The sequence below is a fragment of the Patagioenas fasciata genome, chromosome 7 (assembly GCF_037038585.1).
Source record: "Patagioenas fasciata isolate bPatFas1 chromosome 7, bPatFas1.hap1, whole genome shotgun sequence".
In the NCBI taxonomy this organism is placed as follows: Eukaryota; Metazoa; Chordata; class Aves; order Columbiformes; family Columbidae; genus Patagioenas; species Patagioenas fasciata.
The window spans coordinates 9,714,933-9,787,021 of record NC_092526.1 but is presented as its reverse complement, the minus strand read 5'-3'; the positions used below and the strand labels follow the sequence as shown (position 1 = coordinate 9,787,021).

At 39.3% G+C, this 72,089-nt stretch overlaps 1 protein-coding gene across 1 annotated transcript; it reads left to right on the top strand.

Annotated features, from left to right (window-relative positions):
* Nucleotides 1-25,836: 25,836 nt before the first annotated feature.
* CCDC93 (CCC complex scaffolding subunit CCDC93) lies at nucleotides 25,837-66,426 on the top strand. The gene is made up of 23 exons (XM_065841485.2): nucleotides 25,837-26,037; nucleotides 27,124-27,237; nucleotides 28,910-29,004; nucleotides 31,526-31,637; nucleotides 35,795-35,893; nucleotides 37,219-37,275; nucleotides 39,627-39,727; nucleotides 41,444-41,483; nucleotides 42,905-42,997; nucleotides 43,323-43,373; nucleotides 44,452-44,538; nucleotides 46,846-46,962; nucleotides 51,162-51,224; nucleotides 51,416-51,489; nucleotides 52,055-52,136; nucleotides 53,328-53,399; nucleotides 54,510-54,581; nucleotides 54,828-54,936; nucleotides 57,985-58,067; nucleotides 60,893-60,930; nucleotides 62,241-62,325; nucleotides 63,739-63,852; nucleotides 65,261-66,426. The coding sequence occupies exons 1-23, from the start codon at nucleotides 25,996-25,998 to the stop codon at nucleotides 65,312-65,314; spliced, it is 1,854 nt and encodes a 617-aa protein (XP_065697557.1). The 5' UTR covers nucleotides 25,837-25,995; the 3' UTR covers nucleotides 65,315-66,426.
* Nucleotides 66,427-72,089: the final 5,663 nt, after the last annotated feature.

The window sequence follows — 72,089 nt, the reverse complement described above, 5'->3', positions numbered from 1 at the left end:
GTCCTTCCCAGTTTAACACACAGCTGTTTTGGAGCTCACAGACAGCAGCATGGGGTAAACGTTGAGCAGTGCAATGGGATTGGTAGTAAATGAAAACAAGAGCTGGTTAAATGCCAGTTCCAAGAGAGAGTGTACACAAATGTCCTGGTAAGAGGCTGTTGCCTGGGCACTGTCTACGTTCATTGACAAAAGGAATAAAAAATGGGTCAACATACTGTGTTATACTAATCGCCCAGCCGTTAAGGCCTATTAGTGGCCTCAGAACACTGACAGGAAGTTTTGCAGTGGCAGAAGTGCCCAGAGGTGCCTGGTGCCAGTCTTCACATGAGTCCCGGCATCGCTGGTGGTGCCTGTGATGTGACCTGGTTCCTGGGCACATGTTGAATTTGGCAAAGTGCAGTTGAGAACCTCTGGAAAAAAGTGGATTTTGAGAAGAAACAAATAGAGCAATGACTCTGTCCTTTAGATGGCTCGGTCCCACAGACCTGAGTGGGCTTTTAGTCTCGTCATCGAAAAGCAGATTTTCAGCTGATGATGACAACTGAGAGGACTTGGGATGATGGCAGCAAAGAAACACAAATGAATGGTTAATTTTGTGACCCACAGGGAGCACTGGAAGACATTAATGGGTATAAAGAGGCCATATTTCCATAAATGACCATTAGTCTTCTGCAAATGTTCCTTGAAATGTAAAGGAATGATTTTCTCTCTCCAATTAATCATCCTGGAAATCCTCCTCCGTGTAATCTTGAAAACACGAGAGAGGACTTAGTATCAGCAAATGTTGCCAGATGTACAAAATGGCAGAGTAATGTGTTGTATTAAATGATTTTGGGTGGCAGAATCTGGATAGGAAGCCAAGAATACTGCACCAACATTTGAGATGTTCTGCAAGAGGCGTTGCCAGCCTCAGGAGGGAGCACTGGATAATTTATAGGTTAACATTTTCTTTTTATGTGAATAGCATTTTTTCTCATTTATAGTTAATTAGGTTAAGCATGCATGGGGAGCGAGGGAGGAAAGACTTTCAGAGAGAATCTAAACGATTAGTAATTTGAATGAAGTAAAAGAATCTGCTAAAAGATGTAGCTCTGGAATTAAATATGTTGCTATAACAAGTGTAAGTATCTGATAGGAATTTTAAAGGTTCTTACATTAATTATAGCAGCAGCATAAAAAGAGGTAGAGCATATTTACAGATTTGGCACATGGATTCTTTTCATAAGTAGCTGCTGCTTCATTTTACTATAGGAGGAGAAGCTATTTGTCCCACCATTTCGCAGGTTTATATCTTTTGCACACGTCTTATCTTGAGGGTTTTGGCTCACATAGAAGATCAGTTAAGGTGAACTACAAAGTAAAATGAACATTGACTTAACCACTGAGTTCCTTCAAATCTTTTTTTTCCTATATGAAATCCTCTTGACACTCCCTGGTTGGCTGAACATTTTTTTGGCAGATTCTGTGTGCCCGTCTACACACAGGGAGCCAAAGAGTTTCACTAAGGCCCATCTGAAAATGCTGCACTGCATTTAGACTGGGGCAAACTTCTAATGCAGACACTCAGAATGGTTCAGGGCATTACAATCACTTGGGCTGCAGCTGGATTACTGGTATGCAGAGTTGTATGCTGCTAGCGAGGGTCACACAGTGTGCTGTCATCTCCCATCTCCCACCACGAGGGTGACACATCTCTCCAGCAGCTCTGCACCGTGGGCACTCTCCGGTCCTGGTGCCCCATCTCCCAGACACAACAGGCTGGTTTCCCCCACATAACCGGTTCTTTGCTCCTTGCCTCCCTTGGGTGATCCAGCACATGGCTGTCCTGGCCAGAGCTGTCACGTTCCAGGATATCTGTGATGAACATGACAGAATTTTACAATAAGGAGAACATTTGCTTTGATTCTATGATTCTATACAACTGCACCTCTCATACCTCCCCGGCCTCTTGCTCAACCTTGGATCCCACTTTGCAATAGCCTTTTGTCCAGAGAGGTGGTCGATGCCCCATCCCTGGAGACATTCAAGGCCAGGCTGCTCTGAGTAACCTGATCTGGGTGACAATGCCCCTGCTCATGGCAGGGATTGGACTGGATGAGCTTTGAAGGTCCCTTCCAACCCAAACTACTCTATGATTTGATTCTATGATTTATTAAAAATGAGTTAAAACGCATTTCCAGCTGGAATGCCTTCCACTATGTAATTTTTTAAAATACTCAGAACAGTTTTTAGCTATTTTTCAGTTTTCTTTCCAGATTACTCTTAAGTGTTGGGTGAAGTTTTTAAAGGTAAGCATGTCAGTCCAAATTTAAGCACTGTTATCCAAGGGGTCTGATGCACAAGTTCTCCCAGCTGAAAAGCGTGCAGTACTTCCGAAAATCAGGCAGGACTTTGAGTTAGATACTAAATATAGATTTAACAGTTTATCCCTTGAGCTCAAATAATTCAAGAAGTGAATTATTTATGTTTTCAAAAAATGAATTATTATTTATACCGGAAAACACTGCCGTTTTTATTGCACATGAGCAGTTCCACATGGAGAGTTATTCAAAGTAGTTTAATGTTTGTGCTGCGCCCATAAAAGCCAGTTTCTTTTTCTAGACAGAGATCTTTAAAATAGCCTATAGGAATTGAATGCTGAGCCCCAGTGAAAGTCAAGGAGAAGTAAGCACCTAATTCCCTTATGCCTTTTATAACAGAAAAACCCAGTGTTTATTGTCTTACCTCCAGTTGTAAATTAAGCCCACATGCTGCACCAGTTGTGTGGCAGCGGTGCAATCTGCAGTCATCTCTGTCAGGCAGCTCAAATGAAGACACACCCAGAGTTGTTCAGATTTACTCTGGCTGCACACTTCTGTCTGTTTAAAAAGAAGAAAACAGACCCTGCACAGATTGTGTGTGGCTGCTTCACGTGTGGGATGTGGTCAAGGGATGCCCAACTTTGGCCAAAATAGAGTGAAGCTCAGTGGAGCACAAAGCCTAAAGCAGGGGACCCAGGTCCAGAGCCAGCCAGGAGCAAGCAAGCACAGCCTTGAATTGCACTGCGCTGACACAGCAACATTTGAGAAGCAATTTTGGGCTCTTCCAACATGACACGTGTGTTGCAATGAGCTTAAATGTCTTGCCTTGGGTCACGTCAGGAAGCAGTAGTAGACATGGTAGGAGAACAGAGGTGCCTGACTCAGCCCAGTCACCTCCTGAACTGCTTCTGTCACAAGCCAAAGGAAATGCTTTCACACACACAAGGAGAAATGTCAGAGGAAATAACAGTTCACCCAAGCTCATAGTGAGTTTGAATAAATAGGCTTGGGTTGAGCAGCCAGAGTTGAGGACCAGAGTCCAGAAGTTTGGTACCTGGCTAACTGCATCGGTGCCTCTGGGAACTCCTGCAAGTCCTTCCCTTCCCCACCAGCCTGCAAAGCTGGGGCAGGAATTACTTACAAAGTGATTGTGAGAATTAGCTAATTAACACTTGGCAAAAGCTCTGACAGAGAGCTGCTCTGCCATCAGTGGAAGAGACTGCGATGTGTGCTCTACCCACTGACTGCTCTTCCAGGGTAGGATTTGATTGCACAAGGGCTCATCTGTTGCTAACATGACCATTGGGAGGTATTTTGACACACCGTCCAGCCCATGTATAATACTTGCCCCAGCAGCCCCATTGAGCAGCAGGAGGTGAATTTAGGCACTTTGAGCATCATCCAGCTCCCACAGAGCTCCTTAAAGAAGGCGCCATGAAGAGCTGTGCTGCAGCAGCAAAGGAGATCGCAGGTCTGGAAGGGCAGTCAGAGCTCTGCCATACCTGGTTGCTGCATCTCTAAAGCATGGCCACACCTCTCCATGAATTGATTCCAGCACAGCTTAAAAAGCTAACAGGGCTTGTCTCTTTATCCATCTGTTGGTTCCTGCACATGTCTGAGGGGCCACAGCAGAAGGATCCAGGTGAAGAACCGCAAGACTTTTCATTTCCTAATGTCCCTTCTGCTTAGAGAGTCAGGTCAGTTGACAAAGGGTCAGGGGACTATGCAGCTGCTGCTTTGTGTCTCCCAGCAGCATCCAAGTGTCTCCTCTCTTCATCTGACAGTAAAAGGAAGGGAGGCAGGCAGGCATTTTGCCATTGGTAAAAACTGCAATACCTAAGGTGAGGGATCAAGAAGGGATAAGAAAGTTTGATGTGTCATTTCTTCAAGACCCAGACCCCGCCATTGTCAGGTGAAATGCTTCTCCCTGGACCAGTTGGTTTTCCCATCTTTGGGAAGGGCTCCCTGCCTTGCACCTGGGCTGTGTCTCTGCTCCGCTACTATCCCTGGCCATCAGGGCTGGGGGGTACTGGGATGCAGTAACATGTTTCCTGGAGAACTGCAGAGCCCTGCACAGCATTTGATAGTTCCCCCTGGTATCAGTCCTGCAGCCTGTGCCAATGTACCAAGCCTCAGCTCATAGTAAAGTTCCCTTGAGAAATAATGATTTCACTGGAAGAAGTTGCCAGTATGTTAAAAATGTAAGAAAGACAGCATTTTTCATGCAAACCCTTGCTGTCAATATGGATAATGAGCTTTCTGCTGCTAGTTGCCTTCTTTTTGGGGTGAGAGGTAAAGAAGGAAAACTGCACTTTGCGTAGAATGGACAGTTGTAAGAAGCTGATACTATTCAGTCATTTGCAAGCAGCTTGCAGACATCAGGAGATAAGGTTCGTTACATCTCTAATTTTTTTTTGTCCTTTGGGCAGGTGGCCTAACAGCCCAACAGCTGATCCTATGTTTTAAATTTAATTTTAATTGAATGCACTGCTAGAGATGCCTTAAATTGACTCTTTTTTTTTAGATTTCCTAAGGGAGATTGCACCAAGACCTATATCCCAGTGATAACTTATTCTGGCCCATGGAGCCAGTGTGTATTTATTGTACATCTCTCTGTCCCTTCTCTGGCTTCTGCTACCATGAACACTGCGGTTGCTGATGACTAGAAAATTACTCAAGTGTGAACCGTTTCACTGTCTGTCACCTTGCTCATTAGGTTAGTGAGAAAATGTATCTATGACTCTGTCACACACAGCCCTCATTAGGTGAGCAGCACATTGAGATCATTGCCTTTTTTAAAGATGGCTGCAGGAAAACGGCTGGGTAGTTTGATGTTCCTCAGTAATAAGTGGAAGTAGCAAAACTAGGGCTCAGTGCACTCTCCTCTGAAATAATTGCATTGTTTGCAGAGCCTGATCAATGGAATGAAGTGTTACTGCTGGGGAAGTCAGATGGCAGCACATAATCTCACTTCTTACCTCTTACTCAGAGGGGAGAGGGCAAAAGATGCTCGAGGTAAGATTAATTGTGCAAAAGAGACTTAGGGTAAGAACACTATCCATTTTTGGCATCTGCTTCTCCTTGTGCTTGTTAAACTGGAGGAACTCTATCGAAGGTGCTGTATTTTGTTTTGTGTGTTAGTACAAGCAAATTTAGGTCTATCAGCTATAGGTCTAACTGGTAGCAGTGGGGGCTACCAGTGTGTTCCTAATTCCTACCTCGAGCATTTAGCCAAAGTAGCACTAATCAATATAGACCCATTTTAGCCATTCCCAGAAAGCTGGATATAGAAACCCTCACTGCCAAATATCCATGCTGGGTTTCTGCTAGAAAAGATGTGCTAAATGACTGCATCCCTTCTCTCTGACTAGTGCGACTTTCTTTTTAGTTCACTTCTTTTCCTAAGCAAAGAGTGCCACTGCTTCCACATGGGCATTTACCTTGAAATTGGTCCATTAACTCCTATATGCTTTAGAAAGACAGGTAACTATTTTCATGCCTGGATGTCTTTATTTGAAGAAAGAAGAAATTAAAAAAAAGAAAAAAAAGGAAAAAGAGGAACAGTAGCTACAACATATTCCAACCACCAGAGCAGCTACATAATCCCACTTGCAGTAGGGCCAAAATGCTGAATAGGACCATGGTATTGACGGGACCTGCTACTGGTGTTGCTGGAAAGATGCTTCTGAAAATTGCAGCAGAGCCTTCTCTGCTCTGGCTGTCACACACTTGCTTTGGTGCAGTCCACTGGTGCACTGGTTTGGTGTGGACATGGTTTAGCTCACTTACTTACCAGACGTTGTTGGCATTGGTAGGTGAAGGTTTGCATGTCATACCACTCATAAAATTGCTCAGAAAAGTTATTTAACATGAGGAACTTCTTTTATGCTTTCATTATAATGTTATTGCTACTGATGTTTGTTTCTATATAGTGATCCCAAAGACCTGAAAGGCAGTTAACACAAAAACATTTGCACCCTTGGTTTTGATAGAAATGTGTAGGGCAATATCTGGTCGCCACGTCAGACCTGCAGTGTTGCTGGCACATCTCTGTTCTGCCACAGGAATGTTCAGCCATTAGCACTGGTGTAGAGGATCAGTGATGTACTGTAGTTGATTAAGTTCATAGCAGATCTGTATCCCCTAAGGATAAGAGGATGAAAAAAACTTACAGGCTTTTTGCTTATTTAAAGTTGATATCCAACTCCAAGTCAAATTGGATATCAAGTACTTGACTCACTCTGCATATATTCTCTTCAGTTCCACATACATATGATTCTTCTCATTATCTGCATTTACAAATTCAAAGGCAATTAGCCCTGAAATAGCTAGAAATGTAGAGGAAGAATGTCTGAATTTTTTATTTCCCATAAAGTTCATATTTTCTTTTTCATTTAAGTGTGTCTTTAGTTTCTTTTGAAGAACAGAAGACAAATGGTAAAAAAAAAAATGTCTCTCATGGGACTGAGGGCTGAAAAGAACCGTTATCATGAAATAGAATATTCACTTCCTAGGCTAGTAATTCAAATATTTTTTGAGAGGCTGAATCTATACTGGCAGGTAGCAAGCAGCCCCTGATCTGTCGTCCACATGTCAAGACTCACACTGGACTCTGGTGGTTTGGTGGTTCTTTTTCTCTGGGCAGCTGCAGCCCAGGCTGTGTGTAACGCCAAGTGTTTCTAGAGGGCAGCCTGGTTTGTCTGCTCAATACCAGCCTGCAATGTCACTGTGAAGCGTTGACAAACCTGCACACGCCATCTCTGCCCTGAGCTGGCACCCAGCTGGCTCTGCAGTCACTAGTAGGAGCTCAAATCTTCACCCAAGCCAAGCTTTGGAGCTGCCTGTACAGGAGCACCCATGTTCAGCCAGGTGCTGAGGGGATGTTAAGGAACATGTGAACTCAAGAAGAGGCTCAAACTCACATTTAAATTAATGTTTACAGATATATAAAGGGTGAGCGTCACGAGGATGGAGCCAGGCTCTTCTCGGTGACAACCAAGGATAGGACAAGGGGTAATGAGTACAAAATGGAACACAAAAGGTTCCACTTAAACTTGAGAAGAAACTCCTTCTCAGTGAGGGTGGCAGAGCCTGGCCCAGGCTGCCCAGGGAGGTTGTGGTGTCTCCTACTCTGGAGGCATTCAAGACCTGCCTGGACGCCTTCCTGTGTAACCTCATCTGGGTGTTCCTGCTCCGGCGGGGGGATTGGACTGGATGAGCTTTCGAGGTCCCTTCCAATCCCTGACATTCTGTGATTCTGTGATAAAGCATAAGCCCAGTGTAGCCTATGTGAAGTAAGCTATTCCAGTTCCAAAGGAGTAGGTGTCCTCAAACAAAGAATTAGCAAACGGAGAAGGGTCATCTCTCTATAAATCCGGTCACTAAGCAGCCATAGGATAGGAGCCAATTTATTGGATTTCAGTCTTTTATGTCAGAATCGCAGTGCTTTGGTCAATAGGAAAGCTTGAGTTGAGACTGCAATGCCTGTTTAGAGGGCAGACCTGGGAACCTCCCTCCAGCTCTCTTTGCCATCAGTACGTCCACCAAAAACCAGGTTGTAACCCTCAAAACAGGCAGTATTGCACGTGGCTCGTCCCAGCCTACTTGTGCAAACAACAGGTTCACGCTCTGTGTTAACTTCATAATTGCCTTCAGTTTTATACTAGCAATTAGGTTCCCTTCCCACACATAACTCAGCTTCAGACACACCGTCGAGGAAAATAATCCACTTACAGCAATATTACTTAGTTCATCCAGCTTGCTGATTGTGCCTTATTAATGTCCAGGTACAAGAATGGGTTTTTTCTTCATTCTGACAGGGATTCTTGGAGTCTCAATGAGCAATTAGTATAAAAAAGATGTCCCAGGAAGACAGAATTAATACTAAAAAAAACCATCAAGCCCTTTCTTAAAGGTTTTACGGGTTAATTTTAATAATTTTTATTTCAAGTAAAAATATCACATTCTAAGAAATAGAAGTGTGTCCTGTTTAACAGAGGATGCTTCAAGAGTTGTTGTTTTTTGTTTGTATTGGCTGGGTTTTTGCAGTTGTTTGTTTTTTTTGGTAGAATAACATTTTCATGAAGAAATTTCCCAAAGCATAATTATCACAGGAGTTTTCGTTTGGACCTTCAAAGAACTGTTGGCAGCATCAATTTCCTCTTCTTTTTATTGGATCTGATGGGAGCCAAAACTAGATTATTGTTTTTTAACATCCATAAACTATGGTATACCTTCTGCAGCTGGAAAAATAAATAAGTAACAGCAACACATGAAGACATTGTATGTAACATGGCCCAAACTAGTATCTCACTAATGTGTAAATAACCTGCTTTATAGAACCATATCTTAACCAAGCTAAGGGCTTAATTATTATTGATTAGTTCTGCCCACTGTTCCAATATCAGTCGTTATTGTAATAATCTCCATATCCCTCATTAAACATGCATCTGTTTCCATGGGAATGCATTGTTAAATAAGAAGTGCTATTTGAATATTATTGGTTTCACTGATTGTTCAGGCACTTGGTACCGTGGTCGCCCAATCTGTCATAGTTAATCAACTCTCATCTCTTAACACTGGCTGCAGTTATCAATGAGTTGAGGATTAATATTCTGGGCGAAGCAGATGATAAATCATTTGTATATAATTAGTGTACAGCAAGGTTACAGCTGACATGAATTTTTATCTTAATTATGAGAGAAATTTGTTCCATTAATTTAATTTAGTTTGCATGAGTGGCTAGACACCTAACAAAGTTAATCTTACACCTGTCATTACAACATTAAGGAGAGTCTCATTTTCAAGCTGTAGACACAGATACTCCAGCATATAAGGATAATGTTGCTCATTCTGATGTGAAAATAGATGATCGTAGACAGAAGATACAGAGCCTACTCTTTTAAAAGTCTTCCCAAAGGATTTATGTGAGAATATTACAGAGATTCAAATCTGGTTGCCGCTGTTCTGAGTAGACTAATTTTCCTTCAATCTTCCTTCTATACCCCCTCATGAAAGAAGCACCCGGTTCTTACAAACAAAGGGAAAGATTTTCCCCTTATTTTTATAGAGATGTATTTTGATTACTTTAGCTATATACATATAGTTAACATGTGACAACGCCGTAACACTTGTATGACATGATATCTGCATTAATGGCAAGGGGTGAGGAAATACGCGCTGCCTGCAATCCAGCCTTCATATTTATGTGAAAAAGAATTATTCATAACTTCATCTACTACACAAATGGCAATTATGCAGGCATTTCTGAGGTTTCAGCACACTGAGTAAACCTAAATTCTCTGTTAATTATCCAAGCAATTATCAAGTCTGATAAATCATACATGATTGATAGATAAGGTGGGGCTGTTTGGGTAACAGGATATGGTGTTAGTTATTTTGCTGATAATTAACCAAGCACCTAAATGAAAAAAGACTATTTGCGGCATCCCTTATAAAAATGTTTATCTTTATAGATTTGTTGATTATAGTTATTTTATTCTGGTAGGATGACTTTGGAAAAAGAAAAGCCAATACCCGAGCCTTTTTACAGCTAATGAGATGAGACTGAAAACAGTGGAGACAGAACTGGAAATTGCATTCTGCACTAGCTGAAGTCCAAATACATATTTGTAATACAAGCCACAGTTTCCTGCACATTTGCAGCATAAAAATAACCCTCAAACAGAAACATTAATTGAACAGTAACTCAGATTAATGTTTTGTAATATTAGTTCACAATTATTACTCTCAGCTAGGGTCAAGAAGTATATAGTTGGATATTCACAAAGAAATGACTGATTTAAAAACAAAGAGCTCTAATGGAATTCAATAGTGCTTTTCAGTCATTCCAGTTGGCATCTCTATTACCTGAAATGATTCACAGTCCATTATGGGAGCTTCCATGCTAATAGAATGTCTATCTTCTGTAATACAGACACATCAGGGCACTAACTGAGAATCTGTCACAATGAATTTCATCTAGATTTCACTTCATCTCTTCATGGACTGTAAAATTTGCTCTTGTACAATGCCTAAATTTACTGTGGGTAATTGAGAGAGATCTATAGATGCAGCACACGGCAAAAAGCGGTTTTCCGAAGATCTATTGTAAATTGTGCACATTTGGTTCAGCTGGGGAAAGATGATGAAGTGCTGGACACTGCTCTCTGCTAATTAAATGCTTTTGGTGAGCTCTGAAAATATTTTGAATGGATCACGGTGTGAGTAGAAAAGTGAAAACAGCAGCCTGGTTAAAATGTCTCTCTTGCAGCTAGAAAGACAATGGAAAAGCTTTTGAAATTTAAGAAAGCCCAAAAAGAGATAGGCAAACGAGTGGAAGTAGGCTCCATTACCCCCTGTAAGACTTATGGATCATTTCAAGTAGACCTATGATATGTTTTATCTGTCTTGTGTTTACATAGTGCAAAGTGGGATATTACCCACTTAATCTGACTTCCTCTAGTTCTTTAGAAAATCCTCCTTAAATAGCGCAGGCCACTCCATTTTATTTTTGTGACTGAGATTATTCATCCTAACTGAAAATGTTGCTGTTAAGTTCTATGCATAGGCTGTTGATAAAAAATTAAAATAACATTTAATGCGTGGCTCATTTTTTTTCCCGGCTGAATACTTACTGCTCTGCTCATGAAATAGATATGCTGAGCATTTGCAAACATTTCTTTCTTTTATTTTATTAAAAAATAACCAACCTTAATATTTTTTAGCCAATTACAATTGTCATATATGCTATAGCTTTTTTTCCTAAGCCACAAACAGAATAATAGCATCACGCTCCGCTGCAAGTGAAGTGATCTCAGCCTTTACATTAGGAGAAAATCAGAATGGTATGACTGCAGTTCATTACTGAAATAGGTAACTGATGAACTGAAAAGACAAAGGGCATTGTTAAATGAAATGTCATTATTAGAGCTGTTCATGTTTAACAAATGTACTGTAAGTTAATTCAGTGGTGTTTTCTCCAAAGTTCTCTATAGGATGTTCACCATTCCTGCTTATGGTCTTTACATGTTCAAGATACTTTTATTTTCTTTGTGGAAACCATGTGAACTAAATCTTTTAATTAAACACCAGTTCAACTGTTGAAAAAAATGTTACATCAACTTTTGTCCAAGGTTTACCTCCAAAACTATCGTTCCCCCAGCAATCTCTGAAAGACAAACCTCTTTAAATATTTTTAAATGTTTATTTAAATCATATTTGAATAAATGCCTTGTTTTCCTTGAAGGAAAATGGAAGGTAAATTCTGAGTTTCATGGGAAAAAGATTCGGCCTTTAGGCTCCAATTCAGCAATCTACAACTATTCAGCAAAGCACTTTGGCACGTGTTTAATGTCAGGACCTGAAGCATCTGTTTTAATATGTTGCTGAACTGGGTCCTTAAAGCACAAGCAGAATCTTGGACCTCATATTTTAAGAGCTGTGTAAAAGTGGTGTTCTGATATTAAATTAAAAACATATCATACTTTCAGCATCTGTGGGAAACTGCATTGCCTCGGAGGTGATAAAAATAATTTATGGATCTCAGTATTTTTCACAACAAGGAAATGACCTCAGCTTTGGCAATCTGAGGTAGTTAGTGAAGCTTTTCTGCTACATTTATGGATTTACTCAAGCTACATATGCTTTGACCTGTATTTTAGATTTATTGGCAGATACATAAGTCACAGTAAATAACCTAAAAAGCAATTGATGCTCTGTGCATTTTGTGCATGGGCTGATTGACAGATTAAGAGTGGCTGCTTCTCCACAAGTGACTGAAACTTGTGCCCTCGCTTGTTGTAAATACGTCTGCTGCGGTGTCATGCACATTCTTTAACCAAAAATTCTAATATAACTGGAAGAATAAAAGCATATTCAGACTGTCGTATGTGTAAATATAAGTTTTAAAAGAAACGATGTTGTTACACATGCTGCAATCAGGGCAATTAAACTCCTGAAGGCCTCTCGTTCCCGCACGGTCCCACTGGCTCGATGCCCCTCAGGAACGGGGCTGCAGGGTCCAGGTCGGTGTTGCAGAGCGTTAGTGGTTCGAAAGAAGGAGGTTCCTCCTGCTCTCATGGTATGGACATTCAGCTCAGCACTCTTAATAGCTGAGGACTTCAGCCCGAGCTTGTTAACATCTTGAGCGGGTTTTGAAATAAAGATCTGGGCCTTGAGTGCCATATGCAGGGCAGCGTTCGAGTGCTTGCACAGTCATACAGGATTGAGCAATTACTTTGGTATGTGATGGAGGGAGAGTTCCGCTGGGTTTCCTCAGGTGGTTCAAGCACTGAGCAGTAAATAAGGGAAATAGATAGTGTGTATTTGATGGTCTAGCATCTGATTGGAATTCACAAACCCCGTGACACAGCTGTAGAACTAAGATATTAGTGACATTAAGTAGACATCCCTAATATCTTTTCATCCCTTTTTCACTTTAGGCAAGGAGCTTAAAAGTTGCAATCAAATATCTATACTGATATCTCCATCATTTGCCTGCTGGAAAGTAGAAAACAAACGTCTCCCTCTCCCATCCTTCCACCAAAAGTGAGATGAATTTAAAGTGTAAGACAGGACTGTAAAAGTTTACTCTCCATCTCCTTGTTCTTGTGGTTTTAACCTGATCTCTTATTAACCCTTTCACACAGCTTTTTAGGCAGTAAAGAAATTTACATTATAAAAGTTCTAAAGCAGCCCATGGTGATATGTCTTCATTCTTTCAAAAGTAGCACAAGATACGTAATAAAGAATAAAAGTTTACTCACTTGAAACTGAGCTTCATCCTCATCTGTTCAGATATGCATAGGTTTTAAATACGGATGTAGGGAAAAAAAAAATGATAGCAGATTCTATCTATTCTACTGTTTCCGTAACTTAAAAACATCACAAACAAAATAAACGTGACTTGGATTACAAACAGCTATGGATGAATTAATATTTTCTGCTACCTGGCTGTGCCACGGGTGATCTGTGCACTGGAAATAAACCTTGCACGGTCTGAATATGCACGGAGCTGGATGAGCTCGCTGCAGGAACACCAGCCAGCAGGCAAAACACTTTTCCTCTCCCTCTATATATACATATATACTTTTTTTTTTTTCCCATTTGTTTAACTTCACTGCCATCTGCTGCTCAGGAACGGAACCTGTACCGCACGCCCAGGAAATATCTGTGGTGTGCACAGGTCTTGATTGCCATAGAGCTTCTAACTATTCCACGTTTTAATGTACCGTGAAGGCCAGGAGGGAAATATTTGGCCTTAAGGCTTGTGCCCCTGGGGACACTGTGCTACCACTACCATTGCCAGGAGTTCTTCTAACAGACCAGAAGATGCTGAGTTCCTACTAAATTATAATAAGTGTTTAAATGGACGTATTAAATCAGAAGCAAGCCCGGCCCCTCGTAGAGAGAGATTGCTGCTTGATGTCCTCCTTTGTGTGTTTATATGTGCCCAAGGGAGTGTTTCATCACCATCACATCTTAAGAAGGCTACAGCAACACCAGCCTATGTAACGCCATGGTTCTTTGTGCATGGTTCCTCTTCTGCATCTTCCTCCCACTTCTGCTCTAGAGAGAAAGCCATCCTCATGTTCCTTCTCCCAGAACTAGTGCCATGTGTTCTTTCAAGCAGATCCTGGAAAATCCCATCTTTTCCATCTGGCTTAAAAGAACCTAGAAGAACAGCTTGAGCTATAATCAGTAATTATAGCATCTCTCATTCCATGCAATGGAAGCACCAGCAGTTTATTAGGCAGAGAGGACCAGACCAGATGGATCATCAGCTCTGGTCATTCAGTGTGTCAGGTAGTTCCTTCCAGTCTGTTTACTGCTTACTGGTATTTTCACTGCATTTGACAAAGAAAGGACACTCAGAATGGGTGATGGGTTGTGTCCAGCAAAAACCAGGGCTATATATAATGAGTATGGCTTCAAATAGTAGAGTTTGATCATGCAAAATACGTTAAAAGAAGAAACATTCTACCACTGATGGGTGCAGTTAGAGATAGGAGGTCTGTAAAAGCAAGGCATTTTCTATCACTTTCTATGTACACTTATCCAGCTTTGTCCTGACTCAATATAAAACAACAGAAAATTCTACTGTGATGTCAATAGGCTTTGGAGGAGACTGTCAGTAAAACTACTGTGCATGCTAAAGTGGTATTCCAAGATTAACCTAAATATTTTGTTTGTTTAGTTAATTTGATGGCTTTGAAAGATAAATTATGATATTACACAGTTATATACATGTATTACAAATAGTTTAGTTTTCCCCTGAAGTGTCAGAGACAGGCTCTTGTCAGAAGCAGGTTACTTTTCTAGTATTAACCATTTCCCCGTGGCAACACCTACTGTCTCCTTTCTTTTCTGATTTTTTTTTAATTTCTAAAAGGCTTGATAATCAATACAGCTGTAGAAAAAGCAAGATACAGCCTGTGTGCCCTTATGCTTTAGCAATAAAATGGTAGTTCAGTCCTGATCTCAGAATATCTATTGGTATCAAAACTAAGTTATGAACTACATGGCAGAAAAAATGTAGCTTGATTTTAAGATACTCTGGTCAGTGCAGACTTGGCAGTGAGAAAAATCTTAATTTGCCGTAAAAATTGAGCTAATTTGATATGGAACTCAGTGAAAAAGCATCAGAAGAGAATACATGCCAGTTCCCAAGTAGAACAATATCCCTTGGGACAACCAGATTTGTATTAAAAAGTATTATCCAGTATTTGGTTACCTGTTAGAATTGGAGCATGTTCTGGTGGAGAGAATATACTAACAGTCATACTAAAGTCCAGGTCACCTGAAAAACCTCTGTGTGAGACAGGAAATAAAATACCTCTAAACCGAAAGAGTTTAGTAAAACACTTTGGAAAGAGGTTTCTCTAGAGCTGACCAAGGCCAAAGGCCACAGATGTGGGGGAGCTTGTGCTTTATTTCTCTATAAAGTGTTTTAAATAATTGTTCTGACTCCAAGCCTTTCACCATGCATTTCTTCTTTTCTTTGGTTTCTCCTCTATGAACACCCACTCTTTCACACAAACACCCAGCATATATGCAGGCAGACTTTCAGAATCTCTTTAGAACTGGCTTATCATTGAAAATTTTGCCTCTGCTGCAAGTTCATGGGTAGTCACTGGTATTTCTAACTTATTGCATGGCATGAGAGCCACTGCTTGCCATCTGACTTGGGCACCTCCAGTTCATTATGTATTACTGGGTTTTTCTCTCTTTTGCAGATCAGCATAGACCTGTTTTCTCTGAGTGACTGTGAAGCATGCTGCTCCACTCTTATATACCTCCAGACATAAAGGCAAGTGAATCCTGATGTGATATTCTGATACAGCATATGCAGCTCACTTCATCCTACTTTCTAGATCAAAGAACTGCAGGATGTTTTCTGCTATAAAAAGAGAGAAGTATCATAGAATCATAGAGAGAAGTATCATAGAATCATAGAATAGTTTGGGTTGGAATGGACCTTTATAGGTCATCTAGTCCAACCCCCCTGCCTTGACTACAAGGCAGCCAGCTAGGGAAGCAGAGACTGACAAAAAATAAAATGCATTGTGAGATTTTTCTTTAAATCTGCAGTAGAAAGGGAGCTGGAAGGGAGTCCAGCCAGAAGAGATGAAGACAGAGAGGTGACTTTAAGCTCAGTAGAACAATAGTCAAGTTAAAAGGTTAATTATTCTCTCTGTGGAAGTTATAGTTCCTGAACTAATGGTGGCAACTCGATTGCCGCCCAGAAGCAGCTACTGGATTGGCTCATCTCTGCTCCACATGGATTTTAATAGCCATTCTATGATTTTAATAGCCATTCCAAACCAACTAAACAGGACAGCCTCTGGCATAGCCCAGGTGTTTTTGTATCTGTAGGAACTTATGCCTAATTTCAAACGTCATGGAAGTTACAAGTCATCCTTTCCCATCTTCCCATGCCTTTCTGGAAGGCATCGTTGCTGATAAGAGGGCAATGCTTTAGGGATGTGCAGTATACCGCCAAACTTATTCCAGCCTTTCAAACTCAAAAGAATATGAACTACTGCAGACAGTGGAGGAAATGCTAGGAGAATTCTACAACAAAAAGAACTCATTAGCCTTGAACTATAAAAAAAAAAATCCAGCATAGTCACTGGAGTCAGCCAAACTGCTGCTTTTGAGTTGACTGATAAGAAAAACGCTAACAATCTTAGAGGTGAATCTTTGTCCTAAGTGGCCCTGCATAAAGGATGAGAAGCCGTGTAATAATGCATTGCCAGTTCTCCCTGTTTTTATTATGGGCCTTGCAATATTCAATGTTTATTTAAAGCCCAGCTCCTGGAATCAAGAGATTACGTGGAAGTCTCTGTTTTAATTAAGAAACAAACAAGAAAGGTTTTATTCATTTTGTGGTTGCTGGGAAAAAAACTCTCCAAAGGCGCAAAAGCCAAAAAAAGCAGATAGAAAAACCTTCATATTAATATGTGATTTAGATATATTAATCACCTGATCTAAGTTGATTACATTATTTGTGGAGACTGAATTTTTAATGTTCATTGTTTGGTTGACACTAATGAAGCCAAACTCAAGAGGAGGTTTCTTTTTAAATGTCCCATCCTTTAATTAGCAACAAAACAGCTTCAGCTCAAGTCAGTTGACTCCTTTGTGACAGCACTTGTGAAGGTAAAAAAAAGCAGGTAGCACTGACTACTGGTGTTACCTATATGACTGGAACAAAGCAGGATCTGCAATATAGAGCTAGAATATGCAGCCATGGCTGTTAATGAACCCAGCTGCCACTTGACTGACATTAGATGCAAAAGGTATTGGCAATGGTATCACTCTGCCACACACAGAAAATGAAATAATCTTGTCTGGAACATGTAATTCTGCCACAGAAGAATTTGCCCTTTCTGGTACATGACATTAGACCTTTGGCAAGACTGGATTGCAGAAATGCGATTCTAAAAGCAAGAGCCCCCATTGAAGTTGATTCTTGGTTGTAAGCAGTAAACACCTTTCTGGCCACAATGGGCACCTTGTCCTGCCATCAGAAGAGGACAGAAAGCTCTCTGGGATCAAGGTGGGCTGCTGATGGTCTCTGAATGAGACAGCTTCTTCCAGGCCGTGGAGCGCAATGAATTTGATGAACCTTTGCTATGAATGTAACCCTACTAGGTGGCTTTTTAACAACTGAGCTGGAACCTGAGTCTTCTGGTCTTGAGTCTCTCTTGCTTCCTATATTTGACATTTTGCCCTCTGAGAAGCCTTAGAATCACAGAATGTTAGAGGTTGAAAGGGACCTCAAAAGATCATGTAGTCCAATCCTCCCGCCAGAGCAGGAACACCTAGATAAAGTTACACAAGAATGTGTCCACGCGGGTTTAAATGTCTCCAGAGAAGGAGACTCCACAACCTCCCTGGGCAGCCTGGTCCAGGCTCTGTCACCCTCACTGTGAAGAAGTTTCTTCTCATATTTAAGTGGAACCTCCTGTGTTCCAGTTTGTACCCATTGCCCCTTCTCTTACTATTGGTTGTCACCAAGAAGAGCCTGGCTCCATCCTCGTGACACTCACCCTTTACATATTTATAAACATTAATAAGGTCGCCCCTCAGTCTCCTCCAAGCTAAAGAGACCCATCTCCGTCAGCCTTTCCTCATAAGGGAGATGCTCCACTCCCTTAATTATCTTCATTGCCCTGCGCTGGGCTCTCTCCAGCAGTTCCCTGTCCTTGAACTGAGAGGCCCAGAACTGGACACAATATTCCAGGTGTGGCCTCACCAGGGCAGAGTACAGTGGCAGGAAAACCTCTCTCGACCTACTGACCACCTTCCTTCTAATACACCCCCAGATGCCATTGGCCTTCCTGGCCACAAGGGCACAGTGCTGGCTCATGGTCATCCTGCTGTCCCCAGGACCCCCAGGTCCCTTTCCCCTACACTGCTCTCCAACAGGTCGTTCCCCAACTTATTCTGGAACTTGGGGTTGTTTCTACCCAGATGCAAGACTCTACACTTGCCCTTGTTATATTTAATTAAATTTTTTCCCAACCAACTCTCCAGCCTGTCCAGGTCTCTGGATGGCAGCACAGCCTTCTGGCATGTCAGCCACTTCTCCCAACTTGGCGTCATCAGCAAACTTGCGGACAGCGCGCTCTATTCCCTCATCCAAGTCATTGATGGATAATACTGGTCCTAGTACTGACCCTTGAGGCACTCCACTAGATACAGGCCTCCAACTGGACTCTGCCCCATTGACCACGACTCTCTGGCTTCTTTCCTTCAGCCAGTTCCCAGTCCACCTCACTACCCGATCGTCCAGACCACACTTCCTCAGTTTAGCTGTGAGGATACTGTGGGAGACTGTGTCAAATGCTTTATTGAAATCCACTGCTTTGCCATCATCCATCCACCTTGTTATGTCCTCATAAAAGGCTATGAGGTTGGTGAAGCATGACTTCCCCTTGGTGAAGCCATATTGACTGCCCCTAATGACCCTCTTATCCCTGATATGCCTTGAGATGGCACCAAGGATAAGTTATTCCATCATTTTCCCGGGCATGGAGGTGAGGCTGACCGGTCTATAGTTACCCAGGTCCTCCTTCTTGCCCTTTTTGAAGACTGGAGTGACATTCGATTTCCTCCAGTCCTCAGGCACCTCTCCCATTTCCCATGACTTGGTGATGGAGAGAAGTCTTGTATAAACTGGAAGCTAAAGCTTTTGGAGATGTAACTATTTCCTCCCTCATTCGTTTGAGCAATAATGGATCTGTTTTTTAAATTTAACATTTAATATGAGTGATTTTTCTCCAGCTCATCAACTACCGCAACCTTTCTCAATATTCCTTTCTGCAGCAGATTTACCAGTTGGATGTTTCTGCTACAGTGTGTTCAACATTGAAACAAAATTAACACTTTTAAATGGCATCATAGACTAAAGATTTATCATCCCACTGCTATGAGATGGTGGGAGGAAGCAGGGCATAGACATTTCTTACAGAATAATCACCACATGCTGTGTGCAGACTTAGACATGCTGCACAGTTTTATGCTAGGTGACATTCTGATGATTATCTTTACACTTTGGAGATGTAATGCTTTATTATCTTAATAAAGGATTAAATCAATATTATGTGGACTGGGCTCATATGATAAATTTTAAAATAACTTGGTAAATATATGACCATGTTTTACATGAGTTATATACTTAAGCCCACATAACAGTTAAGAACTTCCATGGTTTCCACATTCTTGACCTTTATCTAATTTTTGGCAATGTTCCCTGAGTTTCAGGGATTTTGTATGGCTTTTAGCTGTCAGTCTGCACAAAACACAGCCTTAGAAATCTAGCTCTTTGCACACTAAAACTCCAGAAAGTCTTTCCTAAGCTTATTATAATTACTAACTGCTTTTATTAATTCCTAACTAAACTCACATTAATTTGCCCTTCAACTTTAATGAAGTGGGTGTGATCATCATTGTGAAAAAACTTATTCAGAAAAATAATGTCTTTTATTTGTTGGCAAATCCAGGTTCAACTTGTGCTGAAATTAGCTATAATTTGCAAATAATAGTCAAGTTAAGATCTATCCTTTTTCCCTATCTCTGAATAGCTAGAATGGCAAAAGGTAATTCATTTTTCTTAGTAATTGCTTCTGTGGAAAATCTTTGAAAAGACAGCTAAGCTAAGTTTCTTGACCACTGCAAGAAAATACTTGGATCACACACAGAAAAGCCTTGAAATGTCCAGTGCAATAAAACTTGGGACTGCATTTCATGGTACCTGTAAAATCTGCTCCAAAGCCCCCCCAAAAAATGGCTCAGAATAATTCAGAAAATGTTTGATCCAAATTACATGAACTTCTCAGTGACTTAAGGGACAGTAGAGATGGGATCACTGTCAGCTCAGATTTATTGTCAGCACGTTCACTCTTGTACTCCTTTTGCATAACTGAATGATGGATTAAAACATATTAAACCACACTGAGATGGGGTTTCCACAGCACAGGCTGTACACCATGAACATATTCTCCAATGGCAGAAGAATATAGTGATGTGCCTGGTGTCACCAGATGGTGCTCTTCCACCATTTGTCAAAGTGTTTGCCTTAGCGTGAGCAAGATTTGATTCTTAAAAAGATAGGTTCTTCTAATGGCGGTTTTGGATTATGCCAGAGCCTACTTCCTTAGAAATGGCCTGAAGATGGAAGGAATAGACTGAATGGTAGCAAAGTTTCCTTTTCATTTATGGTTAACTGGCTGTCAGGCTAAAATTCCTAAAAAACATTGCTCCATGGGAGTGTTGCATTTCAGAATTGATACATGTATAAATTAATCAAATTAACCCTGATGCCTACCCAGGCAGTATACAGCTGATTTCTTCTGCAGAGAAACTGCATTGTAAAGCAGCTTGTAAATGGCCCCAGATATCTTAAAGGTGTGATGTTAGTGTTGTAATAATGAGATATTAGTAGATAAAGAAGATGAAGGATTTATAAATGTTAACATTTTTAATCCAATTTTTTTCACAAAAAAAAAAAAAGGCTGTAGGTTATTTAAAAGTTAATGAAGTGAAATAATTGTTGATGCAGTGCTTGTAATTCACAGAAAAGGCAAAGTCCTGTTTACTTGAATAGATCAGGAATTGGATAAGAGGTAACTTTTTTGCTCAGTACTTCACATACCTTTGCATCGTGTCTTCAGCTTTTTGCTTAGCTCTGCTCAAGGTTACACTTTAAGTCCTCACCTTCTATCTCTGCATTTCTGTCTTTTCTACCTTGACATCACTGATATTTTCTATTCCTCCCCTTACTATTTCTGTGCCTTTTTCAATTCTGTTTCACAAAAATTAACATGGAAGAAGAAAAGCCAAAAAAACTCCACCTTAGATTGTCTTTCTCTTGGGAGTGACGTGTACCTGTCAGAAGTCTGTTACTGTTTCAGATTATCTGGCTCCATTGAAGCACTTAACTGTTCATTCTTACAACTATTTTAAGTGAAGGATGTGCCATACTATTATGACACGTAGAACATAAAGTCTAAATCCATATATTCTGCCTAAAAAAAACCACAGTGGAAATATACACCTCTCTGCCCCTTTGTAAGGATTTGTTCCAAGACAGCCAGTGATCTAACAACCTCTGTTCTTTAGTTCTTTGAATATCAAATAAATCTTAAAGCATGATTCTATTTGGAAAAGTTTCACCTTTTAAAGGTATAATATATGTTCCTGGGCTTTCTGTTTTCCGACAATTCCAGATCAGATTTGCTCAGTCACAATATAAAAATGAAACAAAACATTTATTCCTGGTTCCAGCATCACAGACACAATTTAATATCCTGGCCCAAATCAAGGACTGTGTGATGCACTTACAATTGTTCACATTTTCTTTGTACCTTCTCAGGTAAAGGCTCTATGATTCAGACTTAATTAGTTATCCCATGGATGATATGTGAGTCAGAAAAACCCACTTCATTCTCCCATAGATTATTTTCTTTTGACTGTAATAGCTACAGATGCCCTGAGACTTTGGGAAGAGATGATGTGTAACAGCACTGTCCTGAACAAACTTCATGTGGGTAATTACACTGTGTCAGGTGTGCTGTGCCTGTCCTTGCCTGCACTTTGCAAGGTGTTCACATGGAGAGACAGAGAAACTCCTCAGTACCTGATCTTCACAGAGGGCACACTAGGCAGTCTCTGAAAATCAAGTCTCATAAAGTTGCTCAAAAATCAAAGTACACAAAATGACTAGTTACTTGAAGATTGACCATAAGCAGGAGCTTCTTCCATTTTCTAATCTACTACTCCCACCTGTTTTACCTGTGTTTGCCTTGGGTTTGGTTTGGATGAACTAACAGCTTTGTAAGCGAGCTAAAAAGTTTTGTGTTAACATTGCCAGTCTTAATAAAACCATCTTAAAAATGACACAAACATGCTTTTCAAGAAAAATGTCTTCCTGTCTCCCTGTGTGTTTTAAACTACTGAATACTGAGAATAGGGATTGTTCAAAGGAGAGACTGAACAGGATCTTGGTAAGCTTGTGCCTTCTACATGTCACTTATGGGTGTGATAGTGAGCATGTTTAAAACATCACTATTTAATGTTATATGTGATTGCTGAAAGGGCACTATACCTTGCAAAACATGTTTTATGGGATGCAATGGTCTGCTGCAGCCTCTAACACGCTGGCTACTGTAACAGGTCTGTGGCTTTTTCATTTCACAGTGCATAGAGTCTCACTTCCATGGAAGATAACTGGGAATTTGCAGTTGCCTGCCAAATGGTTCCTCATGCCTTCTACATCTCAAGCGACAGATGAAGGGGGCTGAGTAACTGTAAGGAGATGGGATTCAACCAAGACAACAAATAAAGAAGAATAGTAAATTCAAACAGAGGAAGATACTGCTGCTGTGCCTGGCAGCCTTGCTAATTCCAGAAATCTAGATGAAAACCTTCATGGCAGGAAGCATTTTGTTACGGATCAGCATGGAAGTGATCTCTGTGCTGGGTTGCCAAAAGAGCTCATCCAAGGTGCGAGCCACAGAAAATGCAAAAACCGATCCTGACTCTGGAAGGCTTGAGTTCAGTCCCCTACAGCTGGCTTCAACTTCTCCTGTATCTAGGAATACAACTCAGAAGATGCAGTCATGGCATTACCGAGGTCCATAGCCCAATGCAATCACTGAAATTATTTCCATTTACTCCAAGATCTGTCCAAGACACTTTGTTGTATGGAATACATACAAGAATGTTGTACCTTAATAAACACTGTACAAAGGACTGTTATGCAGGGAGTTATACTTACATTATTTCATCTGTCATGCAGAATTTTTGGAAATAGATCTATCTTTTAAGCCTTCTCAGCATTGAGTACATTAGAAAATTACTTAAGTATGTTTATTTACCTATTTGTGCCTGGCCAACAAAGAGTGAAGCCCTTGCTGCTGCTGTCATAATCCCATCTCATGTTTTCACTCTTACTATGAGAAAAAACAAATATGTGCTAAAAGATGCAGTGAAACCTCTTGCTACATTTTCAGTGGTGACCACGTCTGACGCTATCAGAAGTTCAGTCTGAACAGCGAAGTACATGGTATGGTTATAAATACAGAAGAAGCTCTTCAGCTCAGCTTCGTGGAGTGAACATTAATGACACTGAAGAATCAAGAAAGGATTGTGCAAAGCAGCTGCATCAAGAGCCAGAATTTGGGTAACCTTCAGGGATTAAAATAGAGCAGGGAAAGGGAAAAGAAAGACTAAAGCTGAACCTGCTAGACATTTGCAAGCACAAAATCTAAAGATCTGATAGAAATGAGGTTTTTCTCTTTTTTTAGACGGTACTCCTCTTGGGATTTTTTAAAAATCTAATTGGTATTTAGAAGATTGATTATCTGAATGTCATAGGGGGGAATGGCTCTGTCTGGATAACTGGGTGAATTTGCATCACAATTAAGTATTGGGAAGCAATTTCTTTATGGAGTATTTTATTGAGGTTCAAGTCATCAAAGATGAGTTATAATGACAGTAGAGATATATTTTTTGTATTTTCATGCCTTTTCATTTCCTAACCGTATACTGTAAAGGATAAAAATATTTCCAGTTCTTGTGATTGCCAAGACAAAAAGCAAACTAAAAGAACCTATTACCTTTTTGTAAGTATATTATTTTAGGTCAGTTTTTTGAGTTTGGGTGCCATTTGCATGAGTTTTAAAGTCATGGGAGTTAATTAGCCTCATCTCCTTCTTTTCTTTTAGTGTGCTTTAAGAAAGACAGAGAAACAGCTAGGTTTTCCAGGGTAGGTTTGATCCCTCCCTGGTCTGCTACTCAGTTACCTCCAAAGCCCCTATTTTATACTGTCCTTGACTTTTTATTTAACCTTTTTCTTTAATGTGTTTCATTGAAAAGGAATTTTATGACCATATTGTGGCTCAGGAGGCTTTTTTCCAAGTTGATGCTTCTTTTCAGTAGTTATCTCACAACCTGTGCTGGCCGCTGCCTCTGAAGGTCACATACATCCTTTCCTAGCGCTCTTTTGTTTCAACTCTCCTTCTTGGCCCTGTTTTTGTTTGTTTCAATCTTCCCCTCCATGACAATCAAATTAGAGCCATGCAGTTCCCTGTGAGGAGAAGGCAGTCCAAAAGCAGGAAGCCTGCATTGCTCTGGTTAGCACATTAGCCTCTGGGGCTGCATAACTGTTTTCTGCAACTCTAATTAAGACGTGGCCTGTGGTCACACCAGTACACAGCCTGAGCCAGCCTGGCATATTTTTGCTTTTATTATTATTGTTTTGATCACGCCATCAGGGCAGCCGTCGGTGTGTACGGGCTCGTGTATGCTCTGCTGCCCCCCAACGGGTGGAAACAATGCTCTCACCAGGCTTTTCTTGCTCCTTCACCTCCCTGAGATGTCCCTAGTCGTAGCCTAACATGGAATTTAATATTTGTAATGCTCTGTATATGGTGAAGAGCCTAGAAACTGGATGAGAGAGACCACTGCTAGGTATTACTGAAGCCGCCATCAGCAAGAAAGGCTCCTCTGCCTCCAAGCTGTGGGTTAGTTTGTTGTTACCACCCAGTAAAGCCTTGTGCACTGGTGTAATTTTATTCCTGAGTCCGAAGCATGGCTGAGCTGGAGCGGGGTGTTGGTGACTGCTGTGCGTGCACAGCTTTCCAGGAAGGCCCTGTCCCTGCCAGCATGCACCCCTTGCACCACAGACTGCAAATGTGGGTGCTGGTGGATGCGGGGTGGAAGGCTGGGCTCCAGCACACCCAGCCCCTGCTGCAAACCCACCTTTCCAGCAGGGCTGTGCAGACACAGCCCCAGGACAGGCTACCCAGGGGCAGCACAAGATTAAGGGGTGCAAAGGTTCCTGAGCATGGGACCTGTGTGCAGGACATAAAAAATCCAGTTAAATCCCCCTTAGCTGTTGGGTGACCCAACCGAACACAGCTGCTAATGAGTGTGGGTGAGCTGTGGGCATGAGAGGCTGTGAGTCATAGAATCGTTCCAGCTGGAGGAAACCCTCAGGATCACCAAGTCCAACCATAACCTAACTCTAACACTAAACCATGTCCCTAAAACCCTCATCTAAACACCTTCTAAATACCTCCAGGGATGGTGACTCCACCATTTCCCTGGGCAGCCTGTTCCAATGCCTGGCAACGCTTTCCATGATTAATTTTTTCCTAATATCCAAGTATCTCTTGGGTCACAGAGCTCTCAGTAACTTCTCCATACCACGGAGAGGCCTCAACTCCCCTAGTGCAAGAAAAAGATAGAGAAAAAAGGGGGGCGTCCGCACAGCAAAAGCCCAGTGCACGGCACCAGTGGGTGTGAGCGGGAGGACCTGGGCGGTCAGGAGCCGCCTCCACCGCCCCCCGGGGCACAGGGGCAGCATGGGGGCCCAGGGCCGCCGGCCGCGGGCACTGCGGGCGGGGCGGGCCAGCGCTCAGGCGGTTGCGCTGCATGCAGTCAGTCACATGAGCTGCCGGGGAGCCGCGCAGCCCCCGCCCTCCTTCCCCCACACCCCTTTGGCCGTGAATGGCACGGCCCGGATGCGCTTGTACGCAAGGAGGGTGCGGGCGAACCATTGAGCGGGGGCGGGGGAACCCGGCAGCCGCTGGCTTGTTAACACCCCTTCGCCCGGGCGTTGCGGCGGGGGGAGCGGACGTGACAGGCTGAGCGGCCGGGCGCCGGCTGCCGGAGACGGAGGGCGATGGTCGTCCCCAGGGGACAGGAGTACCAGGCCCCCCAGGAGGTACCGTAGTGGCGTCTCTCCCAGCCCCTCCACCCTGCGCAGAGCGGTGTTGGCGAGGCGCGGCCGCTCGCTTGTTCCTCCGGCCGCGCTGCACTGGCGTCCTGGGGCTCCCTGCAGTCTCCTGCCCCTCCTCGCCTCCCCGCGGACTGGGGCTCTGACTGGCAGCCCGGGGGTCACGGCCGTACAGCGGGCTCGGCCCTGCACCCTCCCCGGCCCTGTGCGGTGGGTCCCGCGGGGGCTGGGCCCTGTGGGGCTGCGGGCAGCGCCTGTCGGTCACCGTCCGTGCACCAGTGCCTGCTTGGCCCCTCTGGTTGCCAGGCTTTTCGGGTTTCCGTGGGAAGGGGAGGAGGAGACTGTCCGAAAGATTTTGGGGAAGGGTGGGGAGGGTGCGTGAGTGGGTCCCTGGGTCACCTGAGGGGAGACCTGAAGCCCGTTTGGCCGTCTGGGGCCTAGGTCTGAGGGGCTGGTGCTCGGACCCCCTACTCGATCGTGCGTGTCCGTGGAGCTGTGGGGCTTCATCCCAGCAAATGGGGACAAAAGCCCTTTTCAAGGGTGCTGAGCTGCTGAGACTTCGGGGCACCGAAATATCCAGGCTGCCCATCAGAGTTTACTTTTTGTTACTACCATGCTTTGAGTTAGCTTAAAATCGTGTTACCCAGAAAAGTGGGATTCTTTGTGAGTTTATCCTCCAGGTTTTGTAAGAAAGTCCTAGAAGCGTTAATGTGAAGTGTAGGATTTTGTGAACCCTGAAATTGAAAGAAGTGTGCAAATGGAGAATAAATTAGCAGCGTTAGGGCAATAAGAGCAATCTGTCTAACTGGAGGCAAGCAGTAGGGCCAGGAGTTTGAACAGCAAAAGCAGATTAAAATATTTAACAGCGTGAAAAAAAAAAAAAAACAAAAAACAAAAGATGATATTAAATCCACATAGAAATGCATTACCTATTTCTTTAATGTCTTTTAAGTTAACAACCAAGTTGCTAATAGAAGTCAAGGTTTTCTGTGATGTGTATTAAGGTAAAGTTTGGAAAATGTTCATTTGAAGAATGAGATAAAAACACTGAGTGTTTTATTTTTCATTTATCAGGTTGAAACAAGAGAAGATGAGGAACAAAACATCAAGTTGACTGAAATTTTGGAACTGTTGGTGGCTGCTGGGTATTTTCGAGCAAGAATCAAGGGGTTATCACCCTTTGACAAGGTGAGACCATTTCAATATTTTTAGAAACCTTCCTTAAGTATATGAGGATTACGTATTTTTTTGACTAGTTAGTTTAGCAATTCTAGGTGACTTAAAAAAAAAAGAGACACTTGGAACACATTAAATTTTCTTGTGTAAATAATTCTGCAAATGACCCAGTTTCAGGCAGATAGTACTTCCTCAGTCTTGAAAACCAATTTTGTGCAGCAAGGCCTGTTTTAAAGCAGACGGTCGAATGCAAGCTAATTGCTGGTGTGCTTTTTTGTGCATGTTACAGCCTAAGGAAGGGTCAGATATAGGGAATTTTGCCCCTCTCTCTACTACAGTTAGAATAGCTACAAAGACTTGATACTTGGAGATAGCGTGATCATTTTAAAAAGGAGTTTTTATTAATGAGAAATGAGGAAGTATTTGTCTTGAGAGGCTGTGTGAAAGAAGGGAACAGTTAGCCTAGTGAGATTATTTTGGAGCTGTTTTTACATATCTATAGAATGTCATGAATATTAACCTTTCATTGTCCTGGACAGGAAGTGTGTGATACTGACAGTGAGCAAAGTTCAGGTTGAAAAGAGGCTTCTGAATTGTGTTAGTGCTGACTCTGTGACAAATTCCTGAACCGAGCTTTGAAAACACACAACTGCGGCAGCCTAGAAATGGACTCTACTGTTTTCTACTGTGTCTTTGATCATAGTGCAGCCTTACGTTGCAATACAAAACTTAGTTTCTTCAAGCTGCTTGGCATTACTGGCCTCAGCTGCTCGGTAGGCTGTGCATGCAGACACAAAGTACTTTCAAGGAGAGCGCCTTAGGATGTAATATTGTTACATTTATGTGTAGAAATGGATGCAACATGTTTATACTTGCCTAAATACTATGGCAAAGTTACCATTTCATGACAATGCCCAACCTTTACAAAAATGAGCGTTGCTGTAGACAATTATCTAGCTGGTGGTATAAAAGGAATGCTGATAAAGTATTTCAGAGGGGAATGTGAGAGAGGTAAAGTGTTGCAAAAGCTTGTGTAGAACACCCTAATTTGCTGTATGATGTTGGTAAGGTATTCCATATTTTAATTCCTTTTCTCTGTTCTTTGCTGTTGCATACATTTAGGCTATCTTGCATATGTTCATGCAAGGTTATCTTTAAATATTTATGTAATGTATGTAAAGTTGATGAAATGGCTTAGGAGTTTAAATATGCTGAAGGATCTGTAGGAGTAGGGCCTGAAATAGAGATTTTCATAGAGCTGGTGATATGCATTACTACGTTGGTATGGTGCTTAGCAAAGATACATATCAAGGTAAATAAGTGAATACAGAAATTATGATCCCTGAGAAAATTTAGATATGGCCACTTTTTAAAGATCATGATATTTAACATACTGTCATGCTTTATTTATTTTTTAATCTGAGAGCTATTTCAAAATTAATATATGAAGCTAAGAGAAGAATATGGAATGTAACTAACTGTTCTTTTTTCTGTCTTGTATATGTATATTGTATGTAGAAGTTGATATATGTATTCTATATCTATTTCAGTCTCTATATAAGAATACTGAGGATGGAGAAAATACGAAGATGTAGTTTCTAAAATAAATAAAACCTTGAAGATGTATTTGTTTTTATGTCTTCAAATTGAAATGGAACTAACTGTGCTGTTGCTCCTTTGCTAGGTGGTAGGCGGCATGACGTGGTGTATCACTACTTGCAACTTTGATATCGATGTTGATTTATTGTTTCAGGAAAACTCTACTATTGGTCAAAAAATGTAAGTTGATGAAATGGCAAATGTGGCATTTCTTTCCTTCTTAGAAAAGAAACGGATGGGGGGTGGGAAGTCACCTGATAGCTGCTTGTTTATAAGAAGGATTTTTAGCCCAAGCTTCCTGCTTTTCAAGACCACTGGTTTGCAAAACTTTGCACTGGTTTCTGGGTTTCTCAGACTGTAGTTCCACAATCTATAAAACCAGAAAGAAGCTTGTTCCAAACAAGGCAGTGCTGTTCCCATCTAGGCTGCCGTGTTCTTCTATCTCTACTAAGCAGTGAAAGCATTTGTGTGGCTCCACATCGAACTGGATTGGGAACTGATCCAGATTAAAACCTACGAAAAAAAGGAAAATAGCTGTAACATGAATCAGTTCCTGGATCCAGTTCTCTATGCAGCTGCACAGATGCTTGTGCTGGCACAAGGGGATGATGCAGAGGCCAAAACAAAGGGCAGAGGGAGACCACGTTGCTGGAAACTGGAGCGCAGCATTAGAAGACCTTCCTTGAGTTCTCTGTGTCTGCGATTTTGCTGTGTAAATAACCTCTGATTCTCCTTTATGGTTCTGAGGTGGAATTGCAGGCATCGGCAAACAGAATTTAAAGCATGGCGCTGTTGTCAAAAGAGTTAACTGGCCCATGTGGAGGAGCGGGAGTTCCTTCCTAATGGTGACCCAATGAGACCATTTTGGTTTGATTAATTTCTTATGCGTGGAATTTGCTCCTAAGCCAGCTAATTGCTGTATTGGGGAGGTTTTAAAAATTGTTTATGCTGAGAAAGGGATTACATTCTAAACTACATTATTTCTTTATGCATTTCTGTGATAGAAAAGCCATAATTAACATTTCAGGAAGTAGGAATGTCCTGTCAAATTACAGTTATATGAAGAGACTTTATTGCTCAATGTAACTGAAAAGAGCGTATTTCTGTGCTGTTTGATTTACAATCATTCAGCATTGGCAAGACTGTAACACATTTAAAAATAAGAATTTGTGATTATTGCGATTAAATATGGAGACACTTAAATCATCAAGGATAATCAAGTACATAAAGCATTGCTAAGTGCACAGAATTAGTAGAGACTAGGAATGGAGATGATGGTGCTAGATCTTAAAATTGCCATCTTTGTTATCCTTAAGAACAGCAGAATAGGAAATAGTTAAGTTGTTCTGAAAATGTTCTGTTATCTTTCCAGCTGACTGGCAAAACAAAACCCAGGCTCCTCTCCCAAAACAGCAACAATGATTTATTTGTAAATCTAAATTGCTCAGAGTCACACAAGCATGGGCTGTTTTGATGTCCATGTAATGCTTATATTGGTAGTGGCTCAGGGCTTCTGTGATTTGCTCAAGATAAAGCTGTTTTCTCAATATTATTCCAATTATTTAATTGCTCAGTTGAAATAAACATGGAAACATATGTTAGGAGAGGATCTTGCATCTATTGGATAAATATATTTATTTTTTTAATTGCATTTGTGTTGATTCTGCTGAGAGATGCTGCTGTTTCCGTGTTGTACAATATTACTATGGTGGTGTAGAGGAAATTGCCTTATAAGAGTTATGGCAGAGTTTTCACTTCTGTTAAGAAGTGTAACTTTTCAAGCTCTGTTCCCAGACTGCAGTCTCTTGTCTTGTATCTCTTGCTCCCCTTTTGTTCTTCCAGAATATCGGTTGTCCGTTTCGGCAGTACAAAATAGCACTGAGGTCAGTACTGGACCAGTTAATTTCTTTCCTTCATGGAAAGATAGTTTTAGTTTTTCCAGTACAGTGTTCATCCTCAATGCTGACAGCTGCTTTAAAAATGTGCTTAACAGCATAGGCAGCAAAAAAAAATTGCCCTAAAATAAGGGAGTCAGTGGAAACAGGATGATATTCTTGTAGATTAATTCCTTGTGTTTGGGTAATCCTGTCGTTGTACCAGCTTTTACCTGAGCTGTAGAATAAGACGTCTGCATATGCAGTTTTACCTGCTTCAAAATCATGTGTAGTATATTGTGTATTTAGCTTTTAGGTGTAATATATACTTAAACTCATAAAGTTTCAGTAGTAATGCCAAGCTATTTTTTTGGGAGTTCCACTAAACAAATTCTGAAGACGTTACATTTGATTATGGATTTGGTATGACTGCGTATCTTTTACTTAGTATAGCTGTACTTAAAGATACCGTTTCCTCATGGGTACATATATTATGATATGCTACGGTGTTTGTAGATAGAGCCTATGTGGGCATTTCACCTGAACAAACATGCAGATCTTAAAACGGCGTGTGTATTATTATAAATTAGATCACAAGCTAGGAGCCTGCAAGAGGGGTTTAATGACCTCTTCACAGACTAATAATATATGTAGTACAATGTCTAAGCTATTTTGTAAATGAAAGTTTGGCTGCTTTTTACAGCTGTGTGCAATGGAAGCCACTAGAGGGAACCTTTCAACTACTGACTGTGTTTGCAAAAATAATTTCTAATTTACAGACAAATTTGTAACATATATATATGTGTGGTTTTGTTGTTTTATAATAGCGCCTTAACTGAAAAAATTGTGTCGGTATTGCCAAAAATGAAGTGTCCTCATCGTTTGGAACCACATCAGATCCAGGGACTGGATTTCATTCATATATTTCCTGTTGTACAGGTAATAATTTTGTGATGTATTGATACTTTGCTGAAAAAAACCATAAAACTTGCATGAAAATTGTAATGAAGATCTGTATTGTTGTTTGGCTCTATATGTGACTTTGGAATGAATAACCACAGAGAAAGTATTTAGAATGAATGTTTTTAAAGAATTGAGTGTCATTATGGATGATAGAATTCTTAAATGTTGTTTGATCCGCGTTTAAGAAAAACAGGAAAGAAACTCCTTAAATTATTTGAAATAGATTCTGCCTTTTATGGAATGTGTCTGCTTAAAGAAACTAAAGTTTAAGCTTGCTTTGGAATCTGATAATCTACTTTACCAGGCTAGGAAACCAAACAAAAATCTTACTCCATAGGCTTAAACATAGACTGTAAGTTATGGAGATAGTCACTTAATCAAAAGGATATGTATGAATAAGGTGAAAGCCAATTGGGGTTGTTTCTTTAAACATAATTCATCCTTCATTCGTATCACTTGAAAACATCCGGGTGGAAAAATAAATCGTTCTGACGTGTGACCCTGTTGCTGTGTGTTTGTTGAGCAATACTGGCTGACCATGTGCGTGCTCCTAGTTCTCCATTTTATTAAGGTTTAAGCTAACACATGATGTGTTCCAGTTGTGTGTGGTATCTTGAGAGTCCTTGGTGCATCGTTACCATTTTTTAATTTTACTTTCATCTGCACACATAAATTTATCCTTGATAAATAGGGAAAATGAAGACTGTTAAGCAAGATGCTTTTTCATTAAGTATCTCTTTACCTCCTGCCTATGAAGGAATTTAGCAAGTAAAAGTTTAATCTAAATTGTGGTTTGTGAGAAGTAGGAAAAACTTCCTGCTGTCTCTTTCTTGTTATCTTCTAGTAGGAGGCTCCTGAGCAAAACCCACTTAACTGCACTCCCCACAAAAAGCTGTGTGGTGTGTGCTACCATTACACAGCTTTCAAGCTGTGCTGATGCTGCCTACAGGTGGAAAGTTTGTATCTTGTTAATGTGAATTTTTACTTCTAAACTTGTATTTTCCTACCACAAAAAAAATCACAACCCAGGTTAATTTCTTGCTTGGGTCATTTGATCTTAATGATGCTAATGAATGGTTACATTTATCAAATATAAGACTTCTCTCACAGGAGAAATAATTCCTCTCCTGAAGTGAGAACATGAACTCCTGCTGTAAAAACTATAGCACTGGGTATTATTTTCTCTGACCTGTTTCATCCAAATTCGTGATTTGGGATATTACTTCTGGAGAGGAGAAACATTAATTCTAAGCAGAAAGGAAATGGACTTCTAGATTCCTCTGAGTGTGGTGATTCTCAGTAGCTGCCCAGTTGGTGGTACATCTTGGTGAAGAAGTCATAGAATCATTTTGGTTGGAAAAGACCTTTAAGATCGAGTAACTGTTAACCTGACACTGTCAAGTCCACCTCTAAACCATGTCCCTAAGATTTTTCTCTATGAACTTAGTTTTTTGTATGTAGATATTTTTTAAGAAATTGTGGCTTTCTGTCAGGTCCCCGTGAAGTTCTGCCTGTACCAGGTACTGGTGCCTCCTCATTTCATCTCAACTGAGATGGACTTTCAAGAAAACTTTTGTTGGTGTCACCAGTATGCTGTGTTCTGGAAAAGACCATGCAGGAGGCTGACAGCACCATGGCATGTAGGAATTATATTTTGATAATGACACTTTACTCAATACCCTGTTAAATTCAAGATTTCACTTGCTATATGTAAATCTTAAATCAGTCTCCAAGTAATACAGGAGCTCTTTTTTCCACCTGGCATGTGTGCCAATAGCTCTTGTGCTGTGCAAGTCAGTCTGGTGAACTTGACAGGTGGAATTTAGATGGATCCTTCCCTACAGGAATAAATTAGATTGAGTTGGCTCACTGCCAGATACTGTAGCAGAATTTAGGAAGAAAAAGAGTAAAAAATATTCCAGTGGGCAGAAACGGTGCTGTTCTTCATAGTAAATTCTGCTTACGTTCTTAGAAAAGTACATATGCAATGTAGTGATGAGATGTGCTTTGTAATTAATCGTCTGCATTTTCATCTCTCTTGTTGTCATCGTCTTCCCCTCACTTTCCAGGGGTTCATGGTTATGGCACAGAAAACTGTTGCTGGTTCAAACTTGGATCCAAGATTGATCTGATCTCTTATGTGACCTCCTGCACAGGCTGTCAACAGCCCCCAAGATTTATCTTCTCCAGCATTACTTAAAGTGTACTTCAATCTCTTGTGGCTTTTTGTGTGGTCTCATAAATGTCAGAAATCGTCTTTTTTGTTATGTGGGCATGTGGTTCTTCTTGAACACTTCATAGGCTTGCAGATACATCTTTTCACAGTGGAGCTGTAGTTTTTGAAAACAATAAGTGATCTATAGTAGGAAAATTTGATATAAATACATGTGGCCTAGCTGTAATGTCTTCTGTCTGGGGTACGGCCAAGATTAATGAGATGAGGTTTTGCTCCAAGTGGTGTCTTCTGTCAGAGTATAACGGACAAATGGTACAAGACAGGTTCGGTGCTGGGTCCTGGCACTGAGAGCGCAGAATATTTTCTATTCAACTTCTAATAGTTCAAATGCCAGCAGAGTTCCTGCCCATCTCCTCCAGCTCAGACTGATCAGGGGTGGGTGCTGTGGACAGCTCAAGTTTGCTTTGTAGATGCATGACCATACCATAGCCCATGGACTGTGTAAAAACCACTGTTTGGTTTAAAGTCTGCTCCCAAGGACTTGTTTGGAGAAGAGAGGGATGAACCTGTATGCATGTAAAGTACAAGCACATTTTTGTGTAAGCGCTGTAAATCCCACACTTCCTAGAACAGAGGGCTTTATTATTTATTCTGTATGGCCTACTCAGTAGAAAGATGGCATTGATAGCTTTTAAGGGTTCAGTAGTTTTGATTTTTTGGAATGTGGAATGGGATATACGTTGTGCTGGATGGTACAGCTGTGCTATTGGTCTGGTGGGCTGTGAGGCGTGCTGGCTCTTCCATGGTCTAGGTGAAAACAAAAAGCCAGAAAATGAACGTTCCTTTGTTTTGTGAACTACTGCTGTGGTTTTCTGTGTTATGTATTATTCTGTATTTTAATAATGTAATTTTCTTAATGCTTAACAAGTAATAAAAACTAATACTATAGATAAGTACTTAGTGTGGTAAAGTGCACTTTGTTAAAATGTATTTTTAGCTTAAGTTGTGGATTTCTTCTCCTAGGATGTAGTCTTTATGCAACTCAGATTTTTGGGAAGGCACTTCAGGGTTTTTTTGGGGGGGTGTATTTTCTCTCCCCGATCCTTAGAGATGCAAGCTAAAAGAATAATCTTTGAAGTGGCACACATCCATTTCTATTCCACATATGCTCTTCATTTCCTTTTTGGAATGATTTTGTTGAAGATACAAATATTTGGATTACAGAAATTCATATTGGCCGAATTCCAATGAACTTTTCTTATGCTTCTGGAGGTTTCATATGCTTTTGTGTATAAATTAATTTGTTGACTAAGAATTTCTAGTAGTTGAAATTTGCAAGAGAGTTTTCTTTCTATCCTTACTATAAGAAATTAATTAGAATATAAAAGCAATTCAGTATATGAGAAGGTACAATGCAAGCTAAATAAAGGGAAGTCATGCAATGAAATTACAAATTTTGCAATACACTATTTACAAATAGCATTCAGAAAAGAAGTTTTTTGGGATACCAGACTCTGATTCAAGGAGCTCGTAAGGGAAGGCAGTTTGATCTTTCTGGACTATTGAATCCCACTGTAGTTTGAATGTTATGGCTCATTGAGGTTTGGATGATACAATATAGTTCAACAGGATGAAGAATATTTAGGTTTGATTATAAGAAAAACCCTGTGGTTTCTTAGCTTACAGGTTATCTGATTGCTCTAATGAGCTTGTTAGTATGTAGAACAAGAGTAAATGTGAAGTTTATAAAATAGCTAGTACTGCATCATTTTGTCAGTAGGTCCCTGAGTTACTATGTTTAGAAATAAATATTCTTGTTTGTGTGCTTAATATGTGCTTTTAGCTTTTATCATGTATTAAAAAGAATTAAGCAGTAGTTTGGTGTTTGCTGCTGTTGTTCTTCCCTTCCCACTGCTACAAACTTTTCTTTTTCTTTTTTTTTTTTTTTTCTTTTCAGTGGCTGGTGAAACGTGCAATAGAAACAAGGGAGGAAATGGGAGACTATATCCGTTCTTACTCCATATCACAATTTCAAAAAACTCATAGGCTACCGGAGGTAAGATCAAGTCAGTTCTTGTTTCTATTATGGCAGAAGCTGAGGTGCAGTACCAGCTTCACAGCTCTGAAATCAGCACAATATCCCAGAGTTGCTTTTGCTATCATTTTGTTAATCAGTCCTAGAGGAATCCATGTACATGTTCATCTGGGGAAAAAATGTAAATGTTAAGTTGTTATGACAGAGAGTTTATACGTACTGGTTAACTTTTGCTTAATAGTTGCTTTGGTTTTCTGCAGTATTTGGTACTTCTCTGTCAGTCCATCTTGCCAGGTAACTTCCTTATGGAGCTCTGTGCAGTGTATCTGGGCTAACCGTATGACTGGAGCTACATTGCCTGAAATGTGTTCAGAAACACCCACTGTTTTGTAGAGAAGCTGATCTAGCTAAATGGGAATTGAAATGCTGTTTATGTTCTATAATTTGGGGTTTGTTTTAGAGCGCTAAAACTAGATTCCTAGAAAACTTCATTCAAAAACTGAACTTGGGGAAAGACAGAGAGGGGTAGGTTTGAGTTAAAAGGAAATACATTTGTCTCTGTAAAATACGGTTGCCAGAGGAGTGAGAGGTTCGGTTTTATCTGGAAGTGTAGTGGTAAGAGTAATTTTGCACTGTTTGAAATGCCTTGATCACATTCCTTCTCCATCTGATAACAGTCATGTGCTGCCCACTTTTGAAGTTACATACTTAGAACAGTGTTGTCATCCTCTCTTCTTCCTATTCTGCAGTAATGATAGGAAGTTTCCTTGGTCTAAGAGGACAGATCAAATGAGCTTGGATTTGTGCCTGTATTGCAGAGCCATCAGTTCTGTTCATGCATATCTCAAGGCAATTCCAGTTTGGAAACCTAGAACCCAAGTTTTGCCTCTAATTCAGTAACAGCATTAAAGGTAGATTTTTGTAGTGTTGGGAAACACAGAATTTATTAGCTTGGGGTGCTTTGGAATATTTTTTTAAATTGTTTTATTGTTTTTAATACCTAGAAATAGTAGGGGAAACTTTTCCACATTAAGTTGATTCCAACTTCATTTCTTCATAGTGTAGTAATTATTTGAGATCCCAGTAGTGGACTGGGATTACATTTGTGTCAGGTAGTGTATGAGCAGAGAGCAGGGGGACTGCTCATCTGGATACAGTTTGAGAGACCTACCTACCAATCTGACAAGAGAAGCAAATACTTTCCTGTGTTAGAGAAAATCACTAACATTTCACCAAATAATTGGGCAGCACAGTTAGAAACTGACAACTGTGTTTGGTAAACTGATTACAATGGTTTTTAATCTCCATTCCTGGTATTTTTAATCACCTCTATTAATGTCTTTCAGGATGATGAATTCATGCAAAGAAAAGAGAAGGCTATCAAAACTGTTACTGATATCTTTGTAAGTATGTTAGATATTTATGATCAAGAAACAAGCGGTTTTAGTAATGAAATGGTGCTGGTTAATGCTGCTTGATGCAGCCAATCCTGAATTTTCTCATGAGAAAGTCCCAATTAAGTTACATGTCAAGCTTCATTCTTACAACAGGTCTCAAATGCCAACGTATCAGATTGAGAACTTTTAGGTGTTCACTGTATGACTAAGTAGGTAACCATATCAACTGCTTGCACAGAGGGTGTGGAGTTGCACTCTATCAAAGAAAAGTCACAAGGTAGCTTACAGGCTATTAAACCCTCAGCAGACTGATTATTCAACGCTATCAGTAGTTGGACTATTTATCTTGAAATGAATCAAAATATGCATGATCTCTTTAATTTGAATGTTTGCATTTCAGAAGTTGTCTTTTTTACTTCTTGTAATTAGCAATGAAAATACACAGTGTGGTATAATTTGTTTTCTTCCTCTTAAGATGGGCTCTTGACTAAACTGCTTGTTTATATTTTTTGAAAGTTTATTCATTAATACTACCAGGAATGGTAAAATACATAGGCAGTGTCACTGTCTCACCTGAACTCAGATGCCTAGCTAGCAGCTTGAGGTACTGTCCGTACTTTCTAATTTCCCTGTTTGTGACTTTGTCACTTCACCATTTCTGATGCGAAGAGTTTGCTACTTTTTAATTTTTTTTTTTTTTCTTTTACCATCTTGCCAGCATTTGCGAAGTGATGGGAAGTTTGGGTATGCTTTGAATGGGACGCTTCCAAGACTTTTCAATAGGTTGTGAGACCGCAGTCTTTAAAGTTTGATAGTATTTTGCACCACTCAGCTTGCCAGTCTAAATATCTCCCAATCTCTCTCCTGCCTTTGAGCACACTGACTGCTCTCCCCAGTTTGGATCCATCTGCAGGGCTGTTAAAAGTGTATTCTGTCTTCTCCTCCAGATCACAGATCCCAAGGTGCATCTTCATGGTCGATAAACTTTTGACACTTGTTCGTCACTGCTGAGGGTATAGTTAGGCAAACACCTGTTCCTTAAAGATACGAGCTCTGTCAGGATTATATCCCCTATAGCTGACGCCAGATATTCTTAACGCAAGATTAGTTCATGAGATCTCTTAAGGCATGAGTGCAGTCTAGAAGAACACACAGTGAATTTTCAGGGGAGAAAGTGCACAAGCTTTCCTGTCTATGTATAGGAACTCGAAGGAGGAGAAGGCAGCTATAAGATGAAGGCTCTTTTTCAGGCCACCTTTAAATCATTATGCGTTGGAATTGGAAGAGAAATCCACTTTCCTAAAAGAGGACCAGCAAGTGTGAAAGATTAGTCTATTGTCTGAATTCATTATTATAACAGTGGTCTAAGGACTGACCCTGCTCTCAAGGGGGAGATACAATGAGATTAATGGTCATGATCTGACCCAAAGGCTAGAAAAAGGAATATTAAATATCAATAATGGGTTTTGGAGTAAGAAGTAAAGCCACTGAAAGGTGACTATCTAGTGAACTGAGATTATCTTGCAGGGGTTTTGTTCAGCTACTCAGTTATCTGATGCCAAGACTAATGCTTATGGTATGATGCCTACAAACCACATAGCACAGGTATAATATAGAATACCACCATAAAAGCTGTAATTACTTTTGTGACTTACGTTGCTTTTGTGTAAGTGTGAAAGCACATTTTGTGTGAGACTCTTGATCATAAAAAGCTGTTTCGTGTTACAGGCAAAAATGCAGCAAGATTTAATAGCTGGACACAAAGATGACAGAAATTCAAAGTAGAAATGAAGTAAAAATTGCAAAGGGTAACTGACAAACTCAGGACACGCTTGCCAAGAGTAACTGACAAATACAGGACACACTTGCCAAGGGATACTCTATTTTCATTTGTGTGAAATCTCTACTTTGGGATCATGTCTTTGAAAAAGATTGAAAGCTGTTTCAGCAGTGTTATGGTGCAGGAATTGCTTGTTGAAAAGAATAGTTTGTGTTGTACAGAAAGTCAGATCATCTTCCTTTTTTATTTTCTTCCAGAATCTTTGAAACTTGCATTGAATTTTTGTCCCATGTGAATAGGATTTTTTGAAGTTAAATGTATATATGGAAAGCCCAAGTTTTGATTTCAACTATTGTTTTTGTAATGTATATTTTTTAAGCATTCTGGGCCTGGCCCTTGAAGTATTTAAAAGATACAAATGTAAGGCACATCAGAAGAGTGGGATGTTGCTTTTTTATGCTGGTTATTTGGTGATGATGTTGGAAAGGGAACAGTGTATCTATTACTCTAGACAGCAATTCTGCATTTATTATAGAAAAGCCTTTTACGAACTCTGAATTAATTCGCTCTCTTACAGGAGATTTACAAACCCCAGAGAAAATATAAACGTCAGAAGGGAGCCGAAGAGCTGCTAGATGAGGAATCAAAGGTTCATGCTACGCTTCTGGAATATGGCAGGTGAAAGGCTGCATTTGGGATTTGTGTTATGTGTGTTTAAAAGCATTCCATAAAAAATTTGGATTGTGGGGGTTTTTTTCTGCTACTTCGACATCAAACTGTTTCAGATTTACTCCTGTCTGGTTTCAGATTTGATTTGCTTAACCTGTACATTCTCTGGGGACTGGACAGTCCTTGTATGCGGGACCAATGTTTTGTACAATGAGAGCGCAAGTTCTGACTTACGCTGCTATTAGGGTATGTTTATTTAACATGCTTGTTCTTGGCCTCACAAAAATGGCTTGAATTCATGATGCTTCCAGGCATCTGTCAATCAATATTGCCTCTTTGCAAGCAGTCCAGGAAAGTGGGGGTAAAAAAGGAACTGAAGTTTTCATTGCTTCTTTTTGTAGTTCTAATGTGGTTGCTACATCAGGAAGCTGAATCCTGATTTAGTGATTTGTCTCCTTACTTCCTGCAAACTTCCATATACAGACAAAGTTACCAAGGTTTGCACTTATCCATTATTTTTGAAAGTCACTGTGGTTTGCTGAGAGCTCTCCAAACGCATAAAAATAGTTTTCCAGAGTTTCTGGTTTTAGTTTCTCTTTCCAATTCTCTTTTAATAGTTTAGTGAAATGAAGAGCTTGTCTGCTGTCAGAGCTCTTAACAAGTGCAAATGATGTTACAATTTGATGGTGTTTTGGTGGTTGTGTGGTTGGTTTTTTTGGTCTCATTATTTTGAGAACCTTCCTTTTACCGTTTCTACACATTTGTCTTGACACACAGTTGAAATCAGTGGGTGTCCTGGTTGCAGATTGTTTATAATCTTCCCCTTTTTATAATCTTCCCCTTTCATTCATGGTGGTATTTTGTGAGGGCAGCATGGACAAATTAACATAATTCAGTTTATTTTCCATTGAAGTGGGATGAAACCCTCTGTGTGTTCATGATGGAATGGGACTATTGGGAGACATCTGGGTGTCCTGTTGCTCAGCAGACCTCTTCTGACATTGCATAAACTTCATATACAAAAGATTAACTTTTAGCCATAAAAGGCTAGTAAGTAGTCCTGCTTCTACAATTTAGACAATTGTAGCTATAAGTCAGTTGGAAACATCGCTTCATATCAATGTAATTTAGTGCTCTGTAATACTGACGATAATTGCTCGTATCTGAAATTTCTTTCTACCTGTTTTTTCTCTAAGATAATATTTCCAAACAACATAACTCAAATGTCGGTTTTTCCTCTCCCTGAACAACAACAGATGTAAACATGTTGATTTGAGTATATATTTAAAGCTCTGAATGTCATGCTTCAGGAAGAAATTGCAGACAACACACAAGCATGAATGTTTTTTGGGTGCAGAGATTGCACTGACAGTTTCCTGAGGCACTTCCAGAATTCAGGAGTATATGGCTAATAGCTCAGGATTGACTTCCAAATGGAAAGAGGGCATCGCTTTTTCCTTTCATGGGCTTTACGTGACAATATTTTATGTCTGGATTTGCAAATTGTGATTGAAGGATTAGATGGAGCTGAAATTATTTTGTAAATATGCTGCAGTACCTGTTTATTTGGTTTATTTGAAGCATTCCAAAACTAACTTGAACGTGGCTGTTGGTTTTCATAATTAATTTTAGTTTATTTCTTATGTTGGCAACTGATAGAAACAGTGTATTTGTGGCAGTTGTAAAGAACAGTGTATTTATTTCATGTTACTGTTGTTCTTTTAGGAGATACGGATTTAGCAGACAAGCAGGAAAAACAGAACAGGTAAAAAAATATACTAATTTTAAATACTCGAATTGTGGGAAGAACGGCATTGTTTTTATTGAACTGTTGATTAGAGTAAGATCTTAAAGGAATACAACAGAATAAACAGCTATAACTTCTGTTAGTAACATCTCTTAAAAGTGGCTAACTGGAACTAAAGATCTGCATACCACCAAAGATGCAATTGATTATTGTCTCCTTTTTTAGAGGATTTCATTAATCTCTACTCAGAAATCACATTTTGCAAAATTTTTTCGCTTAGGAGGGGCTTTGGGTGTTTTGTTTCTTTTTTAATGTGTGGTAATGACGTATTTTGTCTGTTTAGTGAGTATCTTTTAATTAAGTTTTCTATAATGTCCTGTTAAAGGGTTTTTCCTTTTCTTTTTAAAGAGCTATTCAGCTTGGTAGGAAATTTTGTAGGCATTTATTACATAACAAGTTATTTAATGAGAGAAACATGAGAACATGCCACAAATAAATCATAGTGCCTCTTGAAAAGTAGCATCCTTGCTGTGCTTTTGATGACTATAGAATCATAAAATGTCCTTGTCAGAGTATTTGCAGTTTTATTATTTCAGTGCAGATATTACTTTGGCTGAAAGTTTTTATTACAGGCAGAGATAATGAAGAAGTACATTAAGCATGTCATAGACCCAGCAATACATTGAGTACATTAAGGTTACCCTTCTTCATTATGTGAATATTCTACATACAAATTTAGCATTTAAATGTTATAAATGGAGTTGCTTCCTAATCTAGGCATACATCTTTTCCCCCTCAAAATTACTGCCATGCTGCAGTGATGGTCATAGAAATAATTTGTTTCTTCAAAAGTTTTACTGACTTTAGAATATGGTGTATTAGAAGGTAATCATATTTTTGTGTGAATTGAGTCACCAGTGAGGCGGAAGTGGAAGATTAAATAGTCAGGTTAGTGGTGCAGTAGAGTGACCTAGTCTGTCTGTCAGTAGTTCTCTCTGTTTTAGTGGTATGAATTCTTCTGCCTGAACTAGGCAGTGTTACACTTTTTAATGTTGTCATACCAGTAGTGAAGTATATTAAGCTATAAAAAAATGATTTATGGAAAAAAAATCATCTTTCACATGTATAGCAGACATCATATTTTGGAGTAACCCGTTGTCTTGTGAGGTTGGTAGTTCTTAGAAGGTTGTGGAATAAGGGATCTTTACACCAGATGTGTCTGTAGCAGCCAGAGACGCTGACTTGAACAGCTGGAACACGTAGGAAATCTGTGAGGGTTATGCCTCGGTTGGCATGAATTGGAATATGAGGATGTTCCAGTAGCTGAAATATTTTCATGAAAACAGAACAGCTGTATTCCAGTTTTCTACTTGTTACCTTTCTTTCTACTTAAGAAAATTTTATCGGTAGTTCTAGTAATCTAAATTTTTCTTCAAAAGGCTGAAGATAAAAAAATCACGCTGCCTCCAGGACTTGGAACAGCAGGAAAATCTGAGCCTTGTGATGAAGATGACCTTCAGGCTGCTGAAGAGGTCTGCCACGCTAAATGTTTGTTGATGTTTAATACCAAAAATTCAACTTTTGTTTTGGAATCTGAGCATTTTTAAGAGATCAGTTTCCAACTGGTAGTGGGAGCTGAATAGTCTGAGCAAACCTGTACTGTTAGAAAGAATTTTCCTTTGTTTGGTAACTTTAACCACCTCTTCTTTAACTTTTGTAGGCTTACTGTCCCATTACATGCATTCAAATACATGTTATAGGATACTAATTGTGTACGTGTATCCCTGTCACAAGACAGAAATAAGTTAAATAATAAAAGATAAATTGTTATATGTAATTCCTCATATTTTACTCTAGCTTCGCATTAAAACTCTGATGACTGGAATGGCTGCAATGGCAACAGAAGAGGTAAGCAGCATTTAAAACTGATACAGCTTTGTTTAAATGATGGTTATGGTAGTTATTCCTAAAACTGGGTTAATGGTGAGTCTGAAGTCTGGGAATGACTGCATTTGAATTTTTGTGAAGGGGGTGCAAGAAAAGATGGTCAAATTAAGAAGACAATAGTTTTCATGAGGCTGATGAATTAATAATTTGCCTTGCAAAGATTATACATATATGTATATATTTATATAAATAAGTGCCTCTTTCAAATGGTTTCTACAAGGAGAGTTTCAAGGGGAAGACATCACAGTGCCGCTATCCAAGATGCAGTGTGGGCTTACTTTATTCATCTTGTGAAGATGTCCAGAGGAATAATCATTTTAGTGGGGAGAGTGGAGGAAAATTGTATGTGTTTCAAGGTGTTATTCAAGGCACTGATAAATACTTATAAACACTACCATTAGTCTAGGACACAATACTGGATATGTATCTTGTTTTCGTAATTGGTTGTAGTTAATGATAGAATGGAACTTGCAGGCTGTGGTAATTTTGAAATTTCTTACATTTTGATTTCTGAATGAGAGAACTGGGAAGAAATTCAGTAGTTAAGCATTGTTCCTGTTTATGCTGAAGTCACAGAAGAAGAGGTAATTAAGCTAGTCTCAAAGTTGATTGACATGCTTTCTACTGAAATCCACTGTAGAATTCAATTCTACTTGAAGGTTGTTTTTTACATTCATCTGATTTGAAAGGTCCATTCTTTCACACGTATGCATTGTTATAGTGTGGCTCAAAATATGGTCTAAAAGTGAGTTTTACTACTATGCATGAAAAATTCAGTATATAGAATACAAGTAGAAGTAAGTTTTTGAAAGTCTGAGTTCAAATTTCCTAAAAGGTTGTGAGTGAGAAAATTCCATCAGCAAAATTTTTTGGGGGGAGTGGAATGCTTTTTTGTTTTTGTTTTTTTTTTAATCATTAGAGATTTTTACTCAGTGTAAAGGGCTTGTACATTTCTGTTAAAATTAGGGCTTAGGAAAATTGCCACATAAAAAGCACAGGCAGTTCCAAAACTCCAAATGTTTTCTTGACACACTTGCAGGGCAAGTTGACAGCAAGTACAGTTGGCCAGATCGTTGGACTCCAGTCAGATGAGATCAAGCAGATAGTGTCAGAATACGCTGAAAAGGTAAGTGTGTTACCTGCTTATGTTTTACCAAGTTGTGTTTGGTAGCTTGTGAATTTAGGCCTTAAACTTCCAACTTAACTGCCATGATTCTTTTGAAACAACATTGTTTCACATATGCTGTAGATAACAGCACAGTCAGGATTCAAGAAAGTGTCTTAATGAGATTTAAACATGCATAAGATTCTGGTTTGATAGCACATATTTGTGAATTGCATTCATTAGTAGTTTGGGTTTAAGCACCTGCTTAAATATTTTCATGAATAAAGAAGGACCTGAGTTGATACCTGTTTCAACCAGAGGCCTAAACTGAATGCAGTTTAAAACGTTCAGTGTTAAGCACAGAAATACAGTTCTGTGGGTCAACCCAGAAAAGAATCTTGGCCTTCTCCACTCAGATGTTCAGACACAGGGATGTTACACTGGACTCCAAGTATCAGTTGTGCCCTGCATCTCTCGTTCGAATCTACTATCATCAAAAACAAACCTTGGTTGCTTTAGAAGTCAAGGCAATTAACTGTGTACATTAGCTCCCCTTATTGTGTTCAGCTGTGATTGTTTTTACAGTAATGTGAAATGAAAATCTGGCTCTTCAAACAATTAATACATACAATACATCACTGCCAGATATGAGTTATAGGCCGCTCTTATTTGTCCAATAGTCTTCTCATATTTCTTCCCTTTTGTTGACACGTATGAGGCATGGAGCTTTCCCATTTGGGAGATAAACCCTATAACTCAACAGTCTATAGCAAATTCTTGGCCTTTCTTTATTATAAAGGATTGGAAGAACAGAAGCCCAAGGATCATATTTCAATGTTACATTTCTTCTGTTCTGAGAGAAGGCAGCAGGACCTTGACTATTATAGTAGAACAATGATTAATACTCTAGAAAGTGAGAACTGATTTAAGTCAAACCAAAAATATATCGCTTTTCGAGTCTATTGGATGTGACCAAAAAAAAAAGATTTCTGTGTGTGCATGCATACACTAGGAAAAGAGAATTAAGGATGTTATCAAATAGTTTAGTGCAGCATCAGCAATGATTGGATGTAGTTCCAATAGTTTTAATCCCTTGTAACTTTACATAGTCTGAAGAACACAGCAGTGCTTATTTGTCTACCAGTCTTAATAGAATCCACAGGCCCAGTGAAGATACTGGCAAGCAGTATCTGATGTTGCTGTGTGCCAGGAGCTTCCTTACAAGATGGTGTTTTTGCAGAAGATCAATGCACACAGTTTTCTGCATTCGCCCCTCCTTTCTGCTGCTGTGTTAACTTGCTGGCTAAACTGGAAGATTCCAGTGTTGTTCCTTGCTTCCCAAAAATCCTGACAGGTCAGACTCTGCACACTAGCACCCGAACTAGTTGAAAGTTAACTGTATTTCTGACAAAATATTGGAAAACGGATTAACTGAAAAAAGAAGTTTGAGTATATGAGGCAAACTACCAAAACAGGTGGATGTAAGTATTAAAGTGAAGACTTTCAAAAGGTAAAAATAATGTTTGGGCAAATAATCACATAGGCTTCTCTCAGTGGTTTTTAATCATTCTTTTGCCTACTGCAAATGTACATTTTCTGTTAAAAATGTTACTCCTGGTAAAGAATATTTTTGGCAGCTTTCCTTTCACAGTTCAGAGAGAATAGGAGACTGGATGCAGATTGCTGTGTTCATTATGTGTTTGTGACACTTTCTTGGCAGTGCATGCTGGATCGAGTACTGTTCAAAGACTGGTGTCCATAGCATGAACACACACACAAAAAAGCTTGGAGCGGCAAATGTATCTACCACACTGAGTATGTAGTTGTCATTCAGCATAAAGATGCATCAAAGCCAATATTTCAGAATCTAAATACACAGTAGTTCAAGGCCTTTGGAAGTTCTGGATCTACTTCTTGGAGTGTGGACCATCTCTGATTCAAGTTCAGTAAACAGCAGTGCTTAAGGTGTTTTTTAGCATGCTTGTATTCTTTCCATTTAAGGACTCTGCCAGGTATAACTGTAATGCTGATGCAAAAAATTATTTCTTTCTTCTAGTATACACTAGTATTTTCCACCCATCCCAGGGCACCTGACTTTATTTTTAGCTTACTTTACTTGTTATCTTTGGGATATAACTCGGTTGTTTGGCTACTTCCTTGTCTTGCTGCAAGATAAATTGGTAAGTCATTCTTTCCTGTTGGACAGTGGGACATAGTCCTTGATAAGGAATATCACAGGCATGTCCCACTTTGGCGTTGTCTGAGCTACCAAAGAAACAACAAGTAATGGCAGGAGGTTCAGCGGGCTGTTGTTTTGGTTTGTTTTAGCAATCTGAGCTTTCCGCTGAGGAGCGACCAGAAAGGCTTGGAGCTACCCAACAACACAGAAGGAAGGTGGCATCTCTGAATAAGCAGATTTTGCAGAAAACCAAACTCCTGGAAGAGGTAAATATTGCATGTCTAATAAAGAAGAAAATATCGATGGATGTGGTTGATCACAAAGTTTTTGCCATCCAGAAAAGATTTGCAAGCCATCTTCTGTACCGGCAATTTGTCATGCTGAACATTCATCTCAGCATTTCTGAATGTCTTGCTTGCACATTTATTACTAAGACAATGTGGCTGGTTTTATATTCAAAAAATTGCGTAGCCCTGTCTATGAGGAGGGGGCTAGCTAAGGAAGCCTTGGTTTTCCTTTTCTTTTCATACATCTCTTGAAGAAAAACAGAGGAAGTGTCTCCATATGACTTGCTAACTGAAGTGCTGAATGCTCTTTTCACAGTTTCAAGAAACGATTTAGGGGTTACTCTAAAGTGTGCTATAAATGACATTTTATCCCTTCCTGTCCTTTTAAATGAGCCACTTTGTCTTAGTGACTATGGTGGGGTGTGTGTTTGTTTGTTGCAGGGGTTTTTGCACAGTCACTGCTTGGTTTGCATCAGCACATTTGTTTTAAGGGGAAAAGGCCTTTGAATTTGTGACTGTTCTGTTCATTATATATAAGTAAGAGTAAGAACTACCATTCCTGTATTTAAACCTACTTATGCTATTGGCATTTAAACCCAGAAGAGTATAAAAGTGGAAAAGCTGTGTGGTTAATGAAATGCTGCTTTTAATTACGCATACTGCTGTAATTGGCACCGTGCTATCTTTAGCTTGCAGAATCTGATGAAAACATATTGCATCAGAGTCAGAAATGGGAAGAGCTTGCCAAGAAACAAACAGTACTTGAGGAAAAACTGTTGCTGATGACTTCTGTGGTTGATACTCTGTCAAGTACAGCATTGTTCCAGCAGCCTTCAGCTGTTTTCTGTTTTGTTTTGCTCTGCTCTTGTCAGAAACATCCTAACCCCTCACATCTTAACTGGTTTTACCCATTGACTGTTTGGGGCCCAGGGGCTTCAAAAGATAGGTGTCTGTATGGTGCATCTTATGAGACAGTGATGTGTCCAGTCTTACAAATAACAGAGGTAAAAGAATGATGGCTTTGAAAGCTTAACCTACTATGGCATAACTATGAGAGCATTAGATGTTAAACCTGCCTGCTCAGCCACTTACCAGACCTGTCTTTGTGTTTGCTGGTTTGTTGGATTTTTTTGTTTTGCTTTTAAGGAGAATGAAATAGTCTCTAGCAGTGCAATAAAGTCTTTACATATTAAGGGGATAAATGTCCTTGAAATAAATCCCCTTTCAGTAAAGCGTATACTGTGAAACATTTTTTGCAGTCTGACTAGCATTCAGGTGATACTAAGTTTAAATATAAGGATAGAAATAAAACTTATGCACAAAAATGACTAGATGTCTGTCCTGTTCTGTTTCTGCCTTCTGTTTTTTTCCAAGCTTGATAAAAAACTTTGTGAAGAATGAGTACAGGTTCTTCTTAATTTATTTCTCACAAAAAAAGGACCTTGAAAGGATAGACTATGACAGTGTTTTAACTGGTACACATTAGAATGTGTTTCATTTGGAACATGCTGGTCTAGTCTGTTGCTTCTTCAGATGCTTTCCTGTTTCTTTGTTGCCCTCTGGCATGCCCCATCTGTTAAAAATAGTGGTTTTCATAGTAACTCTACGATTATTATTTTGTATGTTGAATGTAAACCTCGTGTGTGACAATTCATCTCCATTCTAGAGTGAAATATTGGAAAGTATTCCGATATATTAGAATTATGATACTATGCTATGCTGAAATTAATCATACTTTTTTTTTTTTTTTTACTTGGGTTTGTATTCTTTTAACACTTTGATAATATGAATTTTCTGTGTTTGTTTATGTCAAAAACAACTTTGGTGTCCTGCCAAAATGATGTCTGTTAGTAAGAAAATATTGACAATACCTGACATTTAAATGCAGGCTGAAGTGTCAGGCTTTCAAAATCATAATATGGACTTTTACAGACAGTTGAATCCTGCCTGAATTCCCACATTGGTTTGAGGTTTTTTCCTGAAGTAGAAGGACACATTGCTGAATGAAATCTTTGGAATTTCAGAAGTGGGGGGAAAGGAGGATGTTCACTATATCCTAAGTCATTGCAGTACATTTCTGTCACACTTTAACTCTTCCTTTAAAACACCAAGGCTATAAGACACATACATACGGAGGGAGAAGCAGATGTGCTCTGTGTGTGTTGTGGAACGAGGACAGATGTGGATCTCTCCACATCCCCTCTGAGCCAGCGAGTTGCAAACTTGTCCCAGATAAGGAGCTTTGTTGTTATGACCAGCAGCAGTTTATGTTCTGGGAGGCAATCAGCTCAAGCTTCATTTTGGGGAGGACAACCTGGGTACAATTGTGTAGTAATAATAGTATTATTACATTATTATGACTGCAACAGCTCGCTCAGGTTTCAGAGTATGAAAAGATTCGATGTTGCACTAGCACGCTTCTCTGTTTCCTTGAGCTTTCTTGCCTAGCTGAGGAGTAAGAGAGGCTGGTAAATGAGCTGAGCAGTTGTGGGTGGCTTTTGCAGCTGTTCTGTGTTGTGCTGTTATGATCTGGGGAGCAGAAAGGATCTGCCAATTTCTGGATGCAGTCTCAGTGGCTGACAGGTTCAAAAGTATTTTTTCTATAGCAGATGGCTGTTACTATGCTACAATTCTGTAGAATCTATGGTTGCTGTATTAGAAATACAGAATATACCTGTAGCTAGATATACATTTGGTGGATTCCGTTTTCATGCCTGGTGCAAGTAATTTCCTTTAGCATTTCCCCTGGCATATGAATGAATATATTTGCTTGCTTTCCACATACTGCTGAGAAGAAGAAATCTGTTCAGGGTGGGGAGGAAACATGGTTGTAAACCGCACAAAAATAGTAGAGTTCTTACTTCATTACAGATCTGCCTTTAACTGCCAAACGAGCTTCATAATCCACAGGAAAACTTAAGTATTTTCTAAATCTGGTATCCTATTACTTGCCATTTGAACAGTTGAGGCCCTTTAATTGTGTTGCTTGTTTACCATACATAAGTCTCAGTGCGATGTTCTTGTATGGAAAAAAGTACTGGCACCTATAAGCCAGATATAATCCTTTTATCACTTTAGTGAAGTAAAATGTCCTGGTTGGTGTTTGTGTTTTTTAGTTGTTTTTCCCCACTTGCCAAAGACAGCTTTTGAAATGAGTGACAGTCAAGACCCCCTTTCAAAAATTTTTGTGAAGTTCTAGCTTCAATATTGCAATAAGTTTTGGCAAGAGTTCTCCTAACAAGTACTTCTCTCTATGTCAATTTTCATGAGAGGAGGACTGCAGGATTAAGTTGTAATTTTTTTTTTTTTTTTTTTTTTTTGGTACAAGTACTTAGATTTCGGCTTATTGGTGAATAATACAAAAAAAAACAATGAAAAAGCTTTCTTTTTATAAATTCGGCTGCACAAAGAGATGAGTGGAGTATTGAGTCACAGCTCTGTGTTGTGAACAGCAAACTCAACCAGCATGAACAGAAAGCCGAATGTGCATTTCTTTATTTGCAGCACTTCTGCTCCACTTTTGTAAGCCATGTCCTGTTTTTGTTCTTACTGTTCACAGCGTTATCTTAAATCATAAGGACTTTAGAGAAGGATGTTCTTCTAAAGTTAACCTCCATAAATTATTTGACAAGTGAAATATCCAGTGGTGTTTTGCTAACTGTCTTCTTATTAGATTTCTCATAATTAGACAAAAGAAAATTCATAAACCAGCTTGTTTATTTGGTATGGGTATGACTGTTATGGTGCCATGGCACTTCTATGCAAGTCTTGAGTCACGCTGACTTATTTGGAGAAACACAAAATGTGGCTCTTCTTAGCCTGAGGTGAAACTGGGCTGGTGTAACAAGACTAAATAACGTTGAGTAATTTTGCAGAGATCTGTCCAATAAGTTACCATTCTGTGGGCATCCGTTTTGTAAAAGCTGCTGTTTATTCTGAGGCCTAACACATCTAGAAGGTTAGGTGGAAAATGTTTGCTGTTATTAATTAAATATTCAATCAGAATTCCTGCAATCAGATGCTCTGAGAGTTGGTGACAAGCAAAGACAGGGTTTGTGATGGTTGACCTATTGTTTAGTAGACAACCACTGTTAACAGCTCCAATATTGCTCTTCTCCATTACAGGTGTAATTAGTGTGAATTTAGAATCAGACTCTTTTCTTTCTCTTTCATAATAGTTGCAAGCTAAATGTGCTGATCTGCAGGCAAAATGTATGGAAGCAAAAAAGACATTAACTGAGGTAATGTTCCTTTGTTTTTCTGTGCACTGGTTCAGCTGATTCATTTTTGAGAAGTTTGGTGTGTGGAAGGATGTACTAAATGGTGAAGGTGTTTGACAACTCACTGATGCTGTGGTGTGGGAAAGCTGAGTACAATGAATCATTTGATGTGTGGAAGTGTATTTCAGTTTATTATTAATTGCAACCCTTAGGTTAAGAGTTACAGTGAAAAACTGGACAAGGAATTGGCAGCCTTAGAAACAATAGAATCCCAAGCAGATTCTAGGTAAGTTTCTTTCTTTGTGATCCTTGAAATTCTGGAAAATTGTGGGTTTAAAATGAATCATTCAATGTTTCTTTTTTTTTTTTTTTTTTTGGTCAATCTAAACAAATAACTAGAATTTAAAAATTAAACAATTCTCCAGCTTGCTTTCCAAAGACAGGAAAATACTAGCATAGTATTCAGTCAGAATGAAAAGCATCAATCTCTAGTTGAAAATAATTGTAGGTGTTTAAAGAAGAAGGATCCTAGACACATATGACAAGTAGATGAGGTCTTACTGGTTTTATTCATATTTGAAGCCTTCATCTCACAAATATTAAATAGAACACTGTCTCAAAACTTTGGCTGTAATGAAGTCAGAACATCGCAAAACCAGCTAAATACTCAGTGGAATACTGCATTTTTATTGTGAGCTTGGTATATTAGTGGTGATACTTTTTTTTTTTGGTTTACACAGATTTTATTGGAAATGTATTTAGAACTAAGCTTGTTCTAATGTCTTTTAGTTCTCCATCTGTTTATATTAGAACTAAAAATCTAATGTGGTTTACTGGATCTTCAAACTTAGCGTATTACAGAGTCTGCGAGCACTGGTGGCCATGAATGAAAACCTAAAAAGCCAGGAGCAAGAATTCAAAGCACATTGTAGAGTAAGTTCTAGTTTCTTATATAAGGATTCATGTAAAACTTGGTAAATAAGCATTATAATTGTTCCTGATTTGTCATCGTGTTATCTGTCCATCATCTGTTCCCTTTCTCTCCCATTTACTGGTATTTCTGGGTTTATATTTTATATTGCTACAAGCACGATTTGTGGCAGAATTATAGACAGTTGCCCAGTCCTGCAGTGGATCATATCGGCAACAAGGTTGATGACCAAGAAGGTCGGAGCTGGATTGACCACCAGGCCTTGCCCTCTGCCCGGAGTCAGGGAGCTGTAAGGAAGCTGCCAAGGCATCTGGATTACCGTGATGGTCAATGTTCTGTTGTGCCTGGGGCTCTTTATTAAAGGGCAGTTCCTAGACACAGAATGCCATATCAGCCCTTTGCTGCTCACAGCAATGGCTCTTTTCATTCCCAGTCTGCTGAGAGCAACTTGGGGTGGGTTGTTAGGGAGCACTGAAACGTAAGGTTGAGATTAGGCTGTGCTGAACACCCTCCTGTGCTGTTCAGTCTGAAATGGGTTGTTTGTGCTGGGGTAGTGCAGCCAGCAGTGAGCTGGGGTGGGGGTTCAGTGCCGAAGAGGGGGGTCCTGAAGGCCCTGAGCTTTGGAGCAGCCGCCATAAGGGATGAGACTGAGATGAAGCTATTGCAGTTTGGAGAGCATGTTTCAGTTTTACTGCTTAATTACTATGTTTCGCTCTCTGGTTTATTGCTGTGTTTATGGACTGCTCAGAAATATGATCAGAGCAAATTGTTTTCATTCTCTTCCGTTTAAACAATAATGGATGGGATTTAATAGAATGAAAAGAAATAAACAGCGCCTTGAGGCAGAGACTGAGCACAGGAACCTCGTCTTCCCATACATAATCCTTTGGAAAGCTCTAAAGGGTTGTAGTGGAAACTAACTTGCAAGTAATATTGTTCATTTTTACAACTGCCATTGTTGCAGTGCCATGTCATGCTATTGCTGTTGTAATATTCCTTTGCTTCCTCAGTTTAATTCTCCATGTCACTCATTGGTTGTCTTAGCTGGATCTTATTTGCAAGTAAGAAATAAATCTTTTCCTATGTTTGAAAGCAGACAGCTTTATGTAATGAGTAATAACGGATGCCTTACCCTTAAGCAGGAAATGCTGTTCAGTCTTATAAATTTAAAGTGTGGTTTTTTTTTTTTAAAGGAAGAAATGGAGAGACTTCAACAAAATATTGAGAATTTGAAAGCTGAGACAGCAGAAAATGGGGAGGAACAGGTAATAACAAAAATCTAGTTTTTATTTTCAATTTGTGTTCTAAAATACTGCTTTAGGTCCTTCTGACTTGGCGCATTCTCATAAGCATCAGAGTATCTGTTGCAATCTCTGAAAAATTCTATTCTCCCGCACTGGTAAAGTGACAGTTCAGGCTAATAAACGTAGAAATACAGCAAACTGAAAATAGCTGTAGTGTTCTTCATTATTCTTGCAGAACCCATGGGGCTAACTCGTAGATGCTCTTGTGCCTTTTATTTACTTCTTTGTAGTGCTGGAGAAGAATCTTTGGATGTTAAGAGCAGTGCATACCTCTGACAAAACCAGGTCTTCCTCAGAAATCATGTTTGTTTTGGTTGTGTTTTTCTTAAAAGTGAATTTATTTGAAGGATGAAAGCACAAGTTTTGAGTGGCTCAGTGCATTGCATGCCATGAGCAGCTGTCAGAAGTTAGGCTATGACACAAGTGCATCCAGACTGATGGCAATGAATAATGAATGAACAGAAAATAAAAAGCTTGAATTACATGTATTTTCAGTGAATAAGCACTTGATACATTTATGCCTCTGAAATGAGGTGGATTACAAGTTCCATGAGTCTTCTGTCCTAAACACAGCATGAAAAAATTAAAATGTAAACCTAAAGCTTATTTTTTTAAGAAGAAAGAATGATCTTAAAGTTTACAATTCAGGATATCTAGCATGTGTGTCAGGGCGTTTATGTTCTTTCCTGGACCATGTTTATCCTTAGCCCCACCACTGGATCAAACTATAAACATTCAGACAAGGAGTACAGACAGTCTTCCGCTACATATCTTCATTTAAAGTGGGCCTGTTGTAAAGCAGAGGAAAAACTAGTGACAAATCTTAAAAAGTAAAATATCAGAGGCTTAAAAGCTAGCAAAATGCACTTGCTTATAGTAAAAGGTTTCAGGTTTTAATACAGATTATGAATCATTGTTAAAAAAAAATAACAGCAAGTGGTGGTGTTATTTTTGGAAGCCATTAAATGGAAGTCAGGCAAATACAGAAAACAAACCCAGTCTGCACATTTTTGCACTGCAGCTCTCATGTGTTACTGTAATGCACAGTTGTTTTGGGTTCTCAATTTCTAGGAGCTGAATAAGATTATAGAACGACAGTACAAAACTGAGAAAGATAAACTTCAAAAGATCCGCCTGTTATTGGTGAGTAACTCTGTAAATGTTCTTGTACAAAATTATTGATGTTTTCTTGTAACTTCTAATACCTTTTTGTTGTTCTAATTTAAAAAAAAATTCTTTCACAAATCAATTAAAAAAAATGTTGAGCCTCAGCCAACACTTTTTAAAATTAATTATTTAGTAACAAAATATTGCTGGGGGGGACTTCATCCATTTTAAGAAGAGAACAAGAAGAGGCTTTCTTTTCTCCCCTCCTAACTTTCTATTCAGGCACGAAGAAACAGAGAAATAGCCATTTTACAGCGCAAGATTGATGAAGTACCGAGCCGAGCTGAGCTAACACAGTATCAGAAGAGATTTATTGAACTTTACAGTCAGGGTATGTATATTAAGCAGGACGATCCTGCTGAAGGCTAAAGCCCTGAAGGGAGGGCAGTTGCATTTTAAGCATATGGCATGTAACAACAGCACTTGCTAATTTTGTGGTATTTTAAGGGTCTTTTGGTATTCATGTTATAGACCCTATTTTCAAGGTTTTATAAGCTGGCGATAAGAATTTTCCTGAGGGTGAAACTTGAATGCACAAGATCTCTGGAGTAAGTTTTGTCTGCAACAGGTTCAGTCACTTAGGTTAATGACCAGTGTGCTTAGAAAGTCCTTAATTCACCGATTACAAATGAGATTGCTGTAAATTTGAGTTTAATCTATTGCTGTTAACATTAGAGTGCTTTCCTTGTTTTTATTGACCAAACTGTATCAAAAAATACAAAGTAAAGGCAGTTTCTTGAAGGGCTTGTTCTCTTTCATTTTTGATTATTTATAAATAGCAATATCTTCGTAGGATCAGAGTACAGATTGTCTTTAACTTTTTTTTATGATACAAAGTTATAAAATGAGGAAGTGTGCTTGGTTGACTTGTTTGCTGTGCATGGATGGTATGGGACGGAACATGCAAACTGAATAAAATGTTAAAGTTGTTCCATTAAACTGATAACAGACCAGTATACTCATCAATGTATGTTTAATGTAGCATATGAATTTGCATAAGCTGAAATAAGTTTCTATCAAGAGCTAGCTAATGTTTTCAAGATATTCTGCATTTCAAATATGTATGTGAACTGAGCTCTTGAAGGTTGTGCAGTTCTAAAATTGTTATTTAACTCTAATTCAAACCCCTTGTCCTGTTGAAGCGTCTCTAGTGACACAGTCTGTGCTACATTCCGCACGTGTTTTCTGACTCAGTGCATGGAACAGACAGATTTTGCAGTGACTATAGACCCAGTACTTCCTTCTCCCGCTTTCCTTCTTATGTGCCATGCAGTTTATTTAATCAAGTCCAGCTATAAAGACATCTTTGCTGTCTTGCATTCAGTTTTGTACAGATCATTTTCTCTGTCATGTCGAAATGAATTCAGACAAGTAATCTGTGGTCAGAGCATCTACTTGCTCAGAAGATGGGGGCTTCATTTATGTGTGAAGTACAGAAGGATTATGGTCAAAGAGACTTGTGTAGATTTAAGATGCTTTGAATTTTAGGGGTCTTTGTTTTCTATAGTGCAAAATATGTGTAGTAACTTAGGATAACACACAGCTCAGTCATGGCCGGGAACCTGCATTGCACAGGCTAAGCTTTTGGAAAAATGAGCTGAAAATCTCTAGCAAGTCTTTCTGTGAATTGTGATATTTTTTAGAGGCTTTTCATTTAGTCAGACTCACATGATCTTCAGAGTTGCCAAGACCTGTTTTTTTTTAACTTTGATCCAAGCGATGTTGGACAAAACAGTCTTCAGCATTGCCTTCCAACCTCAGCAATTCTGTAATTCTGTAATAGAATGCTTTTAAGTTCCAACATTCCCTGCTTTGTTTTTGACCTAACTGAACCTTGAAAACCTTAAGCTGTGGTTTCAAGAGAATCACTGAGTCAATTGGCTGCTTCTTCCTATTCTTTCTTTGCCTGTCTTACCTTACATGGGCCAATACGGCTCTGTAAGCTGGTACAACTTTCTAACCCAGGGGAAATCCTGTAAAGCTTTCTTCTGAGTTGGTATATGGAATCCACTCATAGAGGGTCTGTGACTCCCAGAGGTGCTGCAAGAAAGGGAAGAGCTACGTGAAGGAAATGGTTTGGGAAAAGCCTCTTCTATTTGGCAGCAGTCCTGCCAAAACCACACCAATTAAGAGAGGATGCCTGAAGTAAACTTGTTGGTGATCCTTGTGTTCATGCAGTTTTCCAGGAAGAAGCCTGACTTCAGCACTTGGAAAACCTTTGTGGAACACATTGAACAGCCTATCTCCGGCTTTCCTGAATTTCTCAGTGCTTTCAGGCTCCTGGTACTTGGTGTGGTTCTCGAAGCTACAGCATGTGCGGAACATGTGTCAGTTGTGCTGTGGTGATGAGAAAGCTCTTTGGTCCCAAACATCTCACTGCTGCAGAAGTAGCCACTGCTGGGTTTCTGTCACTAAAACATTTAACTTTGAGCTGTGGGTTGCCTCTGGGCTTCAGCTGGTGAACAGGATTGTACAAACCAGAAGCTGGGATTTCTTTAAGCATTTGGATGTTCAGTGATGTCATGATGGTGGTCATGCTGTTGGTAAATGGTTCCATTCAAAAGCTTAGTCCAGCGTGTCAGTTCAGGAAAGGTTTTATTTAAAGGTGAAAGCATGTTAGCCTTTAGAGTTTAATAAAATGAGCATGATTTCGCTCAGGTTTATCTTTCTTAACCCATACATTTTCTTTTCCACGTTCAGGATTCTAGACAGTGCTTAGTATGGTAGCCATAATAATTTTTGCCAATTGTCCTTCTCTGTTGAACTCCTTCTTTGAAGCATCTTAGGTTTCCTTAGGCATTGAAGTACTAAAGAATAGATGAACACGTAGCAGATTTGAATATCGGTCATCATCTTGTAGGCCCAAAGGGAATGCATGTCTGAGCCTTCCCTTCCCCACTGAGCTATGGCCAACATCTTCTATAATCACCTAAACCAGAAAGTGTTATTGAAAAGAAAGTAGTATTTAATCCTATCAGCATATATAAATTCAAGAAGAGAAAAAAGGCTCTAAAACAGTAAAAGCAGTGGAATCTATCAGATTATCTGTGTCATATCTGTGTGGTGTGAGGATAAAGCTTCTGAAGGAAGGATGAACAGACAGTGGTGAGAAAACCCAGCTGATAGTGCCAACATATGTTCACATAAAGGACTGTCAGCAGCTGAGGCTTAATTTAAACACTGAGCTGTGTTGTTCTCATAAAACCGGAGAGCACTAAACCCTGCTGGAGATTTACATGCGGAGGGAATACTCTTCCAGAATGCATTAAAGCATGTGTTCTGTTACTGATAGTGGAAAGTATATAAAGCCTGCGATGTATTTTTACAGATTCCATTTCACCTCATGCTCTTTTATTATTCTACCCTTTTTTGTTTGCAGTCTCAGCAACTCACAAAGAAACGAAGCAGTTCTTTACTCTTTATAATACACTGGATGATAAGAAAGTATATTTGGAAAAGGAGGTAAGAAAATGTTATTACTGTTCTCTAAATATTCAGTCTGTGGAGGAGATCGAGTTTTTACTTGGCTTTCACCATATTCAGTCATGTCACAGCAGAGTTAACAGTCTTTGTAAGTAAATATTAAACACTTGATTCCTAAGAATCATTCTAATGTTGAAGGCGAAATTGTCTGTGGTGTAAAAGAATTGCTGTTAGTACAGCCTGCTTAAACTACTCATTGTGCTCACAAAATGAGTAACATTTGATTAGCAAAGATCTCTGTCTTGGTATCACAGGACCAAGTTACCCTCTTTTTCTCTTTTTGGTCAATGTCTTTTACTGGTTATAGCATTGGCTTTTATTTCCTTATTCATAATATATGATACAACAGTTTGCAGATAACAATATACCAGATTTAAAATACTACGTGAAGTAGCAACTGTGGAATTCATATAACTTAAACTTTTCCCCTAGGTTGGAGTTCAGTACATGTTTGGTTGGGTTTTTTTAATTATTTCTTATTCTGAGGACAAGCCAACAAATTTGAAAAGCATAGAGATTGTTTTTGAAATGGGCATATAACAAACAGCTGACAGAATAGACAGCAGATGTATTGCATTGTTGTATGAACTGGGAGTACTCTTGCTGGTATAATTCAGTACCTGCTTTACAGGTTTTGGTTGGGGTGTTTTTTGGTTCCAAGCTTCACTTCCATGAATATAATTTTAAAAGGCAAATAAATTGATCAAGGGATTCTTTTATCTTGATGTCAGTCACAAGAAAGAGAAGGCTGGATGTCTTCTGATGCAGCCTTAACTTTGTTAAATAGATAATATAGATGAGGTTTCCTTGTGTTGCTTTTAATATTAGAACCGAGGTTTCAGCGAGTAAATATTATTAAGTAACATACAAAAGATGCCTTTGGCATCTGTGCCTCACGAAGACCTGTGGAATACGCTTGTGCTTTTTCTTACCCCACCCCTCTCCTTTTTCTTTTCTTCCCCCAAATAAACCCTTTCATAAAATACACTGAGCATAATTACTTTAAAATAACAAGAGCAGGAATTGTTATACAGTGGAATTTCGGCTATAAAGGTTATAGTTCTGACATGAAAGGCCTCTGTGCATATGTTTGATAGTTTTAATAATATTTTTTTAAAGATTCACTTTTAAAATTATTTTAAACTCATTATTTTCATAGTGCCTTTGATTTTTAGGGTTTATACACTGATTTTACTGTTTGTAATGTAACACATCAGTACTCTTACTATGCAACAGTTGTGTAGTAGTACTTTTCATTGCATGAAAGTGTTGTTGTATAAAGTATAATTAAGTCCTTAAACTTCCTTATTGGAAGTATGTTGAGGCAAGGATGTGGGCTTAGCAAATATTGGTGGGTCATGGAAAAATTTCTTTCCTCTAAGTAACAGGAATTCTTAAGGAACTTAGCAGTTCCGCTTTCCAGAGCAGGGGGGCAGGTGATTCTGTTTGCAATGCTCAGGTCTGTTTAGTGCAGAACGCTTTCAAATATTCATCAAAAGGAGGAACTGCTTGGAAGGTTTAACCACAGGAGACTTGCGAGAAGTATTCAAAGCCAAGAGAGAGAATCACATTAATTGCAACTTGGTGAATTTTAGTGTTCTCAGCAATATGTCGAAAGCAATAAAAAAAAAAAAAAATCAAAGGTGGTTACACAGAAAATATTCAGTATATAGTTTAATTAGTATGGGCAGTTTATACCAAGAGCAAAAAAATATTCCTGTGATGTTAATACATTTCCATTTCTGTTTTGATTCAGTGCAATGTTAGTAACTCATAATAGAAAACATGTACATGAAGTGCCATTTTGGACTTTTTAGGAGTTCATCTTTTAACAGCCTGTAAAATACATATCAGCAAAGTGGGTAATGATGTGTGGCTGTTGGGGGAACCTGTAAAACTCATCGATACAATGAAAGCAAGCAGAGCAGGAATTCCCTTGCTGCTCCTGCACTGCTTCACAGCACTGGATGGAGATGCTAGTTCCAGTCTCAGAGAAAAATTTGTGTGTTTGTTGTTGTGTTTTTGCTATTTTTTGTGGGGGGCAGGGAGGGAAGGGGTTGTATTTTTTTTTTTTTCATTATGCATTGTTTTGCTTAGGCTGCTGAGCTAAGTTGCAGCTCCTTGACAGAGCTATGCTGCTAATAGCTTCAAAACTTGTATCTTCAGTACTGGTAATACAATCTGGGGTTTTTTGTTGGGCAGTGGGGGAGTTATTGCTGGGGGTTTTGGTTTTTGTTTGGTTGGGCGTTTTTTTAAGGATATTTCTTCATTTGCAATCCTGTCTGGCTTGTAAGCATGGTCAGGGATATACCAAAGTGAAACTGTTCTTCTTTATCCCTACAAGTAAGTCTAATTATGCAAACCTGACATAGCCACAAGATACACTTGTGCACCATTGCTGTTGAATGCTGGATGATTACTTTTGGAAGTTCCTTGTATATCAAGTTTCAACACATGTTGAACAGATGTATACACTGGTTTACTTCATCACTTCAGTTTGGGAAATCATCACACTGCAAAACTATCAGTGGTGTAATTGGGCATCCATAAAATTAAAAATCTCAGCTGTGGTCCAAGACTTGGTTCTGCTTTCTGTGGCTCATTCACTGGCATAGATTTTACTGTAATAATACAGAGGGATCATGATTTCTCTCCAAAAGAAAGCTCATGCTGATTTTCACACAGCTGACTGCTTGTCAGGGCAATATCTATATAGTCATATTTTTAACTTGAATTTAATTTTATTTGCTGTGAAAACTCACACCAGAAAGGATAAATGTATCTTTTCTTTCCCTAATTCACAGGTTAACTTACTGAATTCCATTTACGACAACTTTCATCAGTAAGTAATGGTCATTTTTCTCTTGATAGTTTAAATAAGTAACATGGTTGGTTGGAAAAATGGGAATGGGCATGAGCTATAGAATCTAAAAAACCTTTTTTCTTAACATAAAATGTTTTTATAAAGTAGTTTATTAACTCTGTTTAAGCCAATGTTTGGGAAATCAAAGGCTTGAAATTACCAAACTTTTATAGCCAACAGACGTTTTTAATATCTGGCTCTTCAGTTGTAGTTGTGGAAAGAAACCATTCAGTCATAATATTCCTGGCATTAATTTAAATAGATTTCTCCAGTTTGTGAAGTTGTGGTTATTACATTATGTATAAAACATCGAACTCTGACGTATTTCAGACATGTTTATTATAGACTAACCCTGTATTTAAAGGTTTTGATGGAAGTGTGAATTCTTTAGGTAAAATCATGGTTCCCTTGGAAGCTGGAGATCGAATATCAGTCTATGATGCAGCCTGCAGGGGGTTTTTTCCTGTGTTTTTTTTTGTCTTCACAAAAAAAGCTCCAGTATGAATTTTTGTCACAGCAGTACAATTCATTAGAGTCATGGGAGGAGGAGATGGCAGTTTAACAGTTTTAAACAATTATTCCAATTATAATTCTGTTGTGAAATTACAAGCTTCTAGGTTTTTTTTCAGAGTAATTACTTATCTCTTCTATACACTTGTGTCCTGTGATATCCGAAACTTTTAAGTAAAATAAAAGGAGTTTCAGATGTTTTCCTTCATGGCAGGGACTGTAGATCTGTTTTGCTCAGTGATGAGATCTTTTGGATTCTGTCCAGTCAGTAGAAACCAATGCTGTAATTGACAGCTGGGGTTTGGATTGGTTGTTGTTGTTGGGTGGCTTACTTGGGGGAGGGGTTATATCATCTCTGTTTTATTTTTCTTAATCTTTTCAAGATACAAGTCTAAAATTATTTCTGGGCTTTCCTTATTAGGGCACAAAATTATTTTTTTTAATAATTACTGATCTATGAGTCCTCTGTTCACCTTCTTAATATTCACAACAGCTGCTTTTCTTAAAAGTTTGTGCCTTTGGTTAGTTAGTAGCCATTTATTTCTGTACAACACGTGAGAGAAAGGAGCAACTTGAACTGATAGGGGGAACACTTGTGATGAGCTCCGTAATCTCTCTTCTCATCTCTTTGATAATTTATACCAGCTGAAGAGCTGTGCTGTTACCTGAAATCAGTTTTTACATAGACCACGAGCCAATGTGGGTAAATATGCAAGACAACTGCAGATGAGTCACGTTGTCCCACATCCCTGTCAGTTGTTCTCCTTTTTCCTTTCCAGAGCAATGGCATCTTCTGGTTCTCGTGAGCAGTTTTTACGGCAGATGGAGCAGATCGTAGAAGGCATCAAACAGAATCGAATGAAGGTCTGAGGCTCTTCTCACAACCTTTGCTAGAACCTGGGGATGATTTCACAAAAGCCTCTTAGATAATAACTGTGCGTGGAAAAATCCATTACGGGAGGTGCAAATTAAGCAAGCAACTAACGCTTATTATTTATTTTCACATCCATAAGAAACTGCTCACCCTGGAAGTGTCAATGAATAGAGTAGAACAGAGGTATTATAATGCTTCTCTCTGGGCAGGAAGCTTATGTCCCTTAGCTCCATTATTGGCAGTGCAGTGATGTAGATGCTTGAAGCAGCTGTATGTCACCTCCGTCAAGGAAAATTCTTCCATTTGGATTGCATGGGCGCAGTCAGACTTATGTTTCAGGCAGCTGGAGCTGATAAAAGCTGCTTTCTACTGCTGAAGAGGGTCCAGCATTTCTGCATTAACACATGTAATGCTTTTGCTTTTTCAAACATAAGTTTAAAAACCTACTAAGTTATGTTAGAAGAGATTCCCTGATGATTTGGAGAGCAGCTGGCTTTGTAAAGGAGACGTACCTTGTTAGCAGCGTTCATACTCAGGCAAAGTCTGGGATCTGCTCTTTTCCTTTAGGCGTAATCAATTAAATCAATGCTGATACATAAATCTAGAAATGCAGCAAGTTCTGCTGTTATACCTGCTTGTTTGGGCTTTAGGAGATTCTTGCAGTTTTTGGAACTGCAGTTTTCCCTGTCACAATTCAGGAGGCAAAAGCCTGTCAGAGAGAAGGCAAAAATAATTTTGGGGGAGTGGAAAACAACAGGGCTTTTTTGATGTGGTTGTGCCCAGCACCAGAGGGAGGGAAAATTTACCCTCTAGACTAGCAGCAAATTTGTCTGTGATGGAAGAACTTCATTAGAACTACCCCTGAGAGGAGGGCAGTCTGTTCTAGAATAAAGAGCCAATCCTCTTCACTTTTAGGGTGTTAAGCTATGTTTGGCACAAGGAGGAGAGAGATTTCTAATGAGTGGGTCTTGAGCAAGTACAGCATTGCACAGGAAGGTAAAGATGTCTCCTGCCCTCCCTGTTTGATACAATTAACATGAACAACTGAATCAAGATCTGTGTTGCATCAAAACCCTTTTTTTTGTTGTTGTTAATTAATTTCAATTTAATTTTTGAGGGAGGATTCTTCAGTGCAAGATTCTTGGCTGGCAGAGATGTGAGCCTCAGTTTAATTCTGAATGCTACCTATAGTGCCACTGGTACTGAGACTTTAGCATTAGCTTTTTAAATTTTTTTAAGAGCTGGCCTAAATGTTCATTGTATTTAAAGCACAAGCCAGGGATATCGTTTATGAAGCATCTTACTCCCGTTGTCTTTATTAGGTAGTTGTTCCTTATACAGTATAAGCACGTGTGTATTCCTTATGCAGTGTATGATCTCCTCTCTTGCCTGTATACCAACAGATGGAAAAGAAGAAGCAAGAAAACAAAATGCGGAGAGATCAGTTGAATGATGAATACTTAGAACTTCTAGAGAAACAACGGCTTTACTTCAAAACAGTGAAAGAATTTAAAGAGGTAAGAACGTTTTCACTAACATAAACCGGCAAATGTTCGGTGACCCCTTTTGGTTTGACTCATGCATTAATATATGTACTAGAGTTCTAATACGATGCTTATGACACCGTGTTTGCGCTGTCTCTTGGTGGTTATTGCCACATGATTCTCGGACTCTGAGTTTGGATTCTGAAAACTTTTCTCGCTGATGGACCAGCACCCCTCTGTGGAACAGGGGAAGGATGAATTAGTTACTCAGCAAGCTATGTATTTAGGTTTCTCTTGAAGATCTGTGAGCAGTTAGGTATTAGAGCAAAGAGGGTTGTGGAAATGTGTGTGAATAAGGGAGGGAATTCAGTGCCAGTAGTTAAAAATACCTTTAGGAATCAGCCTTGTTGTCTAAACACTGTGAAATCACTGTTGAACACTTCATTGATTCAGCCTTTTCTGTGCTTTTCATCATAATGGAATTCCGTTGATTATTGTTTCTGTGATAATGAATGACAAAGTAGTTCTGCAAGGCAAAATTGTCATTTGGCTTTGGATGTCTGAGGAAAACCATCCTCCTGTAATTTGTCCTGCTTTGTTCCGAGACAGTTCCTCCCTATTTCAGACAATGTACTTTGGGAAAAGGACAGGGACTGTTCAGCGACTTTTCTGACATCCAGAATTTTGTGTCCTTGTTGCAGAAGTTAGGTAGAATATATTTTTTTTTAAAGCATAAATAAGCCGTTTTTTATTTCACTGCCTTGGGAGGGAACTTCTACTCAGCCTTGCTGTCCTTAAAAATAAATCATGTCATGGTTGTGATGTTAAAAACAGGTAATATATACTTAGGTAAATACATTTCTTGACTTAGAGTTGTTCCATGAACGCTGACTTTTTTGCAAGCTGTCTTGTGGAGTTCCAGATCACCTAAAAGTAATCTCAGTTTCAGATTTATTCAATATATAAGCAAAAAGGTGGATTTGCTCTAGCTACTTGTAACAACGTTAGACGAATGGTCAAGCACCATTCCCTTTGGCTTGAATGTCATAAAGTTTAATGAATATTGCCATTGGAATAACATTATGGATGAATCTTCAGCTCATCACTCACTCCAGACTACAGGATGTTTTAAAAATGTGGACCCAGCATGTTACAATTACACAAAAATTTACAAACAGTTTAATGATTTATCAAGATTTAGTAACCTTTTTATAAATGCTCTATGTTCCCTCCACCTGCCGTACAGGCTGTAAGAGTTTCATTCACGGGCAGGTCGTGGTTGCAGAGATAACAGTGATTTCAAATTGGGTCCATCTTTTTGAAACGCCCTGTACTTTGGATTTTGGAAATCTTTCAGAATAAAAGGGTTTGGTTTTGCTGGTGTGAAGATGTAACTAGTAGAGTTAAGAGCAACTACCTCCTTACTTGTATCTATTAACAGGAATGCCGTAAGAATGAAATGCTGCTGTCCAAGCTGAAAGCCAGTTCTTCCTGAAGAAAGAAGGCCAGCTGGTGAAGTTCACATATGATTGTTCAGTCCCTTGAACCTCTTTTGTGAGGTGACAGTTACAACTGCAATGTAGATATATATATACAGATAGATATATATATAAATATATACACACAGCTGTAAAAGTCTGTTCCTTTCCAGTATGTATTCAGTTTTACATTCCTTCAACACATGGCTGTATTATTCATTATTGCCTCCACTACACAGTAAAGAGTTAACGCAGTACAGCAAAATAGAATATTGTCTAATTTTATTTATTGGGGTTTGGTTTTTTTGCCCACAGTAAGGACAATGAGGATGCTTATTATTTGGGTTTTAACACTGAATTAGGTCGGAATTCTGGAATAAATAGGTATGTACTGTGTAATATGTCCAGTACCATGACATGAGCACTGCAGAATGCAGTAGTTTGTTAATTTTGGCCAAAAATACCCGCACAATGAGATTCTTGAAACTTTCATCATTATCTAGTAACTTCACATTATTTTCATTTACACTCTAGACATAGATAAGGCTTCAAAGGATAAAAATTAATTTCTAATGGTTAAGACATAAGGAAAAGGAAACTTACCTTGGATAATTCTTCATGTAAAATTATAAATCTATATTTTTATAAAGTCTAGCTGTTGTATAAATTTCTTTGAAATTTCATTTTTATATATAGAGAGTATGCTTGTTAATAGTTTCAGAAAAAAACACCTTTATCACTAGGACCATCATGTTATCCCTGGCTGGGATGAAAATCAAAGTCTGTGTCACCTGTAATATTGGAGGATAAAGTTTCAGACATTTGGCTCAAACAAACGGATGCTCACCTTTGAAGACAACATCCTGTTTATCCTGCTGAGGATTTGCCCTTGGAAGTTAAGAAACTTTGAACACTTTCTGAAACATTTTTATATCTGTATATACAGTATTTTATAATTCAAACAGTTTCTTTTTGTACTTAACATCAAGATTTTGGACTGACTTCTTAATGTACATCACATCTTCAGGAGAAGAAAAACCTGGTTCTTTTTTCCTCCTAACGCTGGTGCCAGTGCTGATCCATTACTTTCTATGGCAGTGAATACAAAATAAAGAATGTTTGGAATCCAGTGGCCTTCTGCTATTGTGTTTTTAAGGTGGCACTTGCTTTAGGAGCATTTGAATTACGAGTGTATTTTAAAGATGCATTGTGTCAATATTCATTCATAAGGATGTTTTTGTGTGACATGTAGCAAACGGTAGCGTTTTCTCTTGCTGCTTTTGGTAAGCTTGGTGTTTTGGTATTTGGCACAAACTATCAAACCTGGTACATGTGGAGGAGATACATGGAAGGTTATGTTTGTCTTCCATAGGCATCTACTTAAGCTAGAGAATTCTCAGTACAAGTCCATCACCCCACAATACCAGATTCCACTCCTTTTGAATGCAATGGAAGGTTTAATATTAGCATGTGAATTTATGCAGACTCTGTAGCATTGAAAAAGGAGAAGCATACGCATTTGTTAAGCCTGTATAAGGGGATTGTTGACGTTCTGTCCAGGTAAGATGCAGTGAGCTACCAGACCTGTGGTACAGTAGGTTCAGTGAGATCTCCCTGAGACATAAATGGGTTTGTGACCACCTGAAACGCTCTTCCTGTTCCTTTAGTACAAACAGAAGCAAAATCTTTCTGCTGAGCCAGTTTGTACCATATCTGCCACATTAGTTGGTGACTGAACAGATACAGGCTGCTCCTGCTGTATGTGTTCAAAGAGTCAGTCTTCCTGGAGCTACTGAAATAATGAAGGCAAAATTCTGTTCCAAATACTTTCAAAGAAGGAAATTTTCAGTGAGCGCTACTTGCAGACTTTCTCTAGTCACCTGTGATATTAGGAGACATTATTTATGTATACAGACTTTGTCCCCTATAAAAATGATAATTCTCTTTCTAATTTGTGAATTGGATAATTTAACTTTGGCACCAGGATTAGCTCTTTGTGGATTCAAGCTGTGATATATTTGCATACCATGCACTTCTTTTTAGAAATTTTATTTTTTTAAATAACTTGAATGGACATTTCAATTTGTGTTTTATGGTTTTCATCAATATTGCTTTAGTGTCAAGCAGAATCTCCTAGGCAGGGTAAGTAATTAAGTCATATGTAGAATAAGTGATGTTATTATTTGTTCAGTATAACGTTAAACTTCATGCTTACCTGTTGTAAGCACAGTAACCTGGAAACTTCAACTTGGAATATAAAAACATTAGAGCCATTGCTCTGGCTAGGAGCTAGTGATTTTTGATTAAGATATAAACCTGGGGCTTGTGAAGATCCAGTTACTGCTCACAGAAAATAAATCAGTGTCGAGATTATAACTACCTGTAACAAGGCCATTTCTTTCTACAATAGATGGAAATGCAGGCCAGCCAGACAGTGTCTTTGCTTTCAGATCCCAGTGTGAAAGTGAGAGGAAAGAAGCTGGAGAGGTACGGAAAAAGTGATATCAGCAGTTCCTTTCTGTCACAGGGTGTGTATGTTGGGGGCACCACTTCTTCTCATACCTGGGGAGGAATCAAAATGAAGGAGACACTTCTGCCAACAGCCAACATCGTTCCTCCTCCTGCTTAACTTGACGATTGTCAGGCTTAACCACTAGATCAGGCTGTCCCCAGTAGGTTTTAATGTGGAGGAACAAGTACATGTCATGCTGTGGCTACTCATGGGAAGGTGATTTTGGAGAACTGTATCCAAGATGCTTTGACACTATAAACATGACTGTCCTACTACACAGAAACAAGTGAGTTAATTTTGGCTGCCAGTAAAACGATGACAGCTATTTGTCCAAGTGAAGGGCAATGTTGGGAGGGAAATTCTAAGTAGAGTTTTCAAAGAAAGGAGGGCAGTGCCTTAAAGCAGTTATTTTCCTATAAGTCAATAAGCTTCAATGGGTACCAAGTCTTTGCTGGAGGTGTAAGGTCTGTTTGCATTAGTTTTTTGATCTACAGAATGAAAAATATTTTTAATGCCCACAGTTTGGTGACTGAAGCTGTGCAGCTGAGGCACTAAATTCTGCGAGTGCAGATGAGTGTATGCAAAGGACTATACAAACCTGTAGCAACAGAATCTGTCTAATTCTCCATTTCAACTGGTCGCAAGGTAGGAGCCAAGAGTTTCTCAAAATTTTATTTCAGTATCACTGAATTTCTTTGACTGTTTAAAAAGAAAAGTCTTGCCCTGAATTCATTTGGTGTTACCAGGCTTGTAAAATAACATTTACAGGACTCGTAGCAAAAACTTTTTTTATTTGATAGAGTACGCTCAGAGCTTTAATTTGCATTTCAATAAATCATTTTGATATGCTAATGAATAAACTGCTGTAAAGTAGTCTGCACTTTGTTTCAGAAGGTGAGACAGTCCCGAGCTTAAGGCATACACTTACCTTTTAGACCGTGACAGCTTTCTCTAGATGTAGTTCCTCAAGTGCACTTGTAAAATATCTTTTGAGATTGAAATTGGTGATATATATTTAATCCAAGCATGACAGAATCCAGCCAATCTTTTTGTTACGGTATCTCAGAATGGATAGAGTACTGCACCAACTCACTACTCATGTGAATAAAAGAAAATCTTTGAAGGCAAGTTAAAATGTGACCAATTATTTTTTTTTAAGCTTTCTTCTCTTTATTTTGTGAAAAATCTGCTTATCGAAGTGTGACCTTAATATGTAGGTTCCTGAAGTAATCAGTATTTGATGGCAGAGAAATAGATGACATGGAAAAGCATTTTACTGTGCAACAAAGTATCATGTTGCACTCTTTGTGGAGGCACTATGGTACAGGTGTACCCAGCATTTTCTTAAAAAACTTAAAATCGCATGAGAGAAAGGGTATTACCTCCTTTAGGTCCTGCTTTGTACAGCTCCTGGCACTCATGCAGAACAGCTGGAGAACTGTGTCGGGACACCCATCAGCTTTGCTAAATCCGAGATGGAGGTAGAGTGCTTGTACAAGGCATTATCCAGATTTACTCACTTGAGTGGTAGATGATGTGCTCTTAGGATAGTCTTAGATCTAAAAAAAGCTTAGGAACACGAGCCTGTTTATTCATGTGGTGTCTACAGCAGCATGTTCCCATCATCAGCTGCTGGTCATACCTGGTGTCTTGTTGACTGTCCTGTAGCCTGAGGTGCTGCTACAGGGGTTTGTCAGCATGTGTTCTCAGGGCCAAACCCTTCATCTCTGTTTGCAGCAATATTCATGAAGGAAGAGTTTGGGAATTCTCATGTCAAACAGCTATTTGGAAGGAGAAACTGAAGTCTGGTTGAAAGATCAGGAGTCCAATAATATATTACAGAAGAGCTTTAATTGTGGAAGCAGTAGCATAGATATGGGTTTCATGGAGTGAGTAGCATAGAAAGTTCTTTGTGTTTTCTGTTCACATTCATCTTCCAGAGCCTTTGGATTTCTGCACAACCTGTGGATTCCAACAGATCAATTTCATTACAGCTGCAGGGTTCTCCGAGTCTTGCTGCAGGGTACAGCAATGCTTTTCTGCTGAGGCTCCAGTGAGGAGTTCTAGGAGCACATTCAGTGTCAAGATACAAAACTAAAACTAGTAGTCCACTGTGTGCAAGCAGAGATGACTGGTGTACTATATGGGGAAATAAATGAGTGTACATATAAGCACTGCCAAATGATGTTTCTTTAGAACACCTGATTTTTTTTTTTTTTTTTCTATTTGGATATTCAAGATACTGGATGATTTAGTTTAGTTCACCTGGGAGTTGTACCTTCCATATTTTCTTTGGTCCATCTTGAAGCCAGGAGTAATGTAAGATCTAAACTCTAATGCTTTAAGTGCCAGAAAGGGGAATGCTTGTGTGCTTGATTTTACTCTTTCCTCTTTTTTCTATCAAAGTTGCAAGCTTTAATAATGAGAGTAATTAACCACAGAAATAAAGTACCAAGGGAGGCAGAAAATTATCCACAGTTCCAACTTTTTTTAATCAAGGTTGATAACTATATGCAGCGATGCTCCCATTGCATGAAGTTCCTGGGTCTGACACACAGAGCTGTAGGTAAAACGCTCTGCGGTGCTCAGAGGCTGCTAATGCTTTTCCTGGCTTTAGGCAGGAAGCAGCAGCATCCAGTAGGTCAGACCAGAACCCCAGATACTGTATTTCTTCCTCCCATGTTAAGTTCAGATTTTGAGTGATTGAAGGGATAAAAATCCAGGACTTTAAATTCTGAACACAGGTGTGCGTAGAGCCAGTGGGGGAAGCCGATTTTAAGAGCTTTCTAAAACTGAGCTGCAGTGAAATGAAAGCTCCACTTGTTTCTTGTCGCCTCTGGGTGAGTATGAAGCCAGGCTGGTTTCGGTGGCAGCCTGTCAGTCTGTGACAACTTGCTGCTGTCACAGATGCTTGGGTGGGCAGAGCACTAAACTAGTTATCTTGAGAGCTTCTCGCCGTAAAAGTACAGAGGCTCAGATTCACCTCCTAAGGAAGCTAAATTCGTCTTTGAGGAGGTGGAGGCTGCGTCAGTACCCTGCTACCAGTTCTCAAGCAAGCTGCAGACAGTTCCGCTGGATCTTCAGCATTTCCAGGAGCACCAGTGCAAGTGTGCAATCACACAGAACTGCACAGCAGCCTTCTAGTTTTGTGGTGTTTTCTCAAGTTCCAGATACCAAGCCATAGTAAAACATACCTTCAAATTCTGTGTCGCTTCTTGGAAGGGTTCCTGCACCAGAAGCGGAGCCTGGTGTTCCACCAGTCAGCTGGCATGTACAGTTGGAACAAGCATCGCTGCTGTTGCAGCTGCAGACTGTGATGTGCCTTCACTTTGGCACAGCAGGGCTGGCATTGGATCTGCATGCTTGCAGTGGCTTCTCTTACCTGGCAGATGTGGTACAGGCACTAAAAATTGGCCAAAGCATGATTATCAGAAACTTCGGGAGTGGCCATGTACAGGTTTGTATGCTCTTCAACAACCAGCTTAAGATGACCTCTTCATTTTCTCCTTCCATGTCATCTGTTTAGATTTTGAAGTTTTTAGAGCACTGACTACCTTAGATGAAAAGTTCCATTCACTTGAAAAACGTATCAATGGTTCCAAATAAGGCCTGCAGGGTTTAGTAACTTTTATACTCTTACATATGTGTCTTTGTTCCAGTTTAACTAAACCTCCAAACACCAGTCTGAACTGTAGCTATTCCAAATACAGGCAATTGACATTCACAAGGGAGTTATTGAAGCTGGCATTTAAAAGTCAGAGCCACTATATAACAATTTTTTTAAATTCTGGGCTATTAAAATTTCTTAATTCCTATGGAAATTGAGAGAAGTAGCATTTTCTGCAGGTACTTAAGGTACACAGGTGGCTGTGGCTGCAGACACAGCAGGTCCTACTGGAATTTCACAGTACTGCAGGGTGTGAAGTGCAGCAGCACCTGATCTCACCATCTCTACCAGTGAGATGAAACACTGGAGGGATGCACGCCTTGACAGCATTTGTTAAAATCACTTATTTAGAAAGGTGCTGGAACTTGCCTTGGTCTAAGTTGCCCATATACCTGACATGAAGTGCAAACTGACATCACCAGCTACATGAATCATTTTAGGCTTCACTGCAGAAAATTCTGCTTTACAGTTAAGCAAGTAAAGGCTGCATCATTTTTCTGTTTTTCAGAACACAAGAGGCTTGATAGTACCTCTCTGACGTGGCTGTTAAGTGATTGAAAACAGCCTCTTTGGTGTTTGTAAAACAAATGCACACTTAGTTTTATGCTAGAAT

What these genes read in the sequence shown, in the direction of transcription:
- CCDC93 (XM_065841485.2), top strand. Translation starts at nt 25,996, where the DNA reads ATGGTCGTCCCCAGGGGACAGGAGTACCAGGCCCCCCAGGAG. An exon ending in ACCTTCAGGCTGCTGAAGAG is followed by an intron (nt 42,998 to 43,322) that starts GTCTGCCACGCT and finishes ATTTTACTCTAG; the next exon opens with CTTCGCATTAAAACTCTGAT. An exon ending in CAAAAAAGACATTAACTGAG is followed by an intron (nt 51,225 to 51,415) that starts GTAATGTTCCTT and finishes TGCAACCCTTAG; the next exon opens with GTTAAGAGTTACAGTGAAAA.